Source organism: Amblyraja radiata, chromosome 20, assembly GCF_010909765.2.
Source record: "Amblyraja radiata isolate CabotCenter1 chromosome 20, sAmbRad1.1.pri, whole genome shotgun sequence".
NCBI classification, from domain to species: Eukaryota; Metazoa; Chordata; class Chondrichthyes; order Rajiformes; family Rajidae; genus Amblyraja; species Amblyraja radiata.
The window spans coordinates 36,486,663-36,546,487 of NC_045975.1; the positions used below are offsets into that span (position 1 = coordinate 36,486,663).

Genomic DNA, 59,825 nt, shown 5'->3' on the forward strand with positions numbered 1-59,825 from the left:
CACCCTCCCACACCATCGTTCCGCTCCCTCACCGGATACCCCAGAGGCCCGTGATCAGTGATCGCTCAGCCCCCCCACTTTCATAAAGGTTCCGCAGCCCCCGAGTACTAATAAGAGACCTCAATTCCAGACAGGCTTTCTCCCGAGGAATTATACACCTGCTAAGATGTAGCTAAGAGAAGATAGAGAGCGTCTTCCACGCATATTTAACCACCCTTTATTTTGACGTGATCACTAGCATTCCCAACTACCACCACCAGCACCACCCATTTCTTCCCACAACCTCTTCCCCAACAGCTGATACTGTTCTCCTCAATAGCAGCCTTTTGAACCTTGAACTGCAGAATGGAACATGGTCACTCTCCAGATCCTAACCTCGACTTTCTTTTGCAGCCACAGTCCTGATACCTACCTCCAATGTGACCCCAGATGCACAAATTTCACTGCAACATTAGCAACCATGATCTTTCAGTCAGCTGCTCCAATTTGAGATTTTGATTTGACTGCATTATAAAATAATCTGACAATGAATGTTGGTGTAATCAGGGATTCACTGCCCATGCTATATTCTGGTGACCAATAATGCATCTGAATTTCTAACCTATATGTTTTTAAGTTATTTTATTTGTTGACTGCTAAGGAAAGAAGAGGTCGATCAATTTTTCCAAGTGACTTTGACTCCAAATTGAACATGGTGATTAACTCCAAGGAATTAATTGTTTAGAATCAAATCACTAATTTTAGTTTGTTAATCGAGGTAATATTATTTTTACTATTCTCACTATGCTGGTAAACCCATTGTAATATTTACATGAAATTAATTGTCATCAAATGTTATTTTAATAAAGTAAGACTTCAAGCACATTTTGCTTTGTAAATATAAAAGATAAATGAAAAAATATAATCTATCCCATTAATCTCATCCAGAGTGCACATAATTAAATCTATATCTATCTATTATATATATATATATATAACTAAAAATCTCATCTTGCTATCTTCTGATTTGTGTGTTTTTTTTACATTTGTGCAAAAACGGTACACGATAGCGCTATGATTTTTCGTCACCTTACCATTCTTCTGTGCTGCAAGTGCAACAAGTTTTGTTCCGATCGGTGGTATATTTTAAAAGTTATTCAGATTTTAAAATCTTAAAAACCACACATGCGCGGATTGGTCTCCTCTCCTGTCGTTCACCGCCGGGACGGCGACGCCCCTTCCTGCACCATCGCCTCACTGATTGGTTGCGTCTGTTGTCAGTCACCGGCACCCGCATGCCTCTGCCGGTGCGCGGCCATAGCTGCTGCTGCTCTGTGGCCACGCCGAGGATCCCGAGGCCTGGGCACTGAGCCTAGCTCTGAGGGCGCCAAGGGCTGATGCTCCTCCGGGTCCGCACCGAGGACACGAGGCCTGGCTGCTGAGCCTGGCTCTGAGGGCGGCAACAGCAGATGCTCCTCTGGGGCATGCAAGAAGGGAGAAGAGCGGCAACCTTGAGATCCTGGGGAGGTGAGGAGGGAGAGGGGGGGGGTGGAGGGAGAGGAGGGAGAAGCGGGAAAGTGGGGGAGGTGAGGAGAGAGACTGGGGGGGATTGAGGGAGAGGAGGAGGTATGGAGGGAGAGGGAGGGGAAAGTGGAGGAGGTGAGGAGGGAGAGTGGGGAAGGAGGGGGAGGATGGGGTAAGGAGAGGGAGGGAGTGACTGAGGGTGAGAGAAAGGAGAGTTGGGGAGGGTAGGAATAGAGGGAAAGAAGAGTGAGGAGGGAGAGTGGGGGAGGAGGGGAAATAGAGGGAGGGGAGTGGGGTGGTAGGGAGCGGGGAATAGAGGGAGAGGAGGGCAGTGGGGGAGGTGAGGAGGGATAGTGGGGGGGATAGGGGAGGTGAGGAGTGGGTATAGAGGGATATGAGGAGGGGAGAGGAGTTATGGATGGAGAGAAGGTGGGTAGGGGAAAGGAGAGGGAGGGAGGGATTGGGGGAAGGGAGGAGGAGAGGGGAAAGAAGAGGGAGTGGGAAAGAGTGCTGGGGATGAGGGGAAATGAGTCGTGCCTACGCAGTTGGGGGCTATGGGTGAGTGGTGGAATATTGCGTTGGGGGAACAGGTTGCGTTGGGACACCAGGCCTCCAATGTGACAGGGACCCAACGGGTCCCACTTGGTCTAGTTACAGTTAAAACACAAAGTACTTGTGCTATAACTTCTGGAAAAGCACTCAACTAAGAAAGCTAAGCCCAAAACCAAAGTATTATCTAACTAAATACACCAACTCACAATAAATGACTCCATATGCAAAAAAAAAGCTACCTACATTTCAATTAGCTCTTTAAAACAAAATCAAATCCTGTAGATGCAAGTATATCATTGGGGTTATCAAGTGGGCACCTCCCTTCATTGGTGTTTCATTGAGTTAGTCATAGAGTGATACAGTGTGGAAACATGCCCTTTGGCCCAATTCGCCCAACAATGTCCCAGCTATACTAGTCCTACTTGCCTGCGCTTGTTCCATATCCCTCCAAACCTGTCCTATCCATGTACCTGTCTAACTGTTTCTTAAACAATTGGATAGTCCCAGTCTCACCTACCTCCTCTGGCAGCTTGTTCCATACACCCACCACCCGTTGTGTGAAAATGTTACCCCTTGGATTCCTATTAAATCTTTTCTCCTTCACCTTGAACCTATGTCCTCTGGTCCTCGATTCCCCTACTCTGGGCTAAAGACTCTGTGCATCTACCCGATCTATTCCTCTCATGATTTTGTATACCTCTATAAGATTCCCCCTCATCCTCCTGCACTCCATACTCAACCTCTCGCTATAGCTCACTCCCTCTATTCCTGGCAACATCCTCATAAATCTTTTCTGAACTATTTCAAGCTTGACAATATCTTTCCTATAACATGGTGCGCAGAACTGAACACAATATTCTAAATGCAGCCTCACCAACATCTTAATCAACTGCAACATGACCTCCCAATTTCTATACTCAATACGCTGACTGATGAAGGCCAAAGTACCAAAAGCCTTTTTGACCACCTTATCTACCTGCGACTCAACCTTCAAGGAACCATGCACCTGTACTCCTAGATCCTTCTGCTCTACAACACTCCCCAGAGGCCTACCATTCATTGTGCAGGTCCTGCCCTTGTTCGACATCCCAAAATGCAACACCTCACACTTCTCTGTATTAAATTCCATAAACCATTCCTCCGCTCGGCTGGCCAATCGATCCAGATCCTGCTGTAATCTACACAACCATCTCCACTATCTGCAAGATTATCAACTTTTGTATCATTTAGGCCCACAACACCTCAGGGAAGCTCAACAGTTGGTTCTGACAAACCAGAACCAGAACCAGAACCAGAACCAGAACCAGAACCAGAACCAGAACCAGAACCAGAACCAGAACCAGAACCAGAACCAGAACCAGAACCAGAACCAGAACCAGAACCAGAACCACAAACCACAAACCACAAACCACAAACCACAAACCACAAACCACAAACCACAAACCACCCAACTCAATACCTGCTCCCACCACCTATGTATCTACTAAATAAAGGAAGCTGGTCAATTAGCTCACACTAACAAATGCTAAACATCTGCATCCTATCTTCCACTAATCCTAACCCATCATTAAGCTTGTAACACCACAAATATCACCCTTGCATAAGATCGGGATACACTTGCACAGACTACCATCATAAAGAAATACATGTCATATGTTTCCTTTCTGCCCCCAACTTACACTATTTCTTCTCCACCAAATCCATCTACTGCTTTGCTCTGCTGCCTCTGACATTTGCTTTACAGCCTGACACAAACTCTGTCTGCAAATTCTTTGCTCTCCAAATAGCGACATGATCGATCTCACTATGAAACCTTTACTCACTATACAACCCACCTCAACCAGATGTACTCTTGCTCTCCATCCTCTTCTGCTGCCAACTCTACATATCTAAGCCTTTTCCTTTCATTAGCCTCTATGTTCCCACAAAGCACCATTAGTTCTATAAAATGCACTATCTGCTGACTAACTGACCATAACACTATATCAGGCCTCAAACTAGTAGTAATTATTTCCTGCGGAACAACAACCTACCTCCTAAATCTACCCGCATCACCCAATCATTGAGTCCCTGTAACTGGCCTGACTCATACCTATCTGCAAACTTCCCTCCTCTACCTTTCCCTCACGGACAAAATTAATTCCTACACTCACAGTCCTGATGCTTACTGAATTCACCTGTACTCTCCTCCTCTCAATTGCCACAAGGGAACGTTGAGGCATCTGAACACAAGGGAATATAATTCTTTAAATCACATGCATGTTACTTCCTAAAGAAGTTAATCCAACTGCAGGCATAAAACTCAGGTGCTGAATTGTTTGTGCAATACATGGTTAGTCAGGTTTCACAACACATCCTACATGTAATTTCGAAGTACAAAGCCAACCGGATGCAGTTTATAATCCCAGCAGTTCATCAATCATCCTAATTTGTTGAATATTAAAACATGTATACCTGTCTTTCTCCTATTTGTAAACCGTTGTGCATACATATTTAAAAAGATAATCTTATCATTTGATTTAGGGATAATTTATAATGTGGATGAGTTTTTGTGCAGCATACAGCTTCACAGAATTCTGAAATTTTAGGTGACAACTCAGAAGGAAAGCAAGTAAGTGCAACCATCCTACTTAGAGTACAGCATTCTCAAACTGATATTCAATGAATACCAATGAAGTTGAGACTCATTAAACAAGTGTCGAACAACACCATATGTGACATGTGAAGCAAAGGACTACAGCTGGGCACAACAAAATTCAGAAGCCCAAGGTTATCAGCAAAGAGAGTGCATTACCTCACAACACTACTCATCCACTTACCCCATTAGGAACTTTAAGCCCAAGCTGTGGAAGTCTGCTGTTTGCATGTTAACAACATCAGCCACCTTAGGAGTGGAAGGAAGTCATCCTTGAACCCTCGGGTCTGTCTAAGAATAAGTTGCATGAGAAAATATTAATGGAATGTGATGTTAAAGGGAGAGGATTGGCTTCATATAATTAGTGGACGAAAGGACCTGGAAATTCAGTGCTGCGGCCCATGATATTTATGCATGAAGAAGCTTAATAATATCCATAAAATTGATCAACAACAACAGCATGATGTAACTTTCAACCGAATGGTTCTAAATGCATTATAAACACAAACAGAGTACATAGGGGTAATGTTAATACTTGTACACACACAATTAACATCTCTTGTGTGCTTGTAATTTATACGTATGCAAAAATCATTCAATGCCTGGCACACACAGAAAAACATACCTGAATGGTAGGAAGCAGCATTGCACCTGCACTCTTTAAAATAATCATCAATTACTTACAGGTATGTCAGAGAGTCATTTGGAGCTGAACTTGAATAGGCAGAAGACATCAAGATGTTGGTAGACATCTTGTAATGACTTCTGCTAAACCCTGAGGTGAATGTTACTATTTGTAAATTGGAATATAGGAGCATTTGTAGTGGTCAGGCTTTCGATTGTCTCAGGATTGGGACTTGTAAAGGACAAATTCGTAGAAGTTGGAGTAAACTGTATAATATGTATTCAGTAATATGCCTGCAGTGTAAACAGCTGGATGACGGACCACGCTTTTGTTGCAGTGCAACTGTGGGTTTCAGATCCACACAATGTAGACAGCCTCAGGTGGGGGCCACATGTTTGAGCCACTCAGGAATGGAAACAGCTTTCACCACACAATGTCTCACTGGTCAGCTGGGAGACAATCTTACAAGGAAAGGTTGTAGCCAGATCCCGTTGGAACAAACAGTGGTTCAAATGATGAGCGAGCTTGGACAATTGTAGACCCAATTCATTCTGTTTATATCTATTTGCATCATATCTGCCCATACCTGGCACTTCCACCTAGATTTGCTTCATTAGCAACGTTAAAATTGCTTGAGATCCTTTCGTCTGTTTATTACTATGGATCATAGCAACTGATGACCCTGATCCTTATGACAGCCCAATGATAAGGTTCTGTCAACCTGAAAGTTTCCATACCAGACTGCAATATGTCCGGCTAAGGCAATTCCAATGTAAGAAGGTGAAAGTGATGAACTCAGCTTGATCCATTGTGGACACAGCCCTCCCCATTTTCGAAAGCTTCTACATGAGGTGCTGTTTCAAGGTGGCAACTATCATCAAGGATCCCACTAACTGAGCCAAACCCTCTTATCGCTGCTACCACCAGGCAGGAAGCACAGAAGCCTGAAGTCACTACAGGGGCAGGAACAGCTATTTTCCTGCAGACCTGAGGTTTTTGAACCAACCCACACAACTCTAATCCTACCTTGACAACAAAACACTACAGATTACCTCTTGCACTATCATGAACACTTTTTTCCAATTGTGTTTTGCGCTAATATCCTGTTCATTTTTTGTATTGTATTGTCTTACAGAATGTATGACTTATGTTTTTGTTTTGTTGAGTCTATGTGCCTGTGCTGTTGCAAGCAAGATTTTCATTGTACCATACAGAATTAATTTTCTGTACTCTGGTCCATTTTCTATCCACGCGTGTATGTTACCCCAACTCTTTAAGTCTCTTCCACCCTGATAAAAAAACATACAGCAGCCACTAGTTTCCATTGACGTTGTCTTCCTTCTTATATTCATAATAGCAGATGGGTAGTTTATTGAGACATGATAGTCCACTCCTAAATTCATGTCAATTCTGCCTAATTATACCATGATCTTGCAAGTACCTTTTTTCCTACTTCCTTAATGATAAACTCCATCGTTGTCCTGACATTGATGTCAAACCACTACTGCATCATTCCCTAATTTTGCTCCCATCCTTTCTTGGTGGTATTGCAGGAATCTTTGAAGATCAGTGTCAACATGTCCGCTTTCTTGCTGCCACTTCTTTTGGAACTTCAGGAGCCATATATTTTGGCAGTCAATATCCAGCAAGGTAACTGAAAACTGCCTAGGCCTGGTAACTCTGGCAACAGCAGAGGACCCATGGTCTCTAGCTATGTCCTTGCAGCCTCACAGTATCAGAGGAGAGTGCCCGTGTGTAGGGTCTACATGTTATCCATCACTGCCTCATTACACTTTTGTGAAGCAGCTGACAAAGCATCTTGTAAAAGTAATGGATTAAGCAACTATCATTATATTTTAAATTAGACCTGTGTATTGCCACTTGGATACACAATGATTTAAAGTAAATTAACTGCTTTAGAATGCACATTACAATATATAACACTTCAAGCATCTTGATATGCAGTGTTTATAGAACATCTCAGCTTGATTTGTTATGAGAAATTTATGGAAAAGTTGGCTGAATGTTTAGTGTTACAGAAAGTGTGATGGAGGGTTGGAGCTGGGCTTATCAAGACCAATATTAACTGCCAGTTTTATTTTTACTGAAAAGAGATCAAGCTGTTCACCAAAACTGTATAATCTAAACATCTCTGATAGGCATTTTCCTCTGCTGCTCTTACCGTAGCTTCATTTGTTCTTCACATACTCATATGTCTTTTTGCTAATCTGTGTTCTACACACCCAGTTGATGTTGTGCAGAATTTCTGCCAGGTATTCACAAGATCCTGGCTAGGGATCATTGAAGGAAGGCCCCTGAATTTACTGAGAAACTCTAAGCAATCCTGCAGGGCTTAAGGGTGATGCTTAATGCTGCTTATTATCTGAGCATAACTCTTATTCAAGTTAATGTTTAAGAAAGAACTGCAGATGCTGGAAAAATCGATGGTAGATAAAAATGCTGGAGAAACTCAGCGGGTGTGGCAGCATCTATGGAGCGTAGGTATAGGCGATGTTTCGGGTCGAGACCCTTCTTCGGACTCAAGGGTCTCGACCCGAAACGTCGTCTATTCCTTCGCTTCATAGATGCCTCACCCGCTGAATCTCTCCAGCATTTTTGTCTACCTTGTCTCCGACACCTCGCCCCCGCTTCCTCCGAGAAATCACCTTCCGTTATCTAAAATCCATCGATCCCCACCATCTCTCTGACCTGCTCTCCACCACTCTCCCCCTGGACTCAACCCATATCTCACCTGATGATCTCACAAACCATCTCAACTCCACCTTGTCTACCTCCCTTAACATTCTGGCCCCCCTCAAAACAAGAACTGTAAATTTTAACACATCTTCACCCTGGTACACACCTGCACTTCGTAAGCTGAAACAGACTGGTCGCCGACTTGAACGACTCACAAAGAAATCATCTCTCACAGTCCACCATGAAGCTTACAAACTCCACCTCACTGCCTACAAAGATGCCCTCATTGCTGCAAAATCTGCCTACCTCTCCTCCATATTCACCAACCCCTGCCTAAACCACAGAACCCTCTTCTCCACAGTAGGCAACCTCCTCAAGCCTCGAGCCAACACTCTCCCTACCTCTACTCCGAATCTCTGCAACTCATTCCTCCACTTTTTCGCTGATAAAATCAGCACCATCTATCAATCTTTATCCCCTGTACTCGACTCCCCAGCATCTACTCCACCACCTACCAAGGCCCCTCCTTTCAACATCTCCACTGACCTCCTTACCCCTCCTCCACACTGCTTCCTATCCCAGTTTGACTTGGTCACCCCTACTGAAATCTCCAAACTCATCAGCTCTTCCAAACCCACTACCTGCTCCCTCGACCCTCTCCCCACTCCCCTGCTGAAGTCCTGCCTCCCCGTTCTCTGCCCCTACCTCACTAATCTCTTCAACTCCTCATTGTCCCAAGGAATTGTCCCCTCCGCTTTCAAAAGTGCTGCTGTCACACCAATCTTAAAGAAACCTGGTCTTGATCCCTCCTCTCTCATTAACTACCGCCCAATCTCAAACCTCCCCTTTCTTTCAAAAACCTTGGAGCGTATCGTTGCGTCACAACTTCATTCCCACCTCCTTGCGTATAACCTATTCGAACCCCTCCAATCTGGCTTTCGCCCCCTCCATAGCACAGAAACTGCTCTCCTCAAAGTCCTCAACGACCTCCTCACCTCTGCTGACACTGGTTCCCTCAACATCCTCATCCTCCTCGACCTGAGTGCAGCCCTCGATATAGTGAACCATAACATCCTGCTTACCAGACTTGGGGACCTTGGCATTGAAGGTTCTGCACTCAGCTGGCTCTGTTCCTACCTTTCCAACAGATCCCACTTCATCTCTCTCCATAACCACACCTCTGCTACAGCCACAGTCACTCAAGGCGTTCCCCAAGGCTCCGTACTCGGCCCCCTCCTCTTCATCATCTACATCCTCCCCCTTGGTCAGATACTCCGCCACTTCAACCTGGACTTCCACTGTTACGCCGATGACACCCAGATCTACCTCGGCACCAAATTCCCCCACAACCACCCCCCCCCCCCCCCCTCTCCCATATCAACTCCTGTTTGTCAGCTATAAAAACCTGGATGCAACATAACTTTCTCAAACTCAACAGCGATAAAACAGAATTCCTCCTCATAGGCTCCAAATCCACACTCAGCAAAATCAATAACCCCACTCTCACCATCGACGGCACCACTGTCTCCCCATCTCCCCAGGCCCGCAACCTTGGCGTGATCTTTGATTCCACCCTCTCCCTTAAGCCTCACATCCGCCATGTCATTAAAACCTCCTTCTTTCACCTCCGCAACATCGACAAAATCAGACCCTCTCTCACACCTCCCGCTGCTGAAAGACTCATCCATGCCTTCATCTCCTCCCGACTGGACTACTGCAACTCACTTCTCCTTGGCATCAGTTCCACCTACATCAACCGACTCCAACTGGTCCAGAACGCAGCCGCCCGACTCATCACCCACACCAAATCCTGGCATCACATCACTCCAGTCCTCAAACAACTTCACTGGCTTCCCATCTCCCACCGGATCACCTACAAAATCCTGGTCCTCACCTACAAAGCCCTCCACCATCTGGCCCCCCCATATCTCACTGACCTCCTCTCCCCCTACCAACCCTCACGGTCCCTCAGATCCACATCAGCCAGTCTCCTCTCCATCCACAAATCCAACCTCCGCAGTTTTGGGGACAGAACCTTCTCCAGGGCAGCTCCCAGGCTCTGGAACTCCCTCCCCCAACTGATCCACAATTCCGTGTCCCTCACCATCTTCCAGTCCCGCCTCAAGACCCATCTCTTCACCTCTGCCTATCCTTACCCCACGTCCCCCTCCCTTTTCATCTGTGCTTGAATTGCCTCATATTGTGTTTTGAATTGAATTCTGTCTTTAATTTGTGTACTAGTCATGTCTCTACTATTTATTTCATTCCCCTTACATGTTTTTCCTCTACTTGCTAAATTTTTGTAAGGTGTCCTTGAGACTCTTGAGACTCTTGAAAGGCGCCCATCAATAAAATTTATTATTATTATTATTATTATTACCTTCTTATTAAACTTATGTGCTCAGGTATTTTGGGTGATCATAAGCCATGGCTGAAGAAAGTGGTCCATACCCCAAGTAAACGTCTTTGAATTTATCTAGGGGAACACTTAAATGGATAATCATAGCTGCTTAGAAATTGGGCCAACTTGCACATTGCAAACAAAATGCTGGTTAGCAATTTGAAATTAAAACAAAAGATACTGGAAATATTCCGCAAATCATGCTTCATCGGTGGTCATAACTCATGTTCCGTCGAAAATGGAAAAAGTTAGAGATACAGAGGTATAGGTAGGAGGGATGGGAAATGGCAGAAAATAGAAAAGGAAAGATCTGTAATAGGGCAAAAGACAGGCTAGAATGAAGATACGATACGATAGAACTTTATTTATCCCAGGAAGGAAATTGATCTGCCAACAGTCATAAAACACAAAATATATGAAGCATGAAATTAAAGGGACGAGTGGAAAAGCATTGGGGATGTGCATAGGGGGGTGGGAGGGAGGGTTGGGGGTTGGGGGGGGGGGGGGGAGTCAGTCTACCCCATGACAGAAGGGTGAGGAGTTGTACATTATAACCACAGGGAAGAAAAATCTGGTGTTCTGTACTGCATCTTGGTGGAATCAGTCTGTTGCTGAAGGTACTCCTCAGGTTGACTAGTATGTCATGGAGGGGGTGAGCTGTGTTGTCCAAGATGCTCCACAGTATGAGGAGCATCCTCTCCTCCAACACCATCTCCCATGAATCCAACTCCGCGCACAGGACAGAGCCAGCCTTCTTGATGAGTTTGTTAAGTGTCCAGCAACTGGGAGATCAGGTAGGTTCACGCGGGCTGAGCGAAGGTGTTCCGCGAAACAATCACCCAGACTGCATTTGGTCTTGTCGATGTATAAGAGTCCACATCTTGAACAACGGATACAGTAGATGAGGTTGGAGGAGGTGCAAGTGAACCTCTGCCTAACCTGAAAGGAATGGCTGGTCCCTGGACAGAGTGGAGGGAGGAGGTATAGCGACCGGGTTTGTATCTTCTGCAGTTGCAGGGGAAGGTACCAGGGGAGGGTGTGGTTTGGGTGGCAATGGATGAGTTAACCAGGGATTTGCGGAAGGAACGGTCTCTACGGAAGGTGGAAAGGGGTGGAGATGGGAAAATGTGACTAGTGGTGGGATCCCGTTGGAGGTAGTGGAAATTTCGGAGGATTTTGCGTTATATGGGATGGCTGATGGGGTGGAAGGTAAGGACTAGGGCAGTGGTTTTTAACCTGGGGGTCGTGGCCCCCAATGGGGGTTGTTTGGGGCTTTGCTTGGTGTCATGAAGGGGACACAAATAACATATCAATTTGTTCAGCCCATGTTTAGGAACCTAACAAAGGTACATACCACATACAGTATTTTGTTCGCGTATGCATGTACTGGTGACAAAAAGGTCAAGAACCACTGGACTAGGGGGATTCTGTCTCTGTTGCGACTAGGGGGAGGGGAGCAAGGGCGGAGCTGCGGGGTACCGAGGAGACACGAGTGAGGGCCTCATCTGTGATGGGAGAGGGGAACCCCCATTCCCTAAAGAATGAGGACATCTCGGATGGCCTACTATAGAACATCTCATCTTGGGCGCAGATGCGGCGTAGACAGAAGAATTGGAAGTAGGGGATAGTCTTTGCAGGAAGCAGGGTGGGAACAAGTGTAGTCGAGATAGTTGTGGGTATCAATGGATTTGTAATAGACATCAGTCAATTTGTCTATTTCCCGTGATGGAGACTGTGAGATCAAGAAAGGGGAGGGAGGTCAAAGATGGTCCAAGTAAATTTGAGTGCATGATGAAAATTGGTGTTGAAGTTGGTGAAGCCCATGAGGTCTGCATGGGTGCAGGAGGTAGCATCGATGCAGTCATCAATGTGGCTAAAGGGATAGAAACATAGAAAATAGGTGCAGGAGTAGGCCATTCGGCCCTTCGAGCCTGCAACGCCATTCAATATGATCATGGCTGATCATTCAACTAAGTATCCCGTACCTGCCTTCTCTCCATACCCCCTGATCCCTTTAGCCACAAGGGCCATATCTAACTCCCTCTTAAATATAGCCAATGAACTGGCCTCAACTACCTTCTGTGGCAGAAAGTTCCAGAGATTCACCACTCTCTGTGTGAAAAATGTTTTTCTCATCTCGGTGCTAAAGGATCTCCCCTTCATCCTTAAACTGTGACCCCTTGTCCTGGACTTCCCCAACATCGGGAACAATCTTCCTGCATCTCGCCTGTCCAACCCCTTAAGAATTTTGTAAGTTTCTATAAGATCCCCCCTCAATCTTCTAAATTCTAGCGAGTAGAATCAGGGGGTATGGAGAGAAGGCAGGTACAGGATAATGAGTGGATGATCAGCCATTATCATATTGAATGGCGGTGCAGGCTCGAAGGGCTGAATGGCCTATTCCTGCACCTATTTTCTATGTTTCTATAAGAAAATCTGGGTCCAAATCAAGCTCATCCAATAGCAAGTTATTACTTATCTCTGGAGCATCAGCTATTTTTTCAATCTTGGCTTCTTCATGGCCTTGAATGAAGCACATGTTATTACTGCAGGCTGCCATCTTAATGTCTTTATTGAAAAGACAATTTGTCCTCCATATTGTGTTCCATATAATTTACAAAGTCATTCAGACTTGGCACCGAGCCATTCTTTTGTTCTACTAGATCATGCTTTTGTAGAAGAACGACTCCATTTTAGATTTGACTATTAGATTTGACTATTAGCTCTTTCAGACTTGCCTCAGTGACTATCGACCAGTGGCACTAACGTCTGTGGTGATGAAGTGCTTTGAGTGGTTGATTATGGCGCATATCAACTCCAACCTCGACAAAAACCTCGACCCACTGCAGTTCGCTTACTGCCATAACAGGTCAAAAGTGGATGCGATGTCACTGGCTCCCCACTCCGCTCTGGACCACTTGGACAACAAAAATTAATATGTCAGGCTGTTATTCATAGACTACAGCTCGGTGTTTAATACCATCATCCCCTTCAAGCTGGTTACCAAGCTCTTTGATCTGGGTCTCTGCGCATCCCTCTGCAATTGGATCCTCGACTTCCTCATCCACAGACCAGTCTGTCCGTATTGGTGGAAATGTGTCATCCTCGTTAACAATCAGCACGGGAGTACCTCAAGGCTGCGTGCTCAGCCCCCAGCTGTACTCACTCTACACTCATGACTGCATAGCCGGACATAGTGTGAACTCCATCATCAAGTTCGCCGACGACACCACTGTTGTGGGACGAATCACTGATGGTGATGAGTCAGAGTATAGAAGTGAGATTGACCGATTGCCCAAATGGTGCCAGCACAACAACCTGACTCTCAACACCAGCAAAACTTCAAATTCCTGAGCGTGCATATTTCCGAAGATCTTTCCTGGTCCAAGCACACTGATGCAATCGTAAAGAAGGCACATCAGCGCCTCTACTTCCTGAGAAGATTACGTAGAGTCGGTATGTCAAGGAGGACTCTCTAGAACCTCTACAGGTGCACAGTAGAGAGCATGCTGACTGGTTGCATTGTGGCTTGGTTCGGTAACTTGAATGTCCAGGAGTGGAACAAAATTGCAGAAAGTTGTGACCATGGCCCAGTCCATCATCGGCTCTGACCTCCCCACCATCGAAGATATCTATTGCAGTCGCTGCCTCAAAAAGGCTGCCAACATCATCAAAGACCCACACCATCCTGGCCACACACTCATCTCTCCATTGCCATCGGTAAGAATGTACAGGGGCTTGAAATCTGGAACATCCAGGTTCAGGAACAGGTTCTTCCCCACAGCCATCAGGCTATTAAACTCGCCATCAAACAAACGCTGAACAATAACAGCCTATTGCACTTTATCTGATTATTTATTGTGTATATATATGGTCTTTGGTATATAGACACACTGAACTTTTATCTCCTATTCTGTATTATGTTCACATATTCTGTTGTGCTGCAGCAAACAAGAATTTCATTGTCCTATCTGGGACACATGACAATAAAACTCTCATGACTTGACTCTTGACTTGACTACCTAGCGATGTTGGATCATCGTAATACGCCTTCACAAGGACTGAGCACAAGTCCCGCTCAGAGCCTCACGAATTGTCGCACGCGTACACTTTTGCCGACGACAGCGAGACTACTCAAACCCAGAGTAGTGTACGATCATGAACGCATGAAGCAGCGCGTTCAGCAGCAAGCTGACAATTACAATAAGTCAGCTAAAGACCTTTCCACACTTCACAAAGTGAATACAGTGCGAGTGCAACCCCTTGTGCAAGGAAAGAATAGTTGGGAGAAAGCCATTGTTTCTCGCCAGCTTGATGAGCGTTCATACGTGGTTCAGAGCCCATCTGGCATATACCATCGCAATTGTGTACATCTCCGTAAGACCTGCGAAAATCCACCAGACGAGCTAGTCACGCGCTAACACGTGAAGCACGACCAGACCACCAGTGAGCGTCTACAACACTGACCACAACTAATGCGACACAGGCATTGAAACAGCAGCCAGCGCATACTGAAGAGAAAACAGCTACTGGGCGAACTGACAAAAACAATGACATTGACATAAACAAAACTGTGAAAACTTGCTCAGGTCAAGCTGTGAGACCGCTTAAGTATCTCAGAGACTATGTGACACATTGATTTTACCATTATCAATTGCTATGCCTGTATGAGGTTGCAAGTATGATAACCAAGTTTATGTAAATAAGATAATGAGAAGGAAAGGAACTTTACTTTAAAATAAAAGTGTTCTTTTCTCACTTGGACAGGTATATGCCAAGTGAACATACTTTGTACATCTGTACGTTTTTCGCTTTTGGAAACAGGGGGGATGTTATGATATGTGTAATGTGCCTTTAACAATTTAATAAAGTCCATGCATGCGCGGGGGTTCTGCGCATGCGCAGGGGTTCCGCACATGCGCAGGAATTACTTTTGAAAAAGCTTGTCTTCGAACAGAGTTGCTGCCCTTCAGCACTTGCAGCGCCGGAGACCTGGGTTCGATCCTGACTATGCGTGTTGTCTGTACGAAGTTTGTACGTTCTCCCCGTGACCGCGTGGGTTTTCTCTGAGATCTTTGGTTTCCTCCCACACTCCAAAGACGTACAGGTATGTAGGTTAATTGGCTTGGTGTATGTGTAAATTGTCCCTAATGTGTGTAGGATAGTGTTAATATGCGGGGATCACTGGTCGGTGCGGACTCGGTGGGCCAAAGGACCTGTTTCAGCACTGTATCTCTAAGATAAAAATAGTTATGTACAGATTCTACAATTTCACCATAAATCATCAAGATCCTGTTTTTAAATGGGGATTGTGATACTTAGTTATTGATTTGTACAAGATTAGCCTGATAAGAGTTCCCTCGTCCTTTTTATAGTCAAGAAGTCCACCTGCTTTCCTTCTCTCATCATATCTTACTTATCCCAAAAGTAGTCCTACCTTCTAACTGTAGATCAAACACTATTGCTGATTTGAACCATCTCTGGTTTTGCTGCTGATGGCCTGATCTATAATCCATGTCAGATTTCCCACACCACCACCACCTCGTGCATGCGGGCAGCCATGTTGTGTTTTAGTTTTAACTTACGATTCGGAGCCTACAGTACTCATCTCTGTATGTATACAAATTAAAGTACTTGTTATGATATATAATGACTCTGTATCATAAGAACTTTGCACATGGTGTCAGAAGTGGGATCACGTGGTATGTTGCGGAGATTGAGAAGTTCCAAAAACACATCCGACCCGGCCCTGCTGGACTTCTCCATGAGCTCCTTTGCACTGCGGACAGCTCGCTCAGCCAGCCCGTTCGACTGGGAGTATTCCGGACTGCTGGTGATAATCCTAAAATCCCATTCCTTTGCAAAGTTACCTTCACACTGCCATATATAGCTATCTTTGTTCAAATTAATTTTACTTTTAGGGTCATGCAGCATGGAAACAGACCCTTCAGCCCAACTTGCCCATGCCGACCAAGATGGCCCATCTACACTTACCCACCAAACCATGTTTGACCTACATCTCTCGAAAGCTTTCCTATCCTGTCTAAATATCTTTTAAAAGTTGTCATAACACAATGGTTCAATGATTCGTTATTGTCACATATGTACAGCACAGTGAAATTATTTTGCACAACCCACAAATGCAAAGTCGCCATATTTTGGTGCCGTTTACAAAGAAACTGCCCAAAGTCTAAAGTCCGGTCCACATGTTGGAAGTACTGGGGCACTCCGCTCCAATAAAGCCTGCAGCCGACCTTGAAGACACCGGAGACAATACCCCAGTTGGTCCCTCGCCTACCGGCCCACTCCTCGTGTCTGTCTCAGCCAGCGGTTCCCTCTTTGACTCTCTGGCCTTCGGAGCTTCTGAGCTTTCCCCTGCAGGCAGCAGCCCACCTGGCCCATTGCATCAGCGAACCGTGAATGCGGGCGGCCTGCTGGGTCCTTGTTCTCGGCGGCCTCAACCTTCTCCTCCGCCGCTCATTCAATATACCCACCACCCTCTGTGTGAAAAAGATTCCCCTCAGGTTCCTAAAACATTTTTCCTCTCTCACCTCAAAACTATATCCCCTGGTTCTTGATTCCCCCAGTCCGGGTAAATGACTCTGCATTGACTTTAGGTTGATGCCAATCTGAAATGTTGTTCTGATTTATTTCAGACTTCTGGAGGTTCTGTGGTCAGAGTGCCAGGTGATCTACAGGCTTCTGCAACTCATGTGCCGACTGGGCATAACCTTTGGAGGGATCCTTGCCATGGATGTTATTGCTGTCTTTGGCATACCTGTAGAACTCTTTGACATCAGATAGTAGCTGTCAAGGGGCAATTAAAATAATGGCTCCAGGACCATACATCTTAACTGGGTCCAACAATTCCCTTGCCCTAACCAGTTCATCTTCACCATGGTCATTCAGTCTTTCCACACCTCCATCACACTTTAGGATGGTTTAAAGGTTCAATTCTGGAACAGAGGCTGAGCAAGTTCTGTTCCACTAATATGTTTCTTCACCTGGCTGAAAGTCCGAACGCAGTAAGCCAGTTCGGTATTCCGACTGCGCATGCACAGGGTCGCTCGGGATAAAACCTTCGGCGGCCGTTCCGCTGCATGGGTGCAGACCTGTGCCTTGTCCCTAACAGGCCACTGCTGGGCCGTCCCCGTCCCCTCCCGAGTGTCCCGTCCGGGGTGGTCCCGGGCTGGCAAGTGGTTGGATCCCAGCTTCAGTTCAACCAATATCGGTCACATTATCTGGGGGGATCAGGAGCTGATGTGAGGCATCAGCGATGCTCTGGAATCCTAGTCGGCCGCCGCCTAGCAGCGGGGTCGAGGAGGCAGCGTTCGACCTGGAGAGTAGAGGTGTCAGCTCTTCCAGCAGCGAGCGGAGAGGCACCAGCTACCGAGGGCTGCTGACTTGTCGGGCGCTGGCTCCTCGATCCCGGGATCCAACCACTCTCACAAAACGCCGGTGTACGACGAGGACGGTAAGAACACTCAGTTCACTCAATGCAAACTTTAGGTAATTTGTTCCTTGTGCTCGGAAATCTCCAGCGTGGTCGAGACGAGGAGGTTCTGAAGTTGCATTCTCTCGATTGAGGACAATTTCTCGACTCTCCAAGAAGCAACGACCAACGGCTTTACCAGTGGTTGTCTGTCTAACTGAAACCTCTCTCCCCCACCTCTCACCTTCTCTGCCAGTCTCCCACTCGCATCTGCCTCCCTCTCTCTCGCTGTTACACCCCGCTCTGCCCCACTACCAGGCACCCCGTTCACTTTTTTAAATTCTCGAACGACCTTTGACAAATCCCATGATTTCTTGCGTTTTTCAGAATACCGAATTGGCTTGTTCTGATGAAATGTCCCAGACCCCAAAATGTTAAACTATTTCTCTTTCCATTGTTTATCTTTCCACCGATGCAGCCTATTTTAATATTCAATTATTACCTTATTCTATTATTATCCCATATTAATATTCTGCCTATTTAAATATTCTACGGAATATTTCCAGATGTTCTGGTTTTATTTCAGATTTCCAGTGCTTACAGCCCAAGGGTATGAATAATGATTTCTCTCATTTCAGGTAGCCCCTGCATTCTCTCTATCCCTCCCCCACCCAGGTCGCACTTGCTTTTCATTTTCACCCTATAAACAGCTTAGTCTGTTTCCTTTATCATCATTAATTTTTTGCATATCTTTCATTCATTGTTTTTTATCTCTCCACAACACCGATAGGATCTTTGGTCTAAATCTCTCGTTTCCCTTATCCCTTAACCACTGAAGGGTCTCGATCCGAAACGTCACCCTGTAGCGGCGCCTGCTGGCGTACGCAGAGATCGAACCCGGCGTTTGGAAGCCGCGATCACAGACATGTCCGAAGAACCTGTATACTGGAAATCAAACTTTTCAATAAAGATTTGTTGGAAACCCCAGTTGTCATTCTTCAGACCGCCAAATTGGTGACCCCGACCTGTCTAGCCGTCATTAGACAAGAATAATTATGCAGGAAGAGTGTTCCCGCAGAATCGGCCAGCACGAGGCAGGGCTCACCGTCCTTCAAACTGCCAGGCTTTTGGCCTGATCAACCTCAGGTGTGGTTCGCCCATGTTGAGGCACAGTTCCATCTTCATCGCATCGTGACAGACGACGCAATGTATTTCCATGTGGTGGGGGTGTTGCCGCAGGACTGTGCCTTGAGGTTGTTGCTCTACATCAGGGACCCGCCGTCCATTGGCAAATACGAAGGGCTGAAGGCTCTGCTGTTCCACGCTTACGATCTCAGCCACAGAGACAGCGCAGCGAGGCTGCTGCACATGGACTGTGTCGGCGACCAGCGGCCATCCACCATCATGGGGCGCCTGTTATGTTAATATGTTAGCCCTGATGAAACTGTTAGCCCTGATGAACGGGCACCGCCCATGTCGGTTTTTCGAACAGGCGTTCCTGGAGCAGATGCCTGACGAAGTCCAGCTAATGCTCGCCAGAGCTGATTTCAGTGACCCGCAACAACTTGCGGATAGAGTTGACGAACTGTGGGCGCACAGGCGGCGGGACGTTTTCGCTTTCGCCCGCCCCCTGGTCACACAACGGGTGCAGCCGAGCCAACATCGAGGAGAGGAGGAAGAAGCCCAGCCCAGCGCCGAAGAAGAATCGCCGTGGCCAGTGGTCTACAGTCAACGCAGATGGTGCTACTACCACCAACGATACGGACCCGAAGCCCGAAGATGTCGGAGCCCCTGCTCGTATCCGGGAAACGACCCGGCCGATCGTCCATAGAGGCGAACCCAATCGGCCCAAACGAACGCCTCTACGTCCGCGATCCCCATTCCGGCCACCGTTTCCTGGTGGACTCCGGTGCCCATGCCAGTATCCTGCCTCCGAGCGCCTGAGAAATTTGCGCCGGTAATGTAGGACCTGTCCTCTCGGCTGTTAACGGGAGCGATATTCGCACTTACGGTACGCGGACCACGAACCTAAATTTCGACTCCCGCCAGTACAGGTGGAAGTTTATCGTTGCTGACGTTGCCCAACCGATCCTGGGGGCCGATTTCTTGCGCGCATTCTCCCTGTTAGTCGATGTGCGAGGTGAACGCATGGTCCCTGTGTTGGACCCATGCCCTGCCAAGCCACGCAATCTGTCAACGCCCCTACAGCAATTCGACGAGGTAGCTGAGATCCAGCAACCTTTCGCAGCCCTTCTCACCGACTTCCCAGGGTTGCGCAAAGACCTGGTCTGGTCTAAGGAGGCATAGAAGGCGTTCGAGGGGGCTAAAACCGCAATGGCCAACGCCACTATGCGGGAACACCCTAGGGCGTCAGCCCAAACGGCCCTCATCGTAGACGCTTCCGACGTCGCGTTAGGCGCCGTCCTCGAGCAGCGTGTAGGTAGTCGCTGGGTGCCTCTGGCATTTTTTAGCAGGCAGCTGCGAGCCCCCGAAGTTAAGTATAGCGCTTTCGTTCGGGAGCTCCTCATACTTTACCTAGCGATCTGCCATTATCGCTATTTTCTGGAGGGGCGCGCTTTCACTGCATTCACAGATCACAAGCCACTAACGTTCGCTTTGACCGAGGTGTCTGATCCCTGGTCTGCCAGACAGCAACGGCACCTCACCTACATTTCCGAATTCACGTCCGATATTCGGCATGTGGCAGGGAAGCTGAACGTTGTGGCTGACGCGTTATCCCGTCCAGCGCTGCCCGAAATCTCAGCGCTTAGCCTAGGCGTCGATTATGAGGAGCTGGCCGCTGCCCAACAGGCAGATGCCGGCATGGAGGTTTACCACAATGCTGAATCAGGGCTCAAGCTGGTTAAGGTGCCCTGTGGCGCCGCCGGCGTGCTAACCCTTTGCGATATCTCCACGGGCAAAGCCCGTCCCATTGTCCCAGTCGCTTGGCGGCGGCGGATTTTCGACACTATCCACAGCCTAGCGCACCCGTCCATTTGCGCCACGTCTGCCTTGGTCACGGCGAAGTTCGTCTGGCACGGGTTAAGGAAGCAGGTCGCTGCATGGACTCGTTCTTGCATCCCATGCCAGACCTCCAAGGTGCAGAGACGTGCACCCGCCGGTCCAGGATTTTGCCGCCCCGGACGGCAGGTTCCTGTACATCCATGTTGATCTGGTAGGTCCCTTGCCGTGTTCGCACGGGGCTACTCTCTTACTGACCATCGTGGACACGTTTACCAGGTGGGCGGAGGCAATACCATTAACGGATACCTCCGCTGAGGCATGCACGAGGGCCATTGTCTCAAATTGGATCGCTCATTTCGGGGTCCCCTCAGATGTTACTACCGATCGTGGGGCCCAGTTCACGTCCTCCCTGTGCTGTGGTATGGCGCAGCTGTTTGGCACGAAGCTGCATCAGACTACGGCTTATCACCCAGAGTCCAACGGGTTGGTTAAGCGTTTCCACAGGCACCTCATGTCGGCGTTGAAAGCTCGACTCACCGGCCCAGATTCGGTCGCCCAGTTACCTTGGGTCCTCCTAGGCATCAGAACAGCGCCTAAGGAGGACCTCAAAGCCTCCTAGGCCCAGTTGGTTTATGGCTTATTGCCATAAGGTCCAGGTTTCAGCGTTGTTAGCAGACCTTCGCGAGCAAGCGCACGCGTTGGTCCCGGTTCCCACTTCCCGGCATGGTTCGTCTTCGGTGCATGTGCCTACTATGTTACGGGATTGTGCTTATGTTTTTCTCCGTAGTGATGCTCATCGCTCGCCGTTACAGCGGGTGTACGAGGGTCCATACAAGGTGCTCAGTACTGGTGTCTCGACGTTCACGTTGGACATGGGTGGCAAGGAGGAGTTCGTCTCCGTGAGCCGCCTTAAGCCAGCACAAGTCGATGAGGATAGCCCAGTGACAGTGGCTACTCCGCGGCGTCGAGGACATCCACCACCCGTTTTACCGCCCTCTGCACCTGTTACCCCCGGTCATGTTTCGCCGGTCCCCTTTGTTACGCCCGTCCCTCGTTCACGTTTTTCGCACCCCTCCGGTCCTGTTCTGCTGGCCCCTACTGTTACACTCGCCCCGCAACATCGGACTGCGCGTTCTGGTCGAACCGTCCGTTTATTCGTGCGTTTCCGCGGATTCTGGGGGGGGGGGGGGGGGGCATGTAGCGGCGCCTCCTGGCATACGCAGAGATCGAACCCGGCGTCAGGAAGCCACAGTCACGTGACTCGAGAGGGGCCGCTTGTTTTTGCTTGCGCGAGTTATTTCAGCGCTGACCACCGTTGTGGGCAGACGTGTTCGAAGAACCTGTATACTGGAAATCGAACTTTTGAATAAAGATCTGTTGAAAACCCCAGTTGTCGTTCTTCAGACCGCCAAAACTCATTCCTTCTCTCCAGAGATGCTGCCTGTCCCGCGGAGTTACTCCAGCTTTTTGTGTCTATTTCCAGTGCCTACACCTTTTTATTCTTGTGAAGAGTGAAATTCTTAATTTGCTGTTGTTGAGACATTTTTTCTGATGCTATGAGTTTAATGAGAGGGAGGGCTCGCCTCTGCCCAGCGAGTGTGAGGAGGGCCGGGCGCTGTTCTGGCCAAAGATCATAGAGTTCTGGCCATGATCTTTGGTTCTGGCCCCTGATGAGCGGCCGCTGCTCTTGGCGGGTGCTCGCGCAGCGGTTTGGACGATGACACGCTAGCGCCGAGGGGAGGCGGTTTGAAAGGAGCGCGCGCGCGGCAAGGGGGAGACAGTTTGAAAGGAGCCCGCGTGTACTGGTAGCGGCGGGTGGAGCGGGTAGAAGACGCCGCCAGGACGCGTGCGCGCGAGGGGGGTGGATCCTCTCGGCGGGCAGGCAGGAGGGAAGGAAGGAAGGAAGGAAGGTTCTGGATGTTGGCGAAGCACCATCGGTAAGGAGGGCAGTGCCATCGAAATCGGTGCAGCGGGAGATGGTGCCGCGGGTCGAGGCGCAGCCCTTCCCGTCCCAAGGGCCCGGGCTGACTCGGCGCCGTTGCAACCAGACAGAGCCGACGGCTCGCCAGCATGCGGCCGACTCGTTCTGCTCGGCCAGTGGTTGCAAGCGTGTTTCTTCGCGGGATCTCCAAGCTCAGACTTAAGCCGTTTACAGCCCGATGATAGCAACACTGTTTCAGGCAACCCACCCATGTCTGTAACCCACACGCGACTGTCTTCCTGCTTTTGTTCTTCTTTCACATCTCCCCCACCTGGTTCCATCAGAACCTCCCCATCTGGTTCCACCTGTCACGTACTCACTTCTATCCCACTTCCCTACACTGGCATTTTTTCCTATTCAGTCTCAGGCCTTCTGTATGGTCTCTACCCGATCTGCAAATGTACACCCTTTGCCTCCAACTTCTTCCTGGATTTTTATTTTTGTTTCAGATTCCAGTGTCTGCAGCCTCTTTTATCTCCTTACCACAAAGCATATTTGTTTGTACCTTGAAAACAACAGTAGTTTGAATGCCCACGATCTCCGTTACACAGGCTGGCATGAAAACCATTTTATGAGTATTGAGAGTTCACAAATGAGAATGAGATGTTAGGGATTGTTGGCTAAATAGAGAATGTTGGCAAAAGCATTAAATAATGCCTCGGGATCCTGTCTCGCTGACAGGTTAATAGGATTTTGCTTTGATCCAGGTGTTGATTATGGGATCATGCAGTTCACTTTATTGCATGCTACCTTTCCAAGGTGGCACAGTGGTATAGCTAATAGAGCTGCTGCCCCTCAGTTCCAGTGTCTTGGATTTAATCCTCATCTGTGATGCTGCCTGTGTAGAGTTTGCATATTCTGCACGTGAACCATGTGGGTTCCCTACGGGTGCTCGGGTTTCCTCCCACATCCCAAAGATGTGCAAGTTGGTAGGTTCATTGTCCATTGTAAATTACCCCAGGGGGGTGTTGATGGAATTGGGGGGGAAATAAAGTGGAATTAGCGCAGGATTGGTATAAATGAATGGTGAACAAAACTGTCCCATTCTATCTTGTATGCCTATGACGTGCATTGTATGTTGCAATGTTAGCAGATTGGCTCCTCATTTTTACCTACACATATCAGTGTATGGATAATATCTATATATGGATAAACAAGATCTGTCTATGGATTAAAGCTCTGCCTTCAACACCATATTCTAAACCGTAGAAGTATCAAATGTCTTTTATTGTCTCGTGTATTAATTAAAGTAGAGTGATATTCAATTTATCTTACAGCCATACCAAAAAAAGCAACAAGATAATAGACAATAGGTGCAGGAGTAGGCCATTCGGCCCTTCGAGCCAGCACTGCCATTCAATGTGATCATGGCTGATCATCCATAATCAGTACCCCGTTCCTGCCTTCTCCCCATATTCCCAGACTCCGCTATTTTTAAGAGCCCTATCTAGCTCTCTCTTGAAAGCATCCAGAGAACCTGCCTCCAACGCCCTCTGAGGCAGAGAATTCCACAGACTCACCGCTCTCTGTGAGGAAAAATTGTTTCCTTGTCTCCGTTCTAAATGGCTTGCTCCTTATTCTTAAAATGTGGCCCCTGGTTCTGGACTCCCCCAACATCGGGAACATGTTTCCTGCCTCTAGCTTGTCCAAGCCCTTAACACACAACTACGTAAAAACATCCACCACAATGGATTCCACACATTCCTCACTGTGATGGAAAGAAAGAAGATTGCCTTCCATCACAGTGAGGAATGTGAGGGAGCCGCTGTTGTGGATGTTTATGTTAACTTTAATGTAGTTGTGTGTCTTGTTTCTTTTTTTCTGGCATGACTGTATGCTAAATCAAATGTCACTGTACCTTAAATGGTGCCCGTGACAATAAAGGACTATTGAACTTATCTCCAAACTCCTGGACCTAGGAATCAGTATCTCGCTCCTGCCACTGGATCCTTGCCATTGTGACCTATAGACAACAATCAGTGAGGATAGGCAGCAAAATATCAACGATTATTCTCAATCTGATGCCCTGCAAGGATGCGTTCTCTGCTCCTTACTATGCGCCGTATGCACCCATCATTGTGTAACCAAATTCTGATCTAAATCCATTTACAAGCTTCAGAAGACACCATTGTAGTGGTCCTGATCTCAAACAAAGATGATACACAGTACAAGGTGGAGATAGAGAGCTTACTACCAAGGGGTCAGTACAACAGTGCCTCACTTAATGTCAGCAAGACTTCAGAAAACAGGGAGTTGTATATGCATTAGTCAGCATCAATGATGCTGAAATTATATGATGGAGAACAGGGCTCTCGCTGAACTTTTTTTCCCTGTTGCCAGCCGGGCAACCTTGACAGCTTTTTAGGTTGCCAAATGACAGTTTAGGTGGTCATTTAAAATGGTTTGCATGAGGCGTACGATAATGTGCTCGGACGAAGTGCGTAGTTACCAGTCGGAATTATGCTCAATGAAGCATTCACATATTATGTTCAAGAAGGAACTGCAGATGCTGGAAAATCGAAGGTAGACAAAAGTGCTGGAGAAACTCAGCGGGTGCAGCAGCATCTATGGAGCGAAACTTTGCCTGTTTCCTTCGCTCCATAGATGCTGCCGCATCCGCTGAGTTTCTCCAGCACCTTTGTCTACATTCACATATTATTTCTGCTTCAAATAACTCACAAACTAAACATATTCACCAATCAAGACATGATATATACCACAATGACATGCAGCAAAATTATAATACCATATCTTAACTCTTTTTACACATTGCAATTAATGCAATTTATATTAGTTCTTTCCACTTCCAAACAAAAGTGTGGTTGGATTATTCAGCATATGATCAGCCTGTGTCAATAAATCCTGGACCATGGTAACATATATGCTTAACCATGCACACTACAGATTGATGCAAGCATGTTTTCTGTGAAGGACCGAAAATTACCATGACATGGCCATAGCATGGGTCGTTATTGCTATTGGCACAGAAACACTCTCGCTTACCACATAATTTATCCATAACAAAATATACAGGTTGCAAGGAAATTTCTAAAGGCATTTTATGATAATAGCTGTTAAAACCGACTATACCCATCTGACAGGTTAAACATTACACTAACTGACAAGAGATGGCCAAAGGACATAACTGCAGCAAATGTTCTTTTGGTATATGTTTAAAGGAGTCAAAACAAATAATAACATTGGGAATTAAAACACATTTGATTGCATTCGTTATCTAACATAGTCAATGTTCGCTCTGAAGACCATGAAGCACAAAAGGGTCAGGGGGGGTGTGAATCAGTGCGGGGTGGGTAGATGGCGGGGGGGCAATCTGTGAAGGAATGGATGGATTGAGGCAGGTGAATTAGTACGTGTTGGTTGGAGTATGTAAAATTGTGAGGGGAGAGCACGGGGGATGTCAGTGGTGTTGAATGGGGGGGATCAGTACAGGATGGATGGGGGGGATAGATCTGTACAGGATGAATGGGAGGTTCAGTACAGGATGAATGGAGGTAAACAAAAATGCTGGAGAAGTTCAGCGGGTGAGGCAGCATCTATGGAGCTAAGGAAATAGGCAACATTTCGGGTCGAGACCCTTCTTCAGACTGTTCTTCTTGAATGGGGGGATTAGTACAGGATGGATGGGGGGAGGGATCAGCACAGGATGGATGGGGGGAGGGATCAGCACAGGATGGATTGGGGGAGGGATCAGCACAGGATGAATGGGAGGATCAGAACAGGATGAATGGGGGGGATCTGTATAGGATGAATGAGGGGATCAGTACAGGATGCATGAGGGGATCAGTATAGGCATTGAAGGTCCCCTCCTGTCTACTTCCTGCAGTTGCAACTGCCACTGGTTGTTCGATGTCGAGTAGTGACACCTAATGAGAAGTTGGCCATAATAGATAAAATCAGCAGTAGATTTCTTAACTGATGATTGCCCCTTTCCCGTGAGATTTAAAGTCCAGAGTCATCTTTAAAAGTCCCATGTATTGTCCTATTCCTTTATACCAATTTGTCACTGGTCATTCTATTAGGGCAGAATATAAACAGATGTGATGGAGTGCTGTGAAAATTTGACTGAAAGCTATGGGTTTCTCAGAGGATTGTGTGACCTATCCATGGGACATCCCTCTCATATTTGGCGAGGATTTCTCTGGGTATGTTGAAAAATCCTTAAGCGCAATGCTGTGGGTAAAACTCTGCACTGGGCCACTTGGACAATAAGAATGGTAAATTACTATTTATTGACCACAGCTCAGTGCACAGCAACATTGTCCCCTCCAAACCTATCATCAGACGCAGAACTGGGTCTCTGCTCATTCCTATGAATCTGGATCCTCCACATCCTCATCGGCAACCACAATCTGTACAAATTGGCAACAACACTTCCTCCTTGATAACAATCAACGCTGTGGCACCTCAAGTCTGTGTGCTCAGTCCCCTGCTTCACTTGTTCTATGTCGGACATATTTCCAACGGCATTTTAAATTTGCCGACAATACCACTATTGGTGGATAAATGATGACTCAGAGTACAGGAGAGAGACTGAAATTCGGATTGAATGTCGCTCTCAAAATCAGCAAGACCAAGGTGCTGATGGAGTTGAGGAGGGAAAGTCCGAGGATCCACAAACCTGTCCTCATTGACGGAACAGCAGTGGATTGAGTCAAAAACTTCAAGTCCCTGGGCGTGCATAACTCTGAAGATCTGTCCTGGGCCAAGCATTCTCAAAGAAAGCTCATAACACCACTACCTCCTTGGAAGATTGAAGATATTCGGTATATTAATGAATACCCTCTTGAACTTTTATTAGTGTATGGTGGTCAGCACAGTGTCTGATTGCATCTCAGCCTGGTTCGGCAACTTGAATACCAAGGCACAAAGGAGATTACAGAGAGTGGTAGATACTGTCCAGTCTATCGCAGGTACTGACCTCCCCGTCATCGGAGAGGTCCACAGGAAGTGCTGCCTCAAAAAGGCAGTCAATAATATCATAGACCCACACCACCCTGACCACAAACTCATTTTGTTCCTGCCATGGCGAAGAGGGTACTGAAAACTGACTACCAGGTTCAAGAAGAGCTTCTTTCCAGCAACCATCAGGTTCTTCAACATTACACACTAACCTCAGCAACTACAAACTTCTGTGGACTGGCTTTGATTGTAATATGGACTACCTAGTATTATGTTATTTATTGATTTAAAATATATATTTTTTGTTTATTGTGTTTGCAGATCTGTTAAGCTGCTGCCAGTAAGAATTTCATTGTTCAGATGGCACAATGGGCCAAGTGTTCGGCTGGCGACCGGAAGGTAGCCGGTTCGAATCCCGCTTGGAGTGCATACTGTCGTTGTGTCCTTGGACAAGACACTTCACCCACCTTTGCCTGTGTGTGAATGTGTGTGAGTGATTGGTGGTGGTCGGAGGGGCCGTAGGCGCAGATTAGCAGCCACGCTTCCGTCAGTCTGCCCCAGGGCAGCTGTGGCTACAGAAGTAGCTCACCACCACCGAGTGTGACTGAGGAATGTATGAATAATGCGATGTAAAGCGCCTTGAGTATTCTAGAAAGGTGCTATATAAATCCCATCCATTATTATTATTATTATTATTGTAATCAGAACTTTTGGTTTATCTCAACTCCACAGCTGTTTGATGAATTGTGACTTTTAATGGCTCTTATTCAGGTCATTGCCAGCTCTGCAAGCTAACTACAATTTTGAAGGAAGATTTTAGTTATGGTTTTCTGAAATGACTAGATGAATTCTACTTTGGTCTGGATCCTACTGTGGGTATTTCTTAAAATCAAATTTTGGATATTGAACATCAAGATCAGGTGATATAAAAGCAGCTCATCAATTTCCAAGTTACCAGTTTATTCCTGGAATGGGTTTGGGAAGGGAGTAGTCAACATTGCATCCAGGTAGGTACTCACTTCAATTTTGTCTGTTGACAGTCTCCCCATAAGATCTTGATCTCTTCCTCCATTGCCATTCTGCAGAGGGAGGTTATGGAGGATTTCTGCAAACTACAACACGATTTCCATAAGATGAAGAAATGTTTATCTATCATACTATGATCTAGATTTTCATGTTGAACAACAATAAGGCAGATTATATATCAATAAGAGACATACACATTCCTTATTTACATGATAATAAAATGTTACTTTCTTATGGTCATTTGCAAGCTGTGCACATAGAGTTCTGTGTTCTTAAGAGCAGAGTTGTGGAGTCGATACCCAAAACCTCCGACTACGACTCCTTGATTTCTTGTGTATCCGACTCCGACCCTGACCCCTAGGTATAATAATTCTAAATCTGCTATGATGACAGGAAACAAAGAGTAGGAATAAACGGGTCCCTGTCAGAATGGCAGGCAGTGGCGAGTGGAGTGCCACAAGGCTTGGTGCTGGAGCCACAACTATTTGCAATATATATATTAATGATTTAGATGATGGTGTTAAAAGTAACACTAGCATATTTGCAGATCACGCAAAGCTGGGTGGCAGTGTGAACTGCGAAGAGGATGCTAGGAGGTTGCAGGGTGACTTGGACAGGTTGAGTGAGTGGGCAGGTGCAGTATAGGGGGTTGCACGTACGGTCATCGTGTCAAAGGGCGTGACGCACGGAGCAGCTCAATCCATGTGGAGGACATGGCGGCTTCGGTATACACTGTTAACACACGAAACGCGTGCTTTCTTTCCTGTTAAAAAACGCCGAATTATCATTTTTTGCGCTGTAATAATTGTGGTTTGCTGTCATTGAAAGCGGGGAGGTATCGTGTTTAAACTGGTGTTATCTCATGGTGTAGCGTCTTTTACAATCCGCGACTAATAGCCGCATTCATTGTCGTGTCCAGAGAGACAGAACCATCTCGATAAGCCTTCGCTAAATAAAGCAAACTCAAAAGTCAGAACAATTTGATTGCAATAATGTGGGGTTATTTTTTTTTAGGTTACTGAGCGCTCAGAACCAAATGCTCTAGTATCTTTGCTCTGAACCCGAGCACCAACGTGTAAGCGGCCGAAGGAGCGCATCCCTCTGGACAGCCCCCACTTTCCCCCCCCCCCCCCCCTCCCGGGGTCAGCGCAGTCCGGCCACGGCCGCCCTCCGCCCCGTCTCCCCCTGTGGGCCGCACTGTCGGGCTGTGAGTCAGCAGCGCCCACACATGGGGCCGGGTGGAGCGGGGCCAGGTGAAGCGGGGCCGGGTGGAGCGGGGCCTGGTGAGGTGGGGCCGCGGCTCTAGGCAACGTCAGCTGCAGCAAAGTTAGGGGCAGTCTGCTCCCTCCGCCCACCCAGAGTCACTATCCGCGCTGCACCGACACCCTGACCTCTTCCTTCCCCCGCCCCCCCCCCCCAGCCCCGGCCGCGGGGATAGACGGCCCGGGGTCCGCGAGTGTGCAACCAGTCCGGATGCTGGGCCAGAATAAGGGCCCGCTGTGCTGGCAGCCATAGTAAATGCTTACCTGCAGTTCATCGCGTGTACTCCAGTTGGCGTTGCGTGGCAACAGTACGGGTCACGGGTCGTGAACCTCGACTGCGTGCAACCTCCCTATAATGTGGATAAATGTGAGGTTATCCACTTTAGCGGCAAGAACAAGGAGGCAGATTATTATCTCAATGGTGTTAGATTAGGAAAAAGGGAAGTGCAACGAGACCTGGGTGTCCTTGTACACCAGTCACTGGAAGTAAACATGCAGGTACAGCAGGCAGTGAAGAAAACTAATGGGTTGGCCTTCATAACAAGAGGATTTCAGTATAGGAGTAAAGAGGTCCTCCTGCAGTTGTACAGGGCCCTGGTGAGACGACATTTGGAGTATTGTGTGCAGTTTTGGTCTCCTAATTTGAGGCAGTGCAGCGTAGGTTCATGAGGTTAATCCTTGGGATGGCAGAACTGTCATATGAGGAAAGATTGGAAAGACGGCTTGTATTCACTGGAATTTAGGATGAGAGGGAATCTTATAGAAACATATAAAATTATAAAAGGACTGAACAAGCTAGATGTAGGAAAAATGTTCCCAATGTTGGGGGATTCCAGAACCAGGGGCCACAGTCTAAGAATAAAGGGGAGGGCATTTTAAACTGAGATGAGAAAAAACGTTTTCTTCCCAGAGAGTTGAGAATTTGTGGAATTCTCTGCCACAGAAGGCAGTGGAGGCCAATTCACTGGATGAATTTGAAAGAGAGTTAGATAGAGCTCTTGGGCTTAGCAGAATCGAGGGGTATAGGAAGAAGGCAGGCACGGGTTACTGATTGTGGATGATCAGCCATGATCACAATGAATGGCGGTGCTGGCTCGAAGGGCCAAATGGCCTCCTGCACCTATTTTCTATGTTTCTATGCCCCATCCACACTGTTCACTATCCCCCTCAACATGTTATGCACTTGTAGGGCTTTTATGCAATAGTATTGGTGTTATTAATTTATTGAATTTTTGTTTATTGCATGGTATCTATGTATATTGTGTTAATAGGCCTGTAAATCTGCACTGTAAAAATGTAATTGTTCTACTGTTGGTACATATGCACCCAAGGAAATATAGCTGAATGGATAGAAAATTGGCTTCAGGGACGGAAGCAGAGGGTGATGGTGGAAGGCTGCTTCTCGGACTGGAGGCCTGTTACTAGTGGTGTGCATCACGATTCAGTGCTGGGTTCGTTACTGTTTGGCATCGACATCAATGATTTGGATGAGAACATACAGGGCAAAATTAGAAAGTTTGCTGATGATACAAAAGTGGGTAGTTTTGCAGATAGTGAAGATGATTGAAAAATTGCAGCAGGATCTGGATCGCTTGGCCAGGTGGGCTGAGGAATGGTTGATGGAATTTAATACAGAGAAATGTGAGGTGTTGCATTTTGTGAAGTCTAACATGGTCCGGACCTACACAGTGAATGGTAGGCCTCTGGGTAGTATTGTCGAGCAGAGGTATCTAGGAGTACAGGAACATAGTTCATTGAAAGTGGCATCACAGGTAGATAAGGTGGTCAAAAAGGCTTTTGGCACATTGGCCTTTATCAGTCAGAGTATAGAAGTTGGGCAGTCATTTTGCAGTTGTATAATAAGATGGTGAGGCCACATTTAGAGTTTTGTGTTCAATTTTGGTCACTATGTTATCAGAACGATGTCGTCAAACTGGAAAGGGCACAGAGAAGATTTACAAGGATGTTGCCAGGACTAGAGGGTCTGAACTATAGGGTGAGCTTGTGTTGGCTAGGACTCTATTCCTTGGAGCGCAGGAGGATGAGGGGTGATGAGTAAAATCATAGGAGGAATAGATTGTGTAGATGCACAGTCACTTGCCCACTCTACCTATTATTGTGGATAATTGGCCTAAACGTTGTGTGTGGGAGAAGATGCCTGCTGTGTTTTTAAAAACAGGTTCTTTTTGTGATCGAAATTCCATTGCAGGTACATAGCTTCTTGAAAGTGGTGTCACAGGTAGACAGGGTGGTCAAGAAGGCTTTCGGTACATTGGCCTTCATCAGTCAGAGCATTGAGTATAGAGTATTGTGTTCAGTTTTGGTCACCGTATTATAGGAAAGATGTTGTCAAGCTGGAAAGGGTGGGCAAGGTGGGCCGAAGGGCATCTTTCCATGCTTTATGACTAAGAAAAAACATTGAATAAAATGAAGAAATTGGATGTTATTTGCACCATGTTCAACACGGACATTGTGGGCCGAAGGGCCAGTTCCGGTGCTGGACTGCTCTATGCTCTATTCTATTCCATAACAAAAGCCAAATTCTACAACTATATGTGATAGTCTGTGCTATAATAACTATGATATTTATATTCTTATGCATCAATATATGCATTAAGGTCATAAGTGATAGGAATAGAATTAGGCCATTCGGCCCAACATGTCCACTCCGCCATTCAATCATGGCTGATCTATGCCTTCTCCCCATAACCCCTGACATCCGCACTAATCGGGAATCTATCTATCGCCTTAAAAATATCCACCGACTTGGCCTCCACAGCCTTCTGTGGCAATAAATACCACAGATTCACCACCCTTTGACTAAAGAAATTCCACCTCATCTACTTCCTTAAAGAACGTCCTTTAATTCTAAGGCTATGACCTCTAGTCCTAGACTCTCCTAGTGGAAACATCCTCTCCACATCCACTCTATCCAAGCCTTTCACTATTCTGTATGTTTCAATGAGTTCTAAACTCCAGCGAGTACAGGCTCAGTGCCGACAAACACTCATCATAGATCAACATACTAATTCCTGGGATCATCCTTGTAAACCTCTTCTGGACCCTCTCCAGAGCCAGCACATCCTTCCTCAGATATAGTGCCCAAAATTTCTCACAAAACTCCAAATGAAGCTTTACCAGCCAGCGCCTTACATGTGCTGAAGTTCTCCCTCTGTGTGTAGCTGCCTTGCAGCAACAGGGTTTTATCGGCATGGCAATGTATGAGATTAGACGGCAGAGGTTGGGCATATTTTAAAGATGCCATCATTTGTGGGGTTGTGGGTAGTGATGGTGTCATTGGCATTTATGATCCACCCCTAACTAACAGAGTGAAGATTTCACTGCTGAGGCTTAGCGTTATGTAAGGGTGACATAACGTCACCCCGAACGTCCTTACTGAACTAGCTGGGATTTGTAAAGTTTCCAGTAGTTCAGTTCAGTTTCAATTTATGTGTAGGAAGGAACTGCAGATGCTGGTTTAAACTGAAGATAGACACAAAATACTGGAGTAATGCTGGGACAGACAGCATCTCTGGATAGAAGGAATGGGTGACATTTCGGGTCGAGACCCTTCTTCAGACTCCTTTCTCTCCAGAGATGCTGCCTGTCCCACTGTTACTGCAGCATTTTGTGTCTATCTTCAGTTTCAGTTCAGTTTAGTTTATTGTCACGTGTACCGAGGTACAATGAAAAACTTTTTTTTGGTTGCTAACTAGTCAGCGGAAAGACAATACATGATTATAATTGAACCATTTACAGTGTACAGATACATGATAAAGGGATAACGTTTAGTGCAAGGTAAAGCCAGCAAAGTCCAATCAAGGATAGTCTGAGGGTCACCATAGTGGTAGATAGTAGTTCAGCAGTGCTCTCTGGTTGTGGTAGGATGGTTCAGTTGTCTGATAACAGCTGGGAAGAAACTGTCCCTGAATCTGGAGGTGTGCGTTTTCACACTTCTGTGCTTTTTGCCTGATGGGAGAGGGGAGTAGAGGGAGTGGTCAGGGTAAGACTCATCCTTGATTATGCTCTTAGTCTTGCTGAGGCAGCGTGAGGTATAAATGGAGTAAATGGAAGGGAGGTTGGTTTGTGTGATGGTCTAGGCTGTGTCCACAATTCGCTGCAATTTCTTAATGTTTGCTGAACTTATTTCTTTTTCTGGGGAGAGTTTAATTTATTGTCATGTGGACCGAGGCATATGGTCAGCATGGCCTGATTCTGTTCAGTTTAGTTTTATTACCATATATTCATTTTGAGAACATACACGGTATGATTCCGCAACGGCGACTTCACCCGCCCGAATCGCGGGGTCGAGGAGTGCCTGGAGCGGGGCCTTACATCATCGCCCGGCGCGGCTTCAACGGCTGCGGGACTTTGCTAGAGCCCGCCGGGGGCTCCAACAACAAGACCCGGAGCGCGGCCTTGCATCACCCGGCGCGGCGTTAATGGCCACGGGGCAGCCATCGCCCGCCGGGGACTTTGACTCTGACATCGGGAGGGGAATGGGGAGTGCAGCGGAGAGATAATTTTTTTTGCCTTCCATCACAGCGAGGAGGAGATGCGCTGTGATGGATGTCTGTGTAAATTGTGTTGTGTCTTGGGTCTTTTTTTCTTGTGTGTATGACTGCAGAAACAACATTTCATTTGAGCCTCTATGAGGTTCAAGTGACAAATAAATTGTAGTGTGTTGTGATTAGCAAGTTTGCAGATGGTACTAAAGTGAAATTGGTTAGTACAGTGTCAGGGGTTATGGGGAGAAGGCAGGAGAATTGGGTTAGGAGGGAGAGATAGATCAGTCATGATTGAATAGACTTGATGGGCCAAATGGCCTAATGGGCCTGCCCCACTTAGATGACTGCAGGAGTATGCAGTCGCATCATGGTCAGCACATGTTCGCGGGTGGTTGCCGGGGAGTCACCTTCATGGTCGTGAGGAGTTCCCGCATTCTGGGACCTAGTCGCGGCCTCATTATGGTTGCCGCAAATTTTTGAATATGTTGAAAAATTAGCGGCGACTAGAATGAAGCCGCCATGGAGAATAGCGAGAATTCTCGTGCCGTAGGTGGGTCGCCAGGACGTCCTAGCGTATTGCCAGGAGGTTGAAGGTTCTCGTAGGTTGTAGCCGGTGCTGACCGGTGAATTTCATTGGCTCATTGGGGAAAAAATGTATGCAGTAGTTTTCAGAACCAAGGATAACCGACTGGTAATGTTAATGTCCGACGAACTTCTCAGCCGTGTGTCTCTGGCATCTTAAAAGTTGTCTCCACTCCTTCCCCCTCCCCCCCTTCTTTTAAAGGACTTACCGTATTGTGCTTTAGCCATCTTAATTACAGCGCCAACCTTCCTGTTCATCGCGGTGTGTGTCTGTGTCACCTTGGCTTTGCACCGTGTGAATTTCACTCACACAGCGCTCCCCCCGCTTGCCCTGTCCCCCACCTGCATAACATAGAAACATAGAAAATAGGTGCAGGAGTAGGCCATCCGGCCCTTCGAGCCTGCACCGCCATTCAATAAGATCATGGCTGATCATCCAACTCAGTATCCTGTACCTGCCTTCTCTCCATACCTCCTGATCCCTTTAGCCACAAGGGCCACTCTTAAATATAGCCAATGAACTGGCCTCAACTACCATCTGTGGCAGAATTCCACTGATTCACCACTCTCTGTAAAAAATGATTTTCTCATCTCGGTCCTAAAAGACTTCCCCCTTATCCTTAAACTGTGACCCCTTGTTCTGGACTTCCCCAACATCGGGAATAATCTTCCTGCATCTAGCCTGTCCAACCCCTTAAGAATTTTGTAAGTTTCTATAAGAATCCCCCTCAATCTTCTAAATTCTAGCGAGTACAAGCCGAGTCTATCCAGTCTTTCTTCATATGAAAGTCCTGCCATCCCAGGAATCAGTCTGGTGAACCTTCTCTTACTCCCTCTATGGCAAGAATGTCTTTCCTCAGATTAGGAGACCAAAACTGTACGCAATACTCCAGGTGTGGTCTCACCAAGACCCTGTACAACTGCAGTAGAACCTCCCTGCTCTTATACTCAAATCCTTTTGCTATGATGGCTAACATACCATTCGCTTTCTTCACTTCCTGCTGCAGCTGCATGCCTACTTTCAATGACTGGTGTACCATGACACCCTGGTCTCGTTGCATCGCCTCTTTTCCTAATCAGCCACAATTCAGATAATAGTCTACTTTCCTGTTTTTGCCACCAAAGTGGATAACCTCACATTTATCCACATTGTACTGCATCTGCCATGTATTTGCCCACTCACCCAACCTATCCAAGTCACCTTGCAGCCTCCTAGCATCCTCCTCACAGCTAACACTGCCCCCCAGCTTCGTGTATTCCGCAAACTTGGAGATGTTGCATTCAATTCCCTCATCCAGATCATTAATATATATTGTAAATAGCTGGGGTCCCAGCACTGAGCCTTGCGGTACCCCACTAGTCAGTGCCTGCCATTCTGAAAAGGACCCGTTTGCTCCTACTCTTTGCTTCCTGTCTGCCAGCCAGTTCTCTATCCACATCAATACTGAACCCCCAATACCATGTGCTTTAAGTTTGCATACTAATCTCTTATGTGGGACCTTGTCGAAAGCCTTCTGAAAGTCCAGATATAACACATCCACTGGTTCTCCCTTATCCACTCTACTAGTTACATCCTCGAAAAATTCTATAAGATTCGTGAGACATGATTTATGAGGGGGAACTTCTTTACTCAGAGAGTGGTAGCTGTGTGGAATGAGCTTCCAGTGAAGGTGGTGGAGGCAGGTTCGTTTTTATCATTTAAAAATAAATTGGATAGTTATATGGATGGGAAAGGAATGGAGGGTTATGGTCTGAGCGCAGGTATATGGGACTAGGGGAGATTATGTGTTCGGCACGGACTAGAAGGGTTGAGATGGCCTGTTTCCGTGCTGTAATTGTTATATGTTATATTATATGGATTTACCTTTCATAAATCCATGCTGACTTTGTCCAATGAATTCACCACTTTCCAAATGTGCTGCTAACCCATCTTTAATAACTGACTAGCATTTTCCCCACTGCCGATGTTAGATTAACTGGTCTGTAATTCCCCGTTTTCTCTCTCCCTCCCTTTTTAAAAAGTGGGGTTACATTAGCTACCCTCCAATCCTCAGGAACTACTCCAAAATCTAAAGAGTTTTGAAAAATTATCACTAATGCATCCACTATTTCTGGTACTACTTCCTTAAATTATCTGGGATGCAATTTATCTGGCCCTGGGGATTTATCGGCCTTTAATCCATTCAATTTACCTAATACCACTTCCCGGCTAACCTGGATTTCACTCAGTTCCTCCATCTCATTTGACCCCTGGTCCCCTGTTATTTCCGGCAGATTATTTAAGTCTTCCTTAGTGAAGACAGAACCAAAGTAGTTATTCAATTGGTCTGCCGTCATTGTTCCCCATGATCAATTCGCCTGTTTCTGACTGCAAGGGACCTACATTTGTTTTCACTAATCTTTTCCTCTTCACATATCTATAAAATCTTTTGCAGTCAGTTTTTATGTTCCCTGACAGTTTTCTTTCATAATCTATTTTCCCTTTCCTAATTAAGCCCTTTGTCCTCCTCTGCTGGACTGAATTTCTCCCAGTCCCCTGGTAGGCTGCTTTTTCTGGCTAATTTGTATGCTTCATCTTTTGTTTTGATCCAATCCCTGATTTACCTTGTTATCCACGGATGCACTACCTTCCCTGATTTATTCTTTTGCCAAACTGGGATGAACAATTGTTGTAGTTCATCCATGCAGTCTTTAAATGCCTTCCATAACGGGCTGGTGAAGGAAGCGATGTGTGTGTTGACAGTCGCCGTTCCAGTTGCCGGTTTTTCAGGCGACTGCCGACAGCTTGACTATTGCCGGCAGTCATTTGGAAAATCGCATAAGTGCGACAGGCCCATAAGTCTGCTCCTACTTGTGGGAGAGTCTAGGACTAGAGGTCATAGCATCAAAATTAAAGGACGTTCCTTTAGGAATGAGATGAGGAAGAATTTCTTTAGTCAGAGGGTGGTGAATCTGTGGAATTCTTTGCCACATAGGGTGGTGGAGGCCAAGTCAATGGATAAGGCAGAGATTTACGTAGTCTGAAATTTTTGTTGAGATTGGAGTCGGGACTTTATTACCGACTCCGACTCCAGCAGCACCAAAATTGCTCCGACTCCGCGACACCGACTCCACAGCCCTGCTTAAGAGGAGCATTAACTGATAGGGGGCTGGGCATACTTTTGGTAATCCCACGGGATATAGGCGTCACAGAGTTGCTGCCTTACAGCACCAGAGGCTCGGAATTGATCCTGACTATGGGTGCTGTCTATACGTTCTCCCTGTGACAGCATGGGTTTTCTCCAGGTGCTCCGGTTTCCTCCCACACTCCCAAAATATGCAGATTTGTAGGTTAATTGGCTTCTGCATATTGTAAATTGTCCCTAGTGCTACTGTATGGGGATTGCTGATCAGCATGGACTTAGTGGACCAAAAGACCTGTTTCTGCACTGTATCTCTAAACTATACACACCTCAAAAATCTGCGTGCACCAGAAGGATCTATGTGCTAAAGGAACAGTGCCCTTTTGAGTAGAATATTAGGGTGACAGCAGTGTGAACTTAATCTTAAGATCAGCTGTGCAGAGTTTCAGCCAGACCTCTGTCAGGCCACCTGTGACTGGAATGCTGTGGGCTCAAGTACACATCTTTCATTGCATTCATAGAGGATAAACTGCAGAAAATCTGCTTCATGGAAATCTTCAGATGGGTGTGTGCCTTGTTGAGTACTGTCGAGGACAGTCTGATCCTATAATAGACATAAGACATGGCCAAATTTTGTGCCTTCCACCACAGTGATGAATGCTGTGGTGGATGTTTGTGTTACAGTTTTATTGTGGTTGTGTGTTCTTTATTATTGTATCGCTGCAGACAACCCAAATTTCCACCAGCCTGGCTGTGTGGCAATAAATTATATCTAATCTAAAAAGGCTTCCCCACGTCAGTTGGCTTGATAACCTCAAGCTTTGAGAACTGCATCTTGCAGCCTGGGTCACTGAATGTTCTTAAGGATAGGGTGGTATGGACATGACATCTTTCCCATCTTCCTCAGGGTCTCCAGGCATGAAACCCTACTTTTCATGCCTGTCCTGTACCTCCAGCTTAAGTGGCACATACAGTGGAACCAACATAAGCCTAAATTGCAATGGCAGTTTCTCATGGTATATTGCATTATCATAGAATTGCTGAATAGCTCAAACTAGCACAGCTGTAGGGCATTGTGTGCTATGAAAACATAATTTTTTGAGTGACCAGTGATAACAAAGAACAGTTTGCCCCAACTACATTTACAAATGGTCTAAAGGAACTTTGATGATATCATACTAGGTATCTTGCGCACACAATGATTGGAGGTGCCAAAATTAATTTTGTGAATTGGATCATTTTCATCCAAAACATCAAGTTTGACTTACCACATAATGATTCCTTTTTTTGAGAAGTACGTTTTCAATGTTGAGCATGCGAATTGAGTGAGATCCTTCATCTCACAGTGAATGGACTTGACCCAATATATCTCTAGCTGAAGAGAAAGGAATGTTACGGAATGTTAAGGGCTTGGACACGCTAGAGGCAGGAAACATGTTCCCGATGTTGGGGGAGTCCAGAACCAGGGGCCACAGTTTAAGAATAAGGAGTAAGCCATTTAGAACGGAGACGAGGAAACACTTTTTCTCACAGAGAGTGGCGAGTCTGTGGAATTCTCTGCCTCAGAGGGCGGTGGAGGCAGGTTCTCTGGATGCCTTCAAGAGAGAGCGAGATAGGGCTCTTAAAAATAGCGGAGTCTGGGGATATGGGGAGAAGGCAGGAACAGGATACTGATTGGGGATGATCAGCCATGATCACATTGAATGGCGGTGCTGGCTCGAAGGGCCGAATGGCCTACTCCTGCACCTATTGTCTATTGTTACCTGGAAATTTGTAGTACAGGTAATGCATATAATATCTTTTAAAGCGTCTTATTGGGACAATGTCTTCTGTGGATGATTTCCTATTATGTGTTCTTCATTTTTCAAAATAAACACTATTCCAGATGTTTTTCTCATTTACATTATTTTCAAAGTAAAAATGATGATTTATATTTCAATCTTTTCATTCTTCGACATGAGGAGAGAATAAAGTGGGTTAGAGTAGGTTTGTAAATATGGGTATCTGAGGATTGATGTGGATTCAGTGGGGTCTGAGGCTGAAGGGCCCATTTCTTTCCTGTATCATTGACTCAGTTTGAAAAACAACGATGAGTTTGACTATAACCGTTATGTTTATTTAAACAGACCTACATAAAAACTACAATGCTCATGTTAAGTTGCAATGAAATAAGATGATAATTTATATGATAATTGTAACATCTTGTATAATTCAGTATGTTTGACATTCTAATTCTTCAAAAATAGTGTTACAGTATGTAGGAAGTAGTCTATAAATGTTTCACATCTTGGTGTCTCTTCATATAAGGTAGATGTGCAGCTAACAGCAGAAGATGAACTTTACCCCTGGAGTAATGTTGGCTTTCTCGCTGTTGAGTGCTTTATGGAGCAGTGCAGTTGTGGTAAGAAGAAAATGTGATGGCAATATTGTTACAGATCAGCATAATTTTTACGACCTCTGTAACCTGTTATTATTTTAATGCAGGGAGAAGAATTGTTGAAACAATTATTTAAAGGTATGTTTCTACTATAAAATTTCAATTTTAAGTATTTTGAAATGTGATGCGTGCTTAATTTAAAAATAATGGTAAAATCATAATTTATTTTTCACTCCAGTGAACTAATTATGAAAGCCATTGTTATTGCACGACAGTATGTTCAATTTTCTAATTGTTTTAATGACCCTTTCGTTTAGTGACAAACATAATAAAATCAAAAATCTGCCATGGGAAAAGGTTCATCGCGAATTAAAAATGTAACATACTTTTCCAATTTATCAGAAGCATTTTACATACAAAAGGTTTAAATTCATATTTGAGTTATTAAAAAATAAGTGGAACTTCATTTCTTGCAAGTAGTCAGCTACATAAGAGGTTTGCAGATATTGTGTTAATGATTGTGATAATTGGTTATTATCAAAAGAACTGTCGTGGCATGGATTAGTTTAATGGGCCTGCCATTGTACGAGTTAATTCAAGAGTTCTCCCGAGTTTCCCCTGATTCGAACTCGGAGAATTACGGTAATAGCCGCTCGTAGGTACTCAGGGGCTCTCGTGGACATTTTTCAACATGTTGAAAAATCTTCACGAGTCATCACGAGTTTACCGCATTTCCCGAGTACCAGCCGTTAGCGTTACGTACATTCTACGTGCTTATCACGAGTTTGATTTTTTTTAACACAGGAGAACTCTTGACTTACCTCGTACAGTGGGACAGGCCCTTAAGGAATAGAAAGTTAATTGTGTTAGTGAATTTATTTTACATTAAAGGTCTGTCTGAGGAATTAATGCTAATGCCATTACACTCAACAACTATTTTAAACTATTCTAGATTTGCGCAAAGGAACACAATAGCAAAGTTAACAGCAACACAAAAATAATCTATACTTCGATAGAGGAAAGGTTGTAAGAACCTTCAGGAGAATTTGCAGAGTAGAAGAATGTGAAGAAAATTTAATGCGCAGAAATAAGAAACATGTCTCAATAACAAATGTCATAAGTTGCAGAGACTTAACAATTATTAGGCAGATGTGTAACTATATTAACATCACATTTTCTTCTGAATTAATTTATTTTGCATTGAAGGTCTGAGGTACCAAGGTCTTCCCGGTTCAAAGATGGTTCAAATACTCTTACCCTTACTTAAATTATCCATGCTATTAACCTTCACTTCTCACCTAATATCCCCCTATCATTCTCACCTAATATCCCCCTATCATTCTCACCTAATATCCCACTTTCATTCTTACTTTTGCTGGCCAAGTCTTGATCACTTGACTCACCAGAGCTTAGAGAATCCTAATTAAGGCTTTGAAATGCAATCTACCCCTATCATTATATCATTGCTATGCTTGGGCTCCCACCACTCACCATTTTTTTCATCTCCAACTTCAAACCCTGGCCTTTTCTTCTCCTAACCTCATTTAGAACTTCCAACCTAAGACTCTTATATCATATCATATATCTATATACTTTTGAAACTCTGTGTGCGTGGATGTATGTCATTTTGATTTTGCCTTTGATTCGTTAGTCCGCGAAAACCAGACGCAAAAACGGCGAGATTTTTACCATTTCGCTAGCGATTTTACTTTTACATTCGCATATCCACTCCTCATTAAATTTGGTCATTTTTCTGTACACATTTTCAATAAAATCCTTCACAAAACTTACTGTTTTCTTTAAATCAGCAGCTGCTGACATCACAATGCCCACATGCAGACCAATCCAGGCCCACCTGCCTCCAGTATGCCTCCAAGTACGCTCGCGCCACGCCTCCCGCAGCTGGACCCGCCTGCACGCTCACTCCAACCCCCCCCCCACTTCATCTCTCTCCCCCATCCTCCCCTTCCTCTCCCCCCCTTCACCCCCACTCGCCCTCTCCCCCAGACAGAGCAGAACGCCGGCTGTTGCCAGAACCGCAGCCGCCGTTTTCCCGCTGCAATATTTAGTTTTCAGCTTCTGGCAACTGTGCCCGACCGACCTGCTTCAGGGGAGAAGAGATAAGGCGACAGGCGGGCGGGGTAAAGGCCGGGGTGTGACGGAACGAGCAGCCACCCGCTACAATTGGCGCAATGGTCCTTCCTATAGTGAACCCTGCTGCTGCTCACAGTCTCTGATGGGGCCGCTTTCACAGACTTAACCGTGAGCGGCCCCCGCGTTTAACCAGGGCTCTGGGAACTCGGCATCTGATGGGGACGAGGAGGCTTCCAGAGGGAAGGCAAGGACAACTTAGAATTTAGCAGCAGAGTGGCTCCGTTAATGGATTCATTCCACAGTGAGTTCAGTTCGGTAACAACCCCCCCTCTCCTCCCCCTCCCTCTCCCGCCTCCCTCTCCCCCTCCTCTTCTCCCTCCCCTTCTCCACCACCCCCTTCCCCACACCCCCTTCTCCACCCCCCCTTCTCCTCCCCTTCCCCCCCCTTCTCCACTCCCCCTTCTCACCCCCTCTCACGCTCACGGCACCGCCCGCTCTCGTCCCTCTCTGTGTCCATCTCTGTGTCCCTCTCTGTGCCTCTGTGTCCCTCTCTGTGCCTCTGTCCCTCTCTGTGTCCTTCTCTGTGCCTCTGTGTTCTTCCGTGTGCCTCTGTGTCCCTCTCTGTGCCTCGGTGTCCCTCTCTGTGTCTCTGTGTCCCTCTCTGTGCCTCTGTGGCCCTCTCTGTGTCCCCCTCTGTGCATATGTCCCCCCTCTGTATCCCTCTCTGTGCCTCTGTGTCCCTCTCTGTGCCTCTGTGTCCCTCTCTGTGCCTCTGTGTCCCTCTCTGTGCCTCCGTGTCCCTCTCTGTGCATCTGTGTCCCTCTCTGTGCATCTGTGTCCCTCTTTGTGCCTCTGTGTCCCTCTCTGTGCCTCTGCGTCCCACAATGTGCCTCTGTGTCCCACCCTGTGTCCCTCTCTGTGTCCCTCCCTGTGCCTCTGTGTCCCTCCCTGTGTCTCTGTGTCCCTCCCTGTGCCTCTGTGCGCCTCTGTGTCCCTCTCTGTGCCTCTGTGTGTGTCCCTCTCTTCCCCCTCCCTCTCTAGCCGTGCCTGCGAGTTGGGGGCTATGCGTGAGTGGATAGGGCAGGGGATGGGGTAAAAGGAATGAATAAATAATATTAATATAATATCAATGGGGGTGGTTAATGTGTGTGTGGAGGTGGTTAATGTGTGTGTGTGTGGGGGGGTGTGGTGGTCAGTGTGTGTGTATGGGGGTTGATTAGTGTGTGACGGTGCAGGCCGCGCCCTCCCCCTGCAACCGCGCGTTGAGGGGATGGGACCCAACGGGTCCCACTTGGTCTAGTCTATATTACTAAATCTCTGTTCTTGACCACTTTTGGCCGTCTGTGCTGCGATTTCCGAGAGAACGCCGCCACCTACGGCCATCATTTTTGGCCACCTCGCTCAGAGCCCTCCTCCGCCGCATGAGTGCCGAGGATTTTTCCGTCAATGAAAAATGACAGAGATATTAATGTTTTTACAAAATTCACCATTCTCTCTGCTGCCCCTGCTGGAGGGAGGGGGAGGGACTATAAAACCAGGAAGTGGTGTGCCTCAATTAGTCTCTGCAAGATGGAGCTCTGTCAATTAGTCTCTGTCACTCTGAGCTCTGAATGACACTGAACAAATGTCTACATCACTGTGAGTACCCTTAATGTGGTTTGAAAATGAATATATGGTTAGTTTGAAGTAAAAAAGCACTGCCTGCAAATGGTTGTTTGGGATTGGATTGAAGTAAAAAGGCACTCTCTCTCTCTCTCTCTCTCTCCCCACCTCTCTCTCCCCCTATCCCTCTCTCTTTCTCTCTCTCTCCCCCTCTCTCTCCATTTCTCTCTCACTCTCCCCTCCTCTCTCTCCCCCCCTCCTCTCCTCTCTCCTCTCCTCTCTCCTCTCCCCCCCTCTCTTACCCCTCCTCTCTCCTCTCCCCCTCTCTCCTCTCCCCCCCCTCTCCTCTCCCCCCCTCCTCTCTCCCCCCTCTCCTCTCCCCCCCTCTCCTCTCTCCCCCCTCTCCTATCCCTCCCTCCCACCCCCCTCGCCTCTCTACCACCCACCTCTCCTCTCTCCCCCCTCCTCTCTCCTCCCCCCCTCCTCTGCCCCCCTCTCCCCCTCTCCTCTCCCCCCTCTCCTCTCCCCCCCTCTCCTCCCCCCTCCTCTCCCCCTCTCCCCCCCCCCCCCTCTCCTCTTCTCCCCCCTCACCTCTTCTCCCCCTCTCCTCTTCTCCCCCTCTCCTCTTCTCCCCCCCTCTTCACTCCCCCCCTCTCCTCTCCCCTCCTCTCCTCTCCTCCCCCCCCCTCTCCTCTTCTCCCCCCCCTCCTCTTCTCCCCCTCCTCTCCTCTTCTCCCCCCCTCTCCTCTCCTTCCCCCTCTCCTCTCCTTCCCCCCTCTCCTCTCTCCCCCCCTCTCCTCTCTCCCCCTCTCCTCTCTCCCCCTCCCCCCCCCTCTCCTCTCTCTCCCTCCCTCCTCTCTCCCCCCCTCTCCTCTCTCCCCCCCCTCTCCTCTCCCCCCTCCTCTCCCCCCCTCTGTTGTGTTGCGTTGGGGGACCAGGCCTCCCGTGTGACGGACCCAACGGGTCTCACTTGTCTAGTGATCAATAAACCTTAATCTCCCCCCCCCTCTCCTCTTCTCCCCCTCTCCTCTTCTCCCCCCCTCTTCTCCCCCCCTCTCCACTCCCCCCCTCTCCTCTCCTCCCCTCTCCTCTCCACTCCTCTCCTCTCCTCCCCCCCTCTCCTCTTCTCCCCCCCTCTCCTCTTCTCCCCCCCTCTCCTCTTCTCCCCCCCTCTCCTCTTCTCCCCCCCCCTCCTCTTCTCCCCCCCTCTCCTCTTCTCCCCCCCTCTCCTCTCCCCCCCTCTCCTCTCTCCCCCTCTCCTCTCTCCCCCTCTCCTCCCCCCCCTCTCCTCTCTCTCCCTCCCTCCTCTCTCCCCCCCTCTCCTCTCCTCCCCCTCCTCTCCTCTCTCCTCTCTCCTCTCCCCCCCTCTCTTACCCCTCCTCTCTCCTCTCCCCCTCTCTCCTCTCCCCCCCTCTCCTCTCCCCCCTCCTCTCTCCCCCCTCTCCTCTCCCCCTCCTCTCTCCCCCCTCTCCTATCCCTCCCTCCCACCCCCCTCGCCTCTCTAACCACCCACCTCTCCTCTCTCCCCCCTCCTCTCCCCTCCCCCCCTCCTCTCCCCCCCCTCTCCCCTCTCCACCTCTCCCCTCTCCCCCCTCTCCTCTCCCCCCCTCTCTTCCTCTCTCCCCCCCTCTCCTCCCCCCTCCTCTCCCCCTCTCCCCCCCTCCTCTTCTCCCCCTCTCCTCTTCTCCCCCCCTCTTCTCCCCCCCTCTCCACTCCCCCCCTCTCCACTCCCCCCCTCTCCTCTCCCCTCCCCTCCTCTCCTCTCCTCCCCCCCTCTCCTCTCCTCCCCCCCTCTCCTCTTCTCCCCCCCCTCTCCTCTTCTCCCCCCCCTCTCCTCTTCTCCCCCCCCCTCTCCTCTTCTCCCCCCCCCTCTCCTCTTCTCCCCCCTCTCCTCTCCCCCCTCTCCTCTCTCCCCCTCTCCTCTCTCCCCCCTCTCCTCTCCCCCCCTCTCCTCTCTCTCCCTCCCTCCTCTCTCCCCCCCCTCCTCTCTCCCCCCCTCTCCTCTCCCCCCTCCTCTCCCCCCCTCTGTTGCATTGCGTTGGGGGACCAGGCCTCCCGTGTGACGGACCCAACGGGTCTCACTTGTCTAGTGATCAATAAACCTTAATCTCATTAAAAAAACATTGTTGATTTTAAGAAATGAAGAGTTTATCTGTTCATACTATTTGATTAGTTAGATTAGTTATAATCTTAATGAATAGTGTAGCAGATTCCAGCGGTCATTTGGCCCACGTGGTCCTAATTTGTATGTGTGTATGTATGCTTTTGCTTTAAATTGTAGTTGTTCAAATAGGTGGCAGTGGGGGTGAGCATTTTCACCCCCTTTCCTTTACCCTTTTAATTTCAAATTCAAGTTTGCAGACATTATATGTTTAAATTTTGTGCAGTGGTCTGCCATTATATTATCCTTAGCTGTAACTTGTTTAATTAAACTGCCCCGTATGATTTTAAACATTCGTAGTTAAAACAATCATATGGTTCCTTTCTTTTCTATGTACCATCTTTTATATTAACCCCAATCGACAAATTTGCCCCACGTCTCCCAATATTCTTCTGTTTCTCTAAGTTAGCTTTTCTATTGAATTTTGTAAAATATGCTGTGGTCTGACGCACAGTAGCTTTCCAGATCAAAGCCTTTTAGACTTGGATTATTAAAGTCAAAAATTTGCAGATGCTGGACAGCTGAAATAAAAAAGAAAATGTAGGAAACACTGAGCAGGCCAGCCAGGATCTGTGGATAGAAGCAGTAATCATTTCAGGTTGAAGATGCTTTGTCAAAATTTGGAAAGAGAAATCAAATTAGTTTTAAATTCAGAGAAGGATGTAGGAGGGATAGGAATATCTTTTCTACGGTGAGGCATGCTGGTAAGCAATTGAAATTGTTGACAAAACCATCTGATTAATAGGTTAATGGGGGCTATTACTAAGAGGAAAACAAAGGGGAATGTAATATTTGTGAAAGATGGGTCAGAACTGCAGGAAATGTCCAGGCAGTGTTGGTGGAGAAAAATAATCTGAATTAATAGTAGGTTTAGGTTTATTGTTATCTTGTGTACTGAGGTAAAGTGAGAAGCTTTGTTTTGTATGCTATCCAATCAGATCAGATAATACTATACATAAATACACACATCAAACTCAAGTACTTCTATATTTTGGATGATATTATACAAGTATGATATTAAATTGGAAGAAATTGGGAACAAGAACTAGCTATAAAAATTACGAAAAAGAGGTGGGATAAACACTTGCTATATGTGCACAAATGCTCGATCAATGTAAGACATATTCTAATCCAATTTAAAACTTTACATAGACTATATTACTCAAAAACTAAAATAAGTAAACTTTTTCCAAATGTCTCCCCATCTGTGATAAATGTCTATCCCAAGAAGCAACTATAGCACATTCCTTTATTTTTTGTATAAAAATCCAAACATTTTGGAATGAAATCTTTGAAATTTTTACAAAATTATTAAAAATAAAACTGAAATCCAACGCAGAATTGATTATTTTTGGAACAATGGAAGCCAGCTTTGAGCTGACTTCGTTCCAAAAGAGCTTCCTTAATTACGGCTTAATAATGGCAAAAAAACGTATACTTAAATTCTGGAAAAACGCTCCTACACTAACGATAAAAATGTGGATTTCAAATATGACCAAAATTTTACACCTGGAAGACATGAGATTCCTCCTAACAGGCAAACCAGACCATTTCCAAAAGATTTGGTCTCCATTTATCGACTTATTACAAGTATAGGGTGCAACATAACTTTGAAAATAAATGGTTTCAGGACCTGGTGAGAGGTGTGTAAAGATACGAAGTAGGTATATCCCTTTTACCTTATTTTACTTTCTTATATCTTCTGTTCTCTATTTTTTTTTGGATTTCCTTTTAGCTCTTTTTCGTGTTTTACGTTTCTACGGGTCTCTCTTGATCACTCTTTCACGCACTTACTATCCTATCTAACTCTCTACTTTCCTTCTTTTTAAAGTTTAAAACAAGAAGTGGTACAGGAAATGTATTGTGTTATTTTTGGCTTATATCACTGTAATGTACATTACTTCTAATAAATAAAAACACTTTTTTTAAAATTTAAAAAAAAACAAACTTAAGTACAATAGACTGAACAGAGTAGAAGATGCAGAGTGCAAAATGTAAGTCTCCTCATTGTAGCGCATCGGTTACATAGACAAAGTCCAATGTCCACAATGGGGTGGAGGTGAATTGGATAGTACCCTGGCTTATGGAAGGACTCTTCTGAAGCCTGATAATAGGGGAATAGCTGTTCCTGGGGTAACATGAAATTTCTTGCAGTCTTAAGCAGAGCTGTTCCTCTACCAGGCTATGATGCAATCCATCAATCTGCTCTCTGTGGTGCCTCTTTCAAAGCAGATAAGAATAATTATGTTCATGCATTTCTTCACTCTTATGAGGAAGTAGAGGTATTAGTGTGCCACCTTGGCAATTGCATCAATATGGTTGGTCCATGGCAAATTGTTGGTATTATTAATGCCAATGCCATCAGAATTTCCCCTGAATAAGGGGATTAATAAAGTATTTATCTATCTACCTATCTATCTAAGGAACTTGAAACCATTTATACTTCAGCACCTTTGAGATGCTGATTGGGGCATGTACTGCACCATGCTTCCTGAAGTCAATAACTAGCTCCTTCGTCTTGCTGACATTGAGGGAGACATTATTGTCCTAACACAATGTTACTAAGTTCTCTATCTCCTTCCTGTGCTACCTCTCGTCATTGTTCATGATACAGCCTACCACAGTGGTATTATTTGCAAACTTATAGATGGAGTTAGAGCCAAATTTAGCTGCACACTCATTGGTGTTTAGGGAATACTAGACTGAGTGGGACCCGTTGGGTCCCAGCATCACACGGGAGGGCTGGTCACCCAACGCAATATTCCACCCCTCCACCAATGGCCAGTGGGGGGGGGGGGGCTTTCTGTTGTGCTAGTTTGTACTATTTGTCGATCACACACACCCTCCACCTCACACAGAAACTCACACACAGACTCTCTCACCCACACACACTCATTCATTCACACACACTCATTCACACACACTCATCCACACACACAGACTCATTGACACACACACACACAAACATACTCATTCACACACACAGACTCATTCACACACATACTCATTCACACACACACACACACACAGACTCATTCACACACACACACAGACTCATTCACACACAGACACATTCACACACAGACACATTCACACGCAGACACATTCACACACACACATTCACACTCATTCACACACACACACAGACAGACTCATTCACACACAGAGACTCATTCACACAGACAGACTCATTCACACACACACACACACACACATTCACACACACAGACACAGACACATTCACACACAGACACATTCACACAGACACATTCACATACAGACAAATTCACACAGACACACTCACACAGACACACACAGAGACTCATTCACACACACACACACACAGACAGACACATTCACACACACACACTCATTCACACACACACAGACTCATTCACACACACACACTCATTCACACACACAGACACATTCACACACAGACACATTCACACACACAGACACATTCACACACACAGACACATTCACACAGATACATCCACACACAGACACATTCACACACACACACACACATTCACACACACACATTCACATTCTCACACACACACACAGAGACTCATTCACACACACACAGACACTCATTCACACACACAGACAGACTTATTCACACACACACAGACAGACTCATTCACACACACAGACTCATTCACACACACACACACAGGCTCATTCACACACAGACTCATTCACACACACACACCGACTCATTCACACACACACACACACCCAGACTCATTCACTCACACAGACTCATTCACACACACACACACAGACTCATTCACACACACACACACACAGACTCATTCACACACACACACACACAGACTCATTCACACACAGACTCACACACACACACAGACTCATTCACACACAGACTCATTCACACACACACACACAGACTAATTCACACACACACACTCATTCACACACACACATTCACACACACACACTCATTCACACACACACAGACACATTCACACGCAGACACATTCACACACATTCACACACAGACACATTCACACACACATACACAGACACATTCACACAAACACACACACACACACAGACTCATTCACACACACACACACACCCAATACTAAAATGCCAAGTAACTTCTGAACGTGTTGAATATACAGATGTGAAAAACGAATGTTTAAAGCCTCCTGTAGAGGCTGCTGGTGCTGAAGCAAAAACGTGCTTTAAATAACATCCAACGAACACACTCACCATAGACAGAGCCGTGACCCCCTCGCTTCCTCCGTCTGGCAGAGACTGAGCGAGCCACGACTTCCGGGTTTTATAGTCCCTCCCCCCTGCCGCAAGCGATGGCAGCAGAGAGAAAGGTGATTTTAAAAAACATTGATATCTCTCTGATTTTTCATCGATTGGAAAAATCCTCCGGTCCAGTCCGGCGGAGGGGGGCTCTGAGCAAGGTGGCCACAAATGATGGCCGTAGGTGGCGGCGTTCTCTAGGAAATCACATCGCAGTGTCAAAAGTGGTCAAGATCTTACTTTTAGTAATATACAAGACTAAGTGGGACCCGTTGGGTCCCATGTTCACACGGGAGGGCTGGTCCCCCAACGCAATATTCCACCTCTCCACCACTTCCAATATTGGTGGCCAGTGCGGGGGCTTTCTGGAGTTGGGTTCTTGGGGTGCAGCTCAGTCCCTCAAGCCTGATCTGCTGGCAGCTCACTCACGGCTGGTGGGCTGGCAGTTGACTCATTGCTATTCCTTGAAATTCCATTTCAAACAGGGTGCAAGGCCACCAAATTCAAATCCATTTTCCTACCATTTCAAGCAGGGTGCAAGGCCACCAAATTCAAGTGCAGTTTCTTACCACTTTGAACAGGGTGCAAGGCCACCAAATTCAAGTGCAGTTTCATTCCACTTCAAGCAGGGTGCAAGGCCACCAAATTCAAATGCGGTTTCATTCCATTTCAAGCAGGGTGCAAGGCCACCAAATTCAAATGCAGCTTCATACCATTACATGCAGGGTGAAACCACCATAAAACCACACAAAACACCAAACTCAGTTCAGTAGACATTCAGGGTGTTCAGTTGATTCACAGCTCAGACAGAGTCGTGTCCTCTCCCTCCCCCATCATGCAGAGACTGAGCCACACCCACACTTCCGGGTTTTATAACCCCACCCCCTCCCACCGGAAAAAGTGTGGCCTTCATGGCGTGATTGACAGGAGAGAGATTCTCAACATTTTTTAAACACTAATAACACTTATTTTTCATTGATGGGAAAAATTCTCTGCACCTGCTGAGCAGAGGGGGACTGAGTAAGATGGCCAAAAATCACAGCCGTAAGTGGTAGCGTTTTATTTAAAATTAATATACAGTGCAACCAGGAAGTATGTGCAATTGCAGTAGTGCCTTTTAACTTCAAACCAAAGCACCCAGACCGCCATTTGCAATAAGTAGTGCCTTTCAACTTCAAGCCAAAGCACCCAAGCCGCCATGTGCAGTAAGTAGTGCCTTTCAACTTCAAACCAAAGCACCCAAGCCACCATTTGCAGTAAGTAGTGCCTTTCAACTTCAAGCCAAAGCACCCAAGCCACCATTTGCAGTGCCTTTCAACTTCAAGCCAAAGCACCCAAGCCACCATTTGCAGTAAGTAGTACCTTTCAACTTCAAGCCAAAGCACCCAAGCCACCATTTGCAGTAAGTAGTGCCTTTCAACTTCAAGCCAAAGCACCCAAGCCACCATTTGCAATAAGTAGTGCCTTTCAACCAAGCCAAAGCACCCAAGCCACCATTTGCAGTAAGTAGTGCCTTTTAACTTCAAGCCAAAGCACCCAAGCCACCATTTGCAGTAAGTAGTGCCTTTTAACTTCAAGCCAAAGCACCCAAGCCACCATTTGCAGTTAGTGCCTTTTAACTTCAAGCCAAAGCACCCAAACCACCATTTGCTGTAGGTAGTGCCTTTTTACTTCAAACAAACCATATTTTCATTTTCAAACCACATTAAGGGGACTCACAGTTGAGTAGATATGTGTTCAGTGTTATTCAGAGCTCAGAGAGACGTGAGCCTTTGGCTTCATCCATCTTGCAGAGACTGAGTGAGGCACACCACTTCCTGGTTTTATAGTCTCCTGGTTTTATAGTCCCTCCTCCCTCCAGCAAGGGCAGCAGAAGGAATGGTGATTTAAAAAAAAAAACATTAATATCTCTCTGATTTGTCATCAATGGGAAAAATCCTCCAGTCCCGGAATGGCGGAGGGGGGCTCTGAGCGAGGTGGCCAAAAATGACAGCCGTAGGTGGCGGCGTTCTCTCGGAAATCGCAGCACAGCGAGCCAAAAGCGGTCAAGATCAGACTTTTAGTAATATAGATAGTAGAGGACTGGGAATACAGGGAGTACAGATAGATAACCTTGTATCTGAAATAGGCAGTTGTGGTGTAAGTGAGAAAGTGAATTACCAAAATCGTTGAATTCACCATTGAGTGTCAATGAAAGCAATTACTCTACAATTCTGTCAACCAGTAGATGTTTTCCTCCGAAGTAGAGGAGACCACGTGATGTGTTCCGAATGTGGTAGGTTAGATGAGAGAAGTGCAAGTGAATCGCAGCATCATTTGAAAGTGTTATTTGGGCCCCAGGCTCATTCAACCAACCACTCACCATCTTGTTATCGTTCTCCCATCTCGCCAACTACTCCCCTGCTTGCAATACTTTCCAATGTAAATGCAGGAGATGCAATAGCTGTTCTACGTCATTCCTCTATCCTTTCTGTGCCTTGTCTCCTTTTCACCCATATCAAAAAGTACCCTTTAATTTCACTGGCCACCAGTTTTTCTTAGTCTGCTGTGTAAATATTTTGAAAGATTGGTGGTAGAAAGGGAATTTTGCTCAGATTATGGAGATTGCCTGATAATTTTCATTAATTCTGTTATTTGGGTAACAAAGAGGAGTTAATTTGGGAGGTAGAAAGAAAATATAAATGTTTATAAAGTATTGAAGAAACTTGCTAAAATGAAGTTATTATTTTGTTTTTTAGATACGCCAAAAGCACAAGAAATGAACTACAATGATATAATTAGCAGAATCATGAACATTAATAGACCTTTACGTAAGAATTTGCAATAATTTTTTGTATTCATTCAAATTGTTTAATGTTTTCACAATGCTGTTATGAAATTGACCAATGGACACTGGTGCGACATTTGTTAAAGAATTACATAATAAACTGCTATATGTTTCAGTTACGTATATCACTGATATTGTCACTGCAACTTTTAAGTACAGCAGAAGCTTTGAACTCTAAATAGGGGGTAGGGTCAACAACGTGGAAGCGTATGCATGCAGTTAACGGGAAAGAGAGTGTAGGAAAGCACGTTTAAACTAATAGGGCAGGGGGATGGGAACCAATGCAGGGAGACAGAGGGCCGTAAAATGAGAGCAGAAACAAAAGGTAGAAGGGAGAAAAGAAAAACAAACCTGAAAGCTTGGTGCCTTAATGCGAGGAGCATTTGTAATAAGGTGCATGAATTGAATGGGCAGTTAGTTGTTAACGGATATGATATAGATGGGATTACGGAGACATGGTTCCAGGGTGACCAAGGCTGGGAGCTCAATTTGCAGGGTTATTCAATATTCAGGAAGAATACTCAGAAAGGAAGAGGAGGTGGAGTGGCATTGCTGATTAAAGAGGAGATTAATGCAATAGTAAGGAGAGACATTAGCTTGTATGCTGTAGAATCTGTAAGGGTAGAACTGCCAACCAAACACCAGTAGTGAGCGTGGGGATAGCATCAAACAGGAAATTAGAGATGCGTGTAGCAAAGGTACAGCAGTTATCATGGGTGACTTTAATCTACATATAGATTGGGCTAACCAAATTGGTAACAGCGCTGAGGAGGAGGATTTCCTGGAGTGTATACAGGATGGTTTTCTTAGTCAATATGTAGAGGACCCAACTAGAGGGCGGGCCATCCTAGACTGGGTATTGTGTAATTAGGAAGGATTAGTCAGCAATCTTGTTGTGCAAAGCCCCTTGGGCAACAGTGACCATAATATGGTGGAATTCTGCATTAAGATGGAGAGTGATACGGTTAATTCAGAAACGAGGGTCCCGAACTTAAAGAAAGGTGACTGGAATTGGCTAGGGTAGACTGGCAAATGATACTTAAAGGGTTGGCGGTGGTGATGCAATGGCAAAGATTCAAAGATCGCATGAATGAATTAAAACAATTGTTCATCCCTGTCTGGCGTAAAAATAAAATGGAAGGCGGCTCAACCGTGGCTAATGAGGGAAATTAGGGATAGTGATCCAAGAGGCATATAAATTCGCCAAAGGAAGCAGCGACTGTTTTAGGTAAACTGTTGGGACTGAAGGCAGATAAATCCCCAGGGCCTGATGGCCTGCATCCCAGAATATTCAAGGCGGTGGCCCTAGAAATCGTGGATGCATGGGTGATCATTTTTCAATATTCTATAGACCCTGGATCAGTTTCTGTGGGCTGGAGGGTAGCTAATGTACCCCACCTTTTTAAAAATGAGGGTGAGGGAATACGGGGAATTATAGACCAGTTAGGCTTACATCGGTAATGGCGAAGATGCTTGAGTCGATTATTAAAGATGTAATAGCAACGCATTTGCAGGGCTCGAAATTAGCGGTTGCCCGGGTGCCACTGACCACCCAAAGTGCTGCTGGGCAACCTAAACGGCGAGTCATTTTGCCCGGCTTGGCAACTTGGTTTAAACCGAAGAAAGACACAAAACACTGGAGTAACTCCGTGGGTCCGGCAGCATCTCTGGAGAAAAGGAACGTGACGTTTTGGCTCGGCGACGGTTGTGAGAAAGATGCTAAGTGCAGCGTGACGGAGGATCGGAGCGAATGACGGGCCCCGCACAGCAGCAGCGGCGGGGCCCGTCGGGGCGGCTCCATCACCTCCTCCTCCTCCCACACCCCGCCCAGCCTGATAACGGCCGCTGCTGCCACTCCGCCAACAGCGCTTTCAAAACAAACCATTGGAGGAGGGAGGTGTCGGTCAGAGGCGGAAGTAGGGGGTGGTGGGACTGAGGATAGAGTGCGGTGATTGGAGGAGGGAGACGTGCCAAAACACTCTCAGCAGACCTGCACCGCAGCCTGGATCAGCGCTGCAATTGCTGCCGAACCACCACTGGACCATCCCCGTCCCCACCCGAGAGCCCCCCACGCCCGAGGGTGGCCAGAGACGTCGGCAGTCAGACAGGAGCGGCGCCCCAGGCCTACAGCTAGCACAGAGAAGCAGCGCTAAACCCAGCTCAACTCTGCCTGTCCCGCCAGGTTCACCTACAGCCCTGTCTGGATCGAGACAGGCTGTAGGCGAGACAGGCAGAGTTGAGTTGCATTTAGCGCTGGATTGAGCTGAAATTACCGTTCACAGAGCCTCCGAAGCCTCGCGCGTGTGTGTGAGTGTGCGCATGCGTGCGAGGCCACCAAGATATTCTGTCCTCCGGTCCCCTCCATATTTTGATAGCGATTTCCGTGCCTGACAGGGACGGCCAAGGCAACGATGATGCCGGTGTTGTCCGAGGAGCGCTGGCCTTCCTTCCCACCTCCAATGCCCCTTCCTCTCTCTCTCTCTCTCTCTTGTACGCCCTCCTCCACTCCCCTTTTCCTGAGACCCCTCCTCTCTCCACCCTGCATTGATCCCCATTCCTGCCTCTATTCAGTCCTCACTGACATCCCCTGTGCTCCCCTCCTCATCTACTCCCCCCCCCATCTATTCAACTTGCACTGATCTCCCTATCCACCTCGCATTGATTCTCCTGCCACTCCCCATCAATCATATACTGGTCCTCCAATTCATCCTGTACTGACCCCGCTTCCCATCCATCCTGCACTGCTCCACCCCTTCATCCTGCACTGCTCCCTCCATCCATCCTGCACTGACCCCCCCCCCCCCACCATTCAACCCACTGTCATCCCCCGCGCTCTCCCCTCACAATTTTACCTACTCCAACCAACACGCACTAATTCCCCTGCCTCAATCCTTCCAATCCGCACCGATTGCCTTCTCAAGCCCCCTCCCCCACCACCATCTATCCATCCTGCACTGATTCACTAACATTGACTGTTTGATAACGAGTGCAATCAAATATGTTTTAATTCCCAATGTTATTTGTTTGAATCCATGAAGATGGATTAATTAAATTGTGAACACGTGAAACATTAAAACCACAGTGTTCGATTGTCACTGCTACCGTTGACACGTTATTACATAATTCATTTTAACGGCAAATCAATGCTCTTAATATGGAGTATCAGTACTGTAGTTATTTAATGAGCAACATTCACAACTATACGTTGGATTTATCCAGGTTTTACTTCTACAGTCAGTCATATACATCACAAATGTGGTCAGTAGATATTTCAGTTGACATTTTAACGTTAATTCTGAAGTGGGAATGATGTAAAAAGCGTTTATCATCAAAAAATATTTTAATTGTTGCTTACAAACTGTATCTTCATTGCTGTTCAGAACACATACATTTAATCTGAATGTGGCGTCTTGACACCTTTAAATATATTATCAAAAGAACAGTTGCTGCATTTATGTCCTTTGGCCATCTCTTGCTAGTTAATGTACTGTTTAACCTGTCAGATGGGTATAGTCAGTTTTAACAGCTATTATCATAAAATGCCTTTAGAAAATTCCTTGCAACCTGTATATTTTGTTGTGGATAAATTATGTGGGAAGCCAGAGTGTTTCTGTACCAATAGCAATAACGACCCCATGCTATGGCCATGTCATGATAATTTTCGGTCCTTCACAGAAAACATGCTTGCATCAATCTGTAGTGTGCATGGTTACGCAGATATGTTATCAAGGTCCCGGATTTATGACACAGGTTGATCATACGCTGAATAATCCAACCACATTTTTGATTGGAAGTGGAAAGAAATAATAAAGATTGCATTAATTGCAATGTGTAAAAAGAGTTGAGATACTGTATTATAATTCTGCTGCATGTCATTGTGGTATATATCATGTCTTGATTGGTGAATATGTTAGTTTGTGACTTTATTTCAAGCAGAAATAATATGTGAATGCTTCATTGAGCATAATTCCGACTGGTAACTACGCACTTCGTCTGAGCACGCGTCATGCAAGCCATCTTAAATGACCACCTAAACAGTCATTTGGCAACCTAAAAAGCTGCCAAGGTTGCCCGACTGGCAACAGGGGAAAAAAAGTTAAGCGAGAGCCTTGATTTGGAAAGCAGTGACATGATCAGTCAAAGTCAGCATGAATTCATGAAGGGGAAATCTGCTTGACTAATCTGGAATTTTTTGAGGAAGTAACAAGTAGAATGGATAAGGGAGAGCCAGTGGATAAGGTGTATCTGGACTTTAAAAAGCCTTTGACAGGGTCCCACACAAGAGATTAGTGTGCACAATTAAAGCACATGATATTGGGGGTAGGGTATTGACATGGATAGAGAATGGTTGGCAGACAGGAAGCAAAGAGTGGGAATTATTCCTTTTCAGAATGGCAGGCAGTGACTAGTGGGGTGCCGCAAGGCTCGGTGTTGGGACCCCAGTTATTTACAATATAAATTATTTAGACAAAGGAATTAATTTATAACATCTCCAAGTTTGCAGATGATGCAAGGCTGGGTGGCAATGTGAGCTGCGAGGAGGATGCTATGAGGCTGCAGGGTGACTTGGATAGGGTGGGTGAGTGGGCAGATGCATGGCAGATGCAGTATAATGTGGATAAATTAGGTTATCCACTTTGGTGGCAAGAACAGGAAGGCGGATTATTACCTGAATGGTGTCAGATTAGGAAAAGGGGAAGTGCAACAAGACCTGGGTGTCCTTGTACATCAGTCACTCAAAGTAAGCATGCAGCAGGCAGTGAAGAAAGCAAATGGCATGTTGGCCTTCATAGCGAGAGGATTTGAGTATAGGAGCAAGGAGCTCCTACTGCAGATGACGAAGGACATTCTTGCAATTGAGGGAGTGCAGTGTAGATTCACCGGGTTAATTCCCAGGATGGCAGGACTGACATGTGATGAAAGAGTGGGTTGACTGGGCTTGTAACTGGAATTTAGAAGGATGAGAGGACTTCTTATAGAAACATATAAAATTCTTAAGGGATTGGACAGGCTAGATGCAGGAAATACTAGATGCAGGAAATATGTTCCCGTTGTTGGGGGAGTCCAAAACCAGGGGTCACAGTTTAAGAATAAGGGGTAGGCCATTTAGGATTGAGATGAGGAAAAACCTTTTCACCCAGAGAGTTGTGAATCTGTGGAATTCTCTGCCACAGAAGGTAGTGGAGGCCAATTCACTGGATGTTTTCAAGAGAGAGTTAGATATAGCTGTTAGGGCTAATGGAAACAAGGGATGTGGGGAAAAAGCAAGATCGGGGTACTGATTTTGGATGATCAGCCATTGAATGGTGGTGCTGGTTCAAAGGGCCGAATAGACTACTACTGCACCTATTTTCTATGTTGCTATGTTTCTAGCCTATGTTTGTGGTTCCTGGCCTTGATAATTGCATCTAATTTCTTTATTCCCATTAACATTGTCTTCCCTCCTTATCTCATTTCCTTTCTTGTAACTGCTTTCAATGGGTTTGAATAAATAATCTCAGTTCAGATTTTGTGCATATGCAAATGATGATGTCATATTCAAATTCTACAGATCCAGGTCAATTCATATCTCCTCAGTAAATAAAGCAGTCTATGCCTGGTTGCAGCTAGAGCTGGTTATTGCAACAATTATGGAACATGTCACAAAGTTATCAGATAGTGACTATGTAATTCCGGTCCTAATCTTACCTCCTTAGTCTGGTTCAGTCAAACACCAAATACAAGCACTGGTAATCAACTCTCTTTATTATCCAACACAAATACACTATTTATACGATACCTAGTCCAACACCGCTGGTCCGATCCTTGTCTCTACTCGTTCAAGCCCTTCTTCCTCGTGCGATTAGAACAACTCCAGAAGATCAGCACAGTCCCAAGTCCTACCCCAGTAGATCGGCACACCTCATGTGCTCTCCTCTCTTTTATACCTTCACGGACGCTTAGCGCGAAATACATGGGGGAGGGGAGCAACCCTCTACAAGCCAATCATCAATAAGTGTTACAAAATACATTCATTGACAGTTCCCTAACCCAATCACAAAATATCACATAACATTGTTTTGATAGAAAGCACTTAGTGGAAAACAGTTCCATTAAGCAAAGAAACATTCTACCAGGTAAAGTAAACAATTTGGGCAAGGCCCCTCTACTTGACCAATCATGAGTAACGGCGCGAAGACCATGCAACATAGTTATCAACAATATTAGAACTCATCATCTCCCAACCAATCCTGAGCATGCATTTGCAGCAGGACCTAGCTCTCT

General features: G+C 46.3%; 2 long non-coding RNA genes across 2 annotated transcripts; both read left to right on the plus strand.

Moving 5' to 3' along the window:
* The first annotated feature begins 22,616 nt into the window (after positions 1–22,616).
* On the plus strand, positions 22,617–53,624 carry LOC116984848. Its single transcript, XR_004415133.1, has 4 exons — positions 22,617–22,746; positions 40,518–40,611; positions 40,695–40,725; positions 53,473–53,624. It is a non-coding gene; the product is annotated as an uncharacterized LOC116984848 (long non-coding RNA).
* Positions 53,625–54,281: 657 nt separating this feature from the next.
* Positions 54,282–58,116, plus strand: LOC116984849. Its single transcript, XR_004415134.1, has 4 exons — positions 54,282–54,562; positions 55,650–55,653; positions 57,476–57,478; positions 58,104–58,116. It is a non-coding gene; the product is annotated as an uncharacterized LOC116984849 (long non-coding RNA).
* Positions 58,117–59,825: the final 1,709 nt, after the last annotated feature.